The sequence below is a fragment of the Crinia signifera genome, chromosome 3 (assembly GCF_055691185.1).
Source record: "Crinia signifera chromosome 3, ASM5569118v1, whole genome shotgun sequence".
Taxonomy (NCBI): Eukaryota; Metazoa; Chordata; class Amphibia; order Anura; family Myobatrachidae; genus Crinia; species Crinia signifera.
The window spans coordinates 68,209,989-68,282,077 of record NC_139219.1 but is presented as its reverse complement, the minus strand read 5'-3'; the positions used below and the strand labels follow the sequence as shown (position 1 = coordinate 68,282,077).

Here is a 72,089-nt window from a genome sequence, read left to right as displayed (position 1 = left end):
GCGAATTTCTGACTAAAACGGTGAATCACCCTATTCAATGACCACATGGCGAATACATTTCAAGGTTTTTTTCACCATGATTCACCGAGTAGCAATCGCTATCTTTTTATGGTGAAGTGGAATGTGAACTTTTAAAATAAAGTGTTTTGTTTTTTTACATTTGGTGTAAAAAAATCAGGAATTTTATTCTGAGGAGGGGCATGCTATTTTTATTCATGTGCTGTAAGCACATGAATATATATTTAATTTAAAAAAAAATATATATATATTTTTTTTTTACACAGCAGCCAGCAGGGGGTGCCGGAGCCGAGCCGCTCATTACATATTCATATATTCACTGCACCCGATCGTTACGATCGGGTATAGTGAATATACGGTCCCCTGCTGGCACCCACGGGGGGCAGCCTGTGCTGCCTGGCACCCGGGGAGCCCACCTACCCCCCACAAAGTTCTGGGGCAGGCAGAGAGACTTCCATCCCTCTGCCTGCCACCGTCCTCAGGCTCCCTGCGGTAATCGTTGAATACCGGAGCCTGCCGGCTCCGGAACGTGGCGAATGTGCAGCGAATCCTAAAAAGGATTCGCTGCACCTCGCAGGTATTCTCATTGAATACCGCCCTATGTCTATTTAAGAGCGCCCCATAAAGACATATTTCTGTCTGCAGACCATTCTTTGCTTCTCTTCAGCAAGAAAGGTCTCCTTGTCCCTTGTACTTTCTACAAAATATTTTGGGAGCACCACCAATCAATGGCAGCATTACCTTATACATACGCCTGTACATTGGTTAATCAACTATTCTACATCACTTTCTGTAAACCAGTGCAAACGCTATTTATCTATTTTCGCTGCCACTGTCTGCACTATAATTGGGTGCTGTTACTGCCCGCCAAATCATTTTTGTGCTGTCTGTCTGCCCTATAATTGAGTTCTGTTACTGTCTGCCAAATCATTTTTGTGCTGCCACTGTCTGCCCTATAATTGGGTGCTGCCACTGTCTTGCCTATAATTGGGTGCTGCCACTGTCTTCCCTATAATTGGGTGCTGTTACTGCCCGCCAAATAATTTATGTGCTGCCTGTCTGCCCTATAATTGATTGCTGCCACGGTCTACCCTATAACAGGTGCCGAATGACTGCCCGACAGTTGGGATTCTGATGGTCAGTACTCTGACCAGGGGCTATTCACCCCTGTGGGGGTCCACGGATAGAACCTGAGGCAAGCCACCAAGCCTGCAAGGGGCTTTTTGCGCTTGCCCCCCCCCCCCCCTGTCGGAGCACGGGCAGTTGAGATTATACACCATAACGGGTGTTGCAACTGTCTGCCCTATAGCTGGGTGCTGCCACTATCTTCCCTATAATTGGGTGCCGCAACTGTCTGCCAAATAATTTTGTGCTGCCACTGTCTGCCCTATAATTGGTTTGTGCCACTGTCTGCCCTTTAACTGGGTGCTGCCACTGTCTGCCCTATAGTTAGTTTCTGCCACTGTCTGCAGTACAATTTTGTGCTGCCTGTCTGCAAAATATAGTTTTGTGCTGTCATTGTCTGCCCTATAAATGGGTGCTTTTACTGTCTGCCTTATAATTAAGTGCTGCCACTATCTGCCCTATAATTTGGTGCTGCCACTGTCTGACAAATAATTTGGTGCTGCCACTGTCTGCTCTATAACTGGGTGTTGCCAATGTCTGCCCTATAATTAGGTGCTGCCACTGTCTGCCCTATAATTAGGTGATGTCCCTGTCTGCCCTATAACTGGGTGCTGTTACTGCCCGCCAAATAATTTATGTGCTGCCTGTCTGCCCTACAATTGATTGCTGCCATGGTCTACCCTATAACAGGTGCCGGATGACTGCCCGACAGTTGGGATTCTGATGGTCAGTACTCTGACCAGGGGCTATTCACCCCTGTTGGGGTCCACAAATAGAACCTGAGGCAAGCCACCAAGCCCGCAAGGGGCTTTTTGCGCTTGCCCCCCCCCTGTCGGAGCACGGGCAGTTGAGATTATACACCATAACGGGTGTTGCCACTGTCTGCCCTATAACTGGGTGCTGCCACTATCTTCTCTATAATTGGGTGCCGCAACTGTCTGCCAAATAATTTTGTGCTGCCACTGTCTGCCCTATAATTGGTTTGTGCCACTGTCTGCCCTTTAACTGGGTGCTGCCACTGTCTGCCCTATAGTTAGTTTCTGCCACTGTCTGCAGTACAATTTTGTGCTGCCTGTCTGCAAAATATAGTTTTGTGCTGTCATTGCCTGCCCTATAAATGGGTGCTTTCACTGTCTGCCTTATAATTAAGTGCTGCCACTATCTGCCCTATAATTTGGTGCTGCCACTGTCTGACAAATAATTTGGTGCTGCCACTGTCTGCTCTATAACTGGGTGTTGCCAATGTCTGCCCTATAATTAGGTGCTGCCACTGTCTTCCCTATAATTAGGTGATGTCCCTGTCTGCCCTATAACTGGGTGCTGTTACTGCCCGCCAAATAATTTATGGGCTGCCTGTCTGCCCTATAATTGATTGCTGCCACGGTCTACCCTATAACAGGTGCCGGATGACTGCCCGACAGTTGGGATTCTGATGGTCAGTACTCTGACCAGGGGCTATTCACCCCTGTGGGGGTCCACGAATAGAACCTGAGGCAAGCCACCAAGCCCGCAAGGGGCTTTTTGCGCTTGCTCCCCCCCCCCCCCTGTCGGAGCACGGGCAGCTGAGATTATACACCATAACGGGTGTTGCCACTGTCTGCCCTATAACTGGGTGCTGCCTCTATCTTCCCTATAATTGGGTGCCGCAACTGTCTGCCAAATAATTTTGTGCTGCCACTGTCTGCCCTATAATTGGTTTGTGCCACTGTCTGCCCTATAACTGGGTGCTGCCACTGTCTGCCTTATAACAGGGTGCTGCCACTGTCTTCCCTATAATTAGTTTCTGCCACTGTCTGCAGTACAATTTTGTGCTGCCTGTCTGCAAAATATAGTTTTGTGCTGTCACTGTCTGCCCTATAAATGGGTTCTTTCACTGTCTGCCCTATAATTAAGTGCTGCCACTATCTGCCCTATAATTTGGTGCTGCCACTGTCTGACAAATAATTTTGTGCTGTCACTGTCTGCCTTATAATTGTGTGGTGCCACTGTCTGCTCTATAACTGGGTGTTGCCAATGTCTGCCCTATAATTAGGTGCTGCCACTGTCTGTCCTATAATTAGGTGATGTCCCTGTCTGCCCTATAACTGGGTGATGCAACTGTCTGCCAAATAATTTTTGTGCTGCCTGTCTGTCCTATAAATTGATTGCTGCCACGGTCTTCCCTATAACTGGGTGCTGCCACTATCTGCCTTATAACTGGGTGCTGCCACCATCTGCCCTATAATTGGGTGCTGTCACTGTCTGCCCTATAATTGGGTGCTGTCACTGTCTGCCCTAAAATTAAGTGCTGCCACTGTCTGCCACTGGATGCTGCTCCATCTGCCCTATAATTAGGTGCTACCACTGTCTGCCAAATAATTTTGTGCTGCCACTGTCTGAGTGTGAAATGGAGGATAAAGGTTTGGAGGGGAAAATAGTGAAAGATCAAGAACCACTTCCTAGTGCTGAAGCTGCTGCCACTAGTAATGACACTGACGATGCAATTCCATCAATGTTGTCTGCTAAGGCCAATGCCTAATGTTATAGAGGGCATGTAAAGTGCAAGAAGCTACAATTAATAACCCCCCAAAAATGTAACTTATCTAATGAGAAACATAAAATTGGCAATATGCCATTCACAACACAAAGTGGCAAGGAAAGGCTAAGGCCTTGGCCTATGTTAATGACTAGTGGTTCAGTTTCTCATGCAGATGGAAGCCCTCCTCCCACTCCTGGCAAAAGCACAGGAAACAACTGTGTGTTCTACAGAGATATCACAAATCCCCAAGGAGAGTACAAGTGTGTCGGCGGTTGCGATGTATAGGCCTGACCTTCCCAACACTGGATGGGAAGAGGAGGCTCCTGCCACCATTTGCATGCCCTCTGCAAGTGCTTGGATGAGCACCGCCAGTCCAGTTACTGATATTGACATTGAGGATGTCACTGTAGAAGTACACCAGGGGGTGAGGACATTGGTGTAGCTGGCACCAAGGAGGAAGTTAAAGAGGAGAATTCTGATGGTGATGTGGTTTGTTTAATCCTCTGAGTGCCAACATTGCTGTGACAGATCCTCAAAATATCCATTAAAAATGCCAGTACAGCTCACAGTGACTTTTCTTTTAGGGGTGCAATATTTAAGTAAACTTCAATTAATTGACTTGGCTGTATTCACACTGAAGAACAGTTGCTTTGAACGATGCTGGAATTTTTAGGGGATATTTTGAGGATCGCTCACATCAGTGTTGGCACTCAAAGGGTTAAATAAGGCTCAGGTGGAGACAGTTGTTGGCCGTGGGATAAAAAAACCAATCGTCATGCCTGGGCAGAAGACCAAAAAACCTCTTCAGTCTGTAATTATTTCTATCCAAATCAGGACAACTGTTTTGCCTTTTGTAAAAGCGTAATAAGTATGGATAAGGATGCTAGCCACCTAGGAACATCATCCCTTATACATTACCTTCATAATGAGTCATTGTTAAGTTCAGAAACTTTGGCTAAGAGCGTAAGCCGTCCAGTGACAACCTAAATCCCTTTTTTCTGTTGTATCCAAGTGCGCGCAATTGATACTCTGGCATCATTCATTTCCTCCTCAATGAGGTTCAGATGTAGTCCTGCAGGCTACACCATAGGCATGACTGACTCCTCTTCCATTTTGGATGAAGGTACAGTGTCCCCAATTCCACTCCTTTAGGTAAGCGATTCCAAGACTGTACAGGGACAATAATAAAAGTGTCCTGAAAAATGCTGTTGTACCCACTGTCCACTTACCCACAGACATTTGGACAAAGATTGGAGTGCCAGCAAACACTCCTGAACCTGCCCTGCCATCACCTGAAGTAAGAGGTGGTAATGAGGTGGAATTCAACCCTCTATATGCTTCAGAGGATGGAGGAGCAGCAAAAAGCAATTCAAGTCTATGTATCCACCTATGACATATGCAAAAGGAGGGGGAATGCACCACACTCAGGGCCAGATGTATCAAGCTTCAAAAGTGATAAAATGGAGAGAGATAAATAATCAGCCAATCACCTCCTACCTGTCATTTTTCAAACCCAGCCTGTAACATGACAGATGGGAGCTGATTGGCTGGTTTTGTATCCCTCTCCATTTTATCACTTTGTGAAGCTTGATACATCTGAGCACAATGAATGCAGGTTACAAGTGACAAAATTATTAGCTGCACTGAATAATCTGTGGCATGGTCAAACTTTTTTTTTTAACCTCCAGATTTGACTTGTATACTATAGGGATTGCGGTCGGTAGGATTAACCATCATATGTAGGATAACCAGCGCTTTAGGCAGAAACTTGCTTGTGAACAGGAGACCCGGTACTTATGTAGTATCTGGGCGCCCGATTTAGAAATCGGGTCGGATCGGGCGCATCGCATGCGACCAAATCGGATGCGATGCGATGCGATGGACCCGATTTTTCCATAGGATTCAATGTTAAAATGGTCTGAGTCCATTTTAACATAGAATTCAATGGGAAAAAGGGGTCCTTTTCATACCCCTACTATCCAAGTGGGCATGGAGTTGGATATAAACCTGTGGCGAGCGTAGCGAGCCACCGAGCCCGAAGCGTGGCGAGCAAAGCGTGCCCCGCGAGGGGACACAGAATACCGTACATTAACTCAGTACAAACGCCTGCACATATTATATGCACATTTCTTAACAATAACTGTTAACTTTAACCATTTTAACATGAACATCATGAACTCTGGCATACTTACTGAGCGTAAGGGAGGGATCGCTGTGTCACCAGGACCATATCAGAGAAAGGGATTTGAACGGTAAGTTCTTACAAAAATCCCTTTTTCTCTTTCAATGGTCCTGGTCACACAGCTCAACACTGGGACGTTCCAGAGCCGGTCCTTTGGGTGGGTACGCTCAGGTCTGCAGCTCTCAGCACTGCTCGCCCGAATGATGCGTCCTCCGACGCGAACTCATGGAATCTATAGAATTTGGCAAATGTATGAACAGATGACCAAGTGGCAGCCCTGCAAACCTGCTCAGCTGTTGCCCCATGTCGAACCGCCCAAGAGGTGGCAACTGACCTGGTGGTATGCGCATTTATTCTGGCCGGTACAGGCCTTCCCACTTTGGTGTAAGCAAAAGCTATCACAGACCGCAACCACCTAGCAATAGTCTGCTTAGATGCAGGCCAACCGATTTTGTGTATGTCATACAACACCAACAAGGTGTCAGTCTTTCTGACACTCTTGACTCTGTCCACATAAATGCGTAAAGCACGCACAACATCCAAATTCCTCAATTTGTCCCTTTTTCTAGAACCCTCTGGGGGTTGGAACACAGGTAGAATTATCTCCTGATTTAGATGGAAGGCAGAGACTACCTTCGGTAAAAACTGAGGCACTGTCCGAAGAACTGCCCTATCGTCATGAAAAATTAAGAAAGGAGATTTACATGACAAAGCTCCTAACTCTGACACCCTCTTAGCTGATGCCACTGCCAACAAGAACACCAGCTTCCAAGTGAGAAACTTAAGGTCTGCCGACCTCAAAGGTTCAAAAGGTGCCTTCTGAAGGCATTCCAAAACCAGTGACAGATCCCAAGGAGCTACTGGTTGTTTGTATGGAGGTTTCAACCTAGATACCCCCTGTAAAAAAGTCTGAATTTCTGGTAAAATAGCTATCCTCTTCTGGAAATAGATGGACAAGGCCGAGATCTGCACCTTCAATGACTGAAGGCTTAGGCCCGATGAAAACCCATCTTGTAAAAATTCCATCATTTTTGATAACTTAAAACGAGATGTGTGTGACTTCCGTCTCTCACACCACCGAATGTAAGTTTTCCAGACTCTATAATAATTTGCAGAGGATACAGACTTCCTGGCTTTAATCATAGTGTGAACCACTGCGTCAGAAAAACCTATACTTCTCAAAATGGCGGTCTCAATAGCCAGGCCGTCAAAATTAATCGAGCTGAATCCAGGTGATTGAATGGGCCTTGTCTTAGAAGGTCTGGCCTCAGAGGTAGACGCCATGATTCCACAGACAACCTCTAAAGCCTCGAGTACCAGAACCTCCTTGGCCAATCTGGGGCCACTAAGATCACCGGAACCGCCTGCGCCTGTATTTTCTTTAGAAGTCTCGCCAGCATAGGTACTGGTGGAAAGGCATAAAGGAGATTCCCCTCCCAGGGGATAGTCATGGCATCCACCGCCTCCGCTAGTGGATCCCTCGTTCTGGCATAGAACCTGGGTACTTGATGGTTGAACCTGGATGCCATCAGGTCCACATCCGGAGTTCCCCACTTCAAGGTGATCTGCTGAAACACCTGAGAGTTTAAGCTCCATTCCCCTTCCTTGAGCTCTTCCCTGCTCAGAAAGTCGGCCTCTATATTCTCCACTCCTGGTATGAATATAGCTGATACAGCTGGAACATTCTGTTCCGCCCACAGGAAGATTCTGGACACCTCCCACATGGCCAGTTTGCTGCGTGTGCCCCCCTGGTGATTCAGATACGCCACAGCTGTGGCATTGTCGGTCTGAATCCTTAAAGGGAGGTTCCGTAGCCTGTCTCCTGCCAAGGAAATCACTTTCCAGACAGCCCTCAGCTCCAAGATGTTGATCGGTAGAGCCGACTCCTCTGCAGTCCACAAGCCCTGCAGCCTGAGGTCTAAGACTACTGCCCCCCAGCCCCTGAGGCTGGCGTCGGTAGTAACTACCAGCCAGTTCCAGGTCTGCAATGACCGACCCCACTGAAGGGAATCCACTTCTGTCCACCATTTCAAGGAGTCTCGAGTGTCCGAAGACAGCACTATCAACTCCGACTTCATGGTCTGTGTGTTTCCTGACCAAGCCGTCAAGATGTTCCATTGGAACACCCGAGAGTGGAACCTGGCAAATTGCAGTGTCTCGAACGATGCCACCATTTTCACCAGCAGCTTGAGGCACCTCCATACTGAAATGCTCCGAGCGCTGAGAATCTCCTGGACTAAGGCGACCAGATCCCTGGCCTTTGCCTCTGGGAGAAATACCCGATGGAGATGGGTATCCAGAATGACTCCCAAGACTTGGAGCCTCTGTGATGGTACCAACTGAGACTTTTGTAAGTTTAAAATCCAGCCGTGAGCCTGCAAAAAACTGATGGCTTCTGCCAAATGACTCTGAAGCATGGCCGCTGACTCTGCTTTGAACAGCAGGTCGTCCAAATAAGGTATCACTGTGATTCCCCTGAGCCTCAGCACAGCCGCCATCACTGACATTATTTTTGTGAATACCCTTGGCGCAGTGGCCAGACCAAAGGGCAACGCCTGGAACTGTAAATGCAGGTCTCCTATTGCAAACCTCAACAAGGCCTGATGTTCCGGGTGTATAGGAACATGCAGATATGCGTCCTGGACATCCATGGACGCCAAAAATTCTCCCTGGTCTAGGCTCAGGAGCACTGACCGTAGAGACTCCATTTTGAAATGGTCTACCCATAAATGGACATTTAGAGACTTCAAATTTAGTATTGGTCTGAAAGACCCGTCTGGTTTGGGCACCAGAAACAGAGTGGAATAAAAGCCTTTCTTCCACTCTGCCCTGGGGACCAGAGTAACCACCCCCTTCTCTAACAGAGAATGAGCTGCTCTCACAAGAGCCGTACGAAGCCGCGCTTCCCTTGGCAAAGCTGTGGGGATAAATCTTTTCGGAGGCGGACCTCTGAAAGGAATTTTGTAGCCCTGGGCTATAATGTCTAACACCCAGGCATCCTGGTCTAGAGAAGCCCATGCGTCCCTGAAAAGTGAGAGACGCCCCCCCACCTTTATCACTGCCGGGCAAATCCCCTGACAGTCATGCGGAGGGTTTGTCCTCTCCTTTGGTGGCAGGCTTCTTGTGAAAGGAGCCAAACTTGGACTTCGGGACCTTGCCCCTAGAAGACTGAAACTTTCCCCTAAAGGCCTGTCCTCGAAAGGACGCACCACCTCTAGGGGAGGGCCAAAAGGACGGCCTAAAGGCAGAAAATCTGGATGACTGCTTAGCCGTGGGGGCCGGCAGAAAAGTACTTTTGCCGCCCGTGGCTTGTTTAATGATTTCCTCTAACTCCGATCCAAATAATAACTTTCCTTTGAAAGCTAAAGTTTCTAAGGCCTTCTTAGACTCATTGTCTGCTTCCCAGGCCTTAAGCCAGAGCACTCTCCTGGCATTAATAGACACTGTGGACACTCTGGTTGCCATTTTGAGTGCTTCCTCCTCTGCTTCCATCACATACTCTGCAGCCGCCTTAAGCTTCTCCGCCAGCAGCAATACACCAGGGTCAGCCTGTAGCATGGTGCATAACTCATTAGCCCACTCAATCATGGCCTTAGAGACCCAGGCTGAAGCAATAAGAGGACGTAGGGTGAATCCCACCCCCTCAAATATAGCCTTGAGGTTTCCCTCCAGCTTTTTGTCCACCGGATCTTTGAAAGCTGCACCGCCTTGTACTGGTAATACAGTAGCCTTGGACAAACGTGCCACTGAGGCATCCACAACTGGCACTTTTTCCCAGAGCTCCGCATGAGACTCTGGCATGGGGTATAGACTAAGGAATCTCTTAGGCATCTGCAGCCTCTTATCAGGGGTTTTCCAAGCCCCTTCCAACAATTCCTGTAAACCTTCATCCGAAGGGAAAGTAACAGCCTCCTTACGCTGTCGCTTAAACACACCTTTAGCAGGAGTCTTATCCTCCACTGACAGTTTCAAAGCTTGTTTCACAGCTACAATAAGATCCTCTACCCCTGCAGAAGAGGTATCTTCCAAATCATCACCCTGATCCCAGGGGATGTCAGTATACGCTCCCTCCTCCTCATCTACCAATGCAGGCATAGCATAAGACCTTTTAGGGGTCCCTGCAACATCAACATCAATCTCGTCTAGTATCTCACTAAACCTGTTGATCCCCCTTGCAGTATCCTGCATTACCTGAAAAAAGGCAGGATCTGCCTGGGTAAGAGGCAAGGAGCCAGAAGACTGCTGAGATGATGGCATAGGTCTCTGAGATTCTACCAAGACATCACTCTGTCTATCCAGTAGCTGCACCAAAGCGTTCACTGACCTGCCTAGGGCACTAGCTCACGCGGGTTCAATCTGCTCTGCCCTCTGAGGTTCACACCCCATGGGTCTCACAGCAGCGCAAGCAATACATAAGCCCCCCTTGGCCATCTGCTCAGGGACAAATTTCTGTGTACACACATTACAAGCGCTCAGTGCAATAAGGGCTCCCTCCCCCAAAACCACAGCATGTTGCTCAGACATGATGAAAAGTGAACTACACAGTGCATACAATGTACTAGCGATTATACAGGTTTAATGCACTCAGTCACTTAGCTGTCTGTCGGTTTCAGATGCGGGGAAACGATGCCCAGGAAATCCAAACACTCTGCCAGGATCTGTAAGCCAGCTCAGCTCCGCTGCAAGCGTTCTGAAAGGTGCCAAACACAGAGTGAGGGAAGAGACCAAAGTCCCTGCTGCTGCGGGGTCCGTGACTTTTGGCGCCAACCACCACCAGTCAGCCGCTCCCTTGGTAGGATTTCCTAGTTCCAGTATCTCCCCCTCGGCTGGGGACCACTTGGAACATGCCTGTAACAACACTGCTGTCCTCTCATATAGGAGCTCAGTGTGTAAGCTCCGCAGAAAATGGCCGCCGCCATCACGGAGTGCCTGTCCCCCATGATCCCCACCTAAACGTGAAGCCGGTTTCAGGACGCTCCGGAGCCCAGGCAGCTTCTTAAAAGAAGCTGTAAGCGCTGCACAGGGAGGCCAGACAGCGTCTCCCTTGTGCACAGTGAGCTGACAGGACGCGCTTCTGTCAGCTCCTGCTGCGCTAGCAGTGTGAGGATTCACTATGAGAATCCTCACACTGTGCCTACCTAGCTAGAGTAACCTTAATAAAATAATAAAATTCCCCTAACTACTCTAATTCTTCAGCTGCTCCTGCAGCCCTTTAGAATAGCACCCACTCCAGTGGGCACCTAACACGAACTGAAGAGTCCGGGATGCAGTAGGGGAGGAGCCTACCCTCTAAAAGCTTTAGGATAGGTGCCTGGCTCCTTCGGACCCTCCTACATCCCAGTGTTGAGCTGTGTCACCAGGACCATTGAAAGAGAAAAAGAAACTATCGAGTTATATGGTAATGTACCATATATGGTAGAAAACCATCTGGTTCTCCCACAATCGATGGTAAAAGTATTCACCATGGAGTTTAGACCATTGATCATTGTGAAACCCTAGTATGATAGCATTAGCAATGACTTGTAGATTGGTCATTTAGAATGTTTTCTGTACATTATATTGAACTAACTATATTAGGCCAATCAAGTCAACCTAAGTTGGGTCACACTTGAGGGACTAGTTTGGTCTGGGTTGGCGTGCGCTATTGAAGTAATTACTATGAAGTATGAATGAATCTAGGGGGCCTGGGCAAACTCTATTTCATGGAATATATCAGCAGAGACTGGAGAGACTGGACTTGAGCCACAAGAATACTGGTGACAGGACTGGAATCGGAATAATGCTGGTGACCGGAATAATGCCCAGAACGAATCTTGGAATGGCTCCCCTGAGAATTTGGAAACCACTGTGTCAATACGAACTGAAGCCGAAGAGTCAGAGTGGAAGAGAACACAGCTCTGCATTTTAACTTTAATAGAAGCTTTGTTGTACAGGTGATTTGAGCCAGACAGGAAACAGAATTTATAGGGTTGAGCTGAAGCGGCTTGGTAGTAGTGTTCTGGTGATTTGGTCCCTATGCTCTGAGTATTGCAAAGACATCAGGTGACTGAATCCAGCATGGCTGGAATTTTGGAGGGAAATCTGACATCTAGAACACTGAGTGGAGTTACTGAGATTGACTTCCTGCAGGGAAGCATTATTATGTCTAGTGTGAGAGAGCAATAAAGGGTTATTGCCAGTAGGCGCCGTGTATAGAAGGAACCAATGGCATTATGGTCACCGCACTTTCTGGTATTCTCTGTGCTCCCCACAGACCATGCCTGTGCTGATTCCTCCATGTCACCACGGGGTCTGCAGCATCATTGTTATGCCATTGGATGGACATCACATTGTGGTGGTTCGCTACCATCGATGTTTTTGTTGCAATGGTCACACCCCAATACCTCCATGATGGGGGGCATTTCACGTGACAGCTGTCACCAGGGAGAGTAGGAGGGGGAGAATAAAGCCTCCCTGTATGGTCCGGATATGTAGCAAAAACTGGAGCGGTCCGGACCACACCGGGAGGCTGTAATCTACCCTTCCTCATGTCCCTGGTGAAAGCTATCACAGGACACCCCCCGGCCCAGACAGACTACAAGCCCGGAATGCAGATTTTTATTTTCTTTCCGATGTCTTGTCCGGGTCTGGTTTTTACATAGTCCCAGTTTTTTTACTATCAAATTCATTTAATGATGGTCTGCTGATGTCCATTCCTAGTGTACAGTCACATGCTAGCTAGACAATAGATTGGTATTAGAGCAGAAGTCAACCACAGTATATTCCCCCTAAAAAAAACCCACTGTATTACATAAAGGAAATTAAGTGCTTATTAGTTCTGCTAAGTATCACACAAGCTCCTAACATAAAGTAGGAAAATTAAAGGATCGGTTTTACATGAGACAAATACCGCTGCCACCATAATACGTGTGACTGAAGCGTGATACTAGTGAAGGGGAGATCAACCATGGTTTGCAGTTGCACTGCAGTAACGTCACGGCAAGGCACCGGCAGTCAGACACCACAGAAGGATCTCGGCGCCCTGCATGCCGGGTAGTGTATTCCTGGCATTAGGGGAACTCATACAGCACGTGTCTGATTTGAACTACATTCCCCAATATACATTGCGCGGCTGAAGCGCTGGACGATGTCCGGGGATGTCCTTAACGATGCTGTCATTTGAAAAATTGAGTACAGTGGTCCCAGACTGAGAAGGGTGAGTTATTGCTGTGTGTGATATGTGCTACTTACAGGCGGATCTCACAGGGATAGTCATATTTTGTTCTCCATGTCGCCCACCAGTCATTTACCAACAGCTGTGGGACTGCAAATGCCAGAATGCTAAGAAGGGTTGGATTTGATGGGAATAATAGTGCCACACCATCATATGCACGATTATAGGATATTTATGTGTCTGTGCACAAACTGGCTGTGTCATGTAATCTGTGCAATGTTATGAAACTTGATATTTATTGGAAATAGCTTATCCTAGTCTGGGATCACTTTGATAGGTGTGGTGTATTCATGGACTTATGGGACATTTATTATTGCATAGCATATGCAATGCGATCTGGGTATTATTTATTCATTGCTGACAGCCCCAGCTGACCGCACTGCCCCGCCAACAGAACGGGCTATAGCCCATAGGTTACAATGGGCTACTCCCATCTCAGAATGGTGGCAGCCCAGGAACTCAGTTTAATGCTGCCTGATGTTGATACATTACGCAGCATCGCATCCCCTATAGAAAACTATTAGGGATGCAGGCGTTAGGGGAGCAGGAGGGTTCGTAGCTGGAAACAGATTTTTTATATTTGCAGCTAACCCCCGAAAACACCAATATTAGCACCCGAATTAGCTGCAAATATTTAATAAATGGGTCCCCAAGTGAGAACCAGACTGGACTCTGAAACGCCAGACCGGACAGGATCCATTTATCTGGGGGGAGAGGGGGTAACTAGTTACCGCCTCGTGTAGGGGGCGCAAGAGTTACAGGGTGCTTCGCCAAGCTGCAGTGTGGGTAGGGGGTAGTCAACCTCCTATAGAATACAGAAAAACGGGGGTACACTGCGCTAAAGAATAGGTGGTAATAAACAAATGTGTGCCAATGAAATAAAAGGTAATGAATTTATTTAAAAAAAAAACATATAAAAGAACATGGGGTATGACATATAGATGTGGATGAAAATTCACCAAGTAGAATCAATAGAGGGGTGTTAAAAATTGTCCAGTAGATACGGTACCGTATTAATGTAGCCACTAATAGATAGGTCCGTTCCTATGTTGTCTCCTTGTAAATAGTTGGATCATGTGGTAACCAAGTGTCCAGAGTCACCCGCGGTAGGAATTGATGTGGAGTGTTATTCTCCTATTAGAATAGATGTCCTCCATTCGGGTTCAATCCTGGATGGGTCCTTTGTTAGGTTCCCAATAGATATCCGTGATGTTTTGGGATAATAGACAGGGAGATTGGTCCGGATCAAAGCAATGGTAAATGGCAAGGTCCAAAACTGGATGAGAGCACCCTCTTAGTTCACCAACGCGTTTCGACAAGAATTGGCTTTATCAAGGCCACCTTGATAAAGCCAATTCTTGGCGAAACGCGTTGGTGAGCTAAGAGGGTGCTCTCATCCAGAGGAGACTTTTAATAAAATGTAACTTTTATTCAAAGATGCTTAATAAAATGTTGCGAAATATTGACACAATACAATACATAAAGACACAGGACAATGCAAATATTAAAAGGATGCTAGATCCTTACACAGTGGGGCCCCACTGTATTGCTTTCCCCAATATTCTTAGTAAAGGCCCATACACACTAGACGATTTTCAGCTGAAAATCGTCCAGTGTGTATGCCCCAGTGACGCCAGACTAGCGATGATGCACGCTCCCGCATCATCGCTAGCAAAGTGGGCAGTCTGCTGGTTATACCAGCACATCTAGCGATGATGGCTGGTTTTTCAGCCACCATCGCTAAATGTGTACGCAGCACGGGCTGAAAAATGAAAGACTTTTAGCCCGGCTGATCGCCCGCTCCCTCCCCCTGTTCATACTCACCCCGCCTCGCTCCCACACTGCCCAGCTCACACATGCTGCACCGTGCACTCCTGCACACAAGGACTCCAGTCCTCTCCACCGCCAGGCCGAGCACCCCGCCCCCAGCAGACTGTTCGCTCCCTGCTCCACTGTGTGGAGCATACACACAGCCGCTGACCACCAATGTTAAAGCAGAAAATTGCCAGCAATGTATATATTTCTGGCACCACTAGCCACCAATGTGATTTATAAGCCAGTAATATATACATTGCTGGCACATGCCAGAATTGTATATATCAGTGGCACCACTGGGCACCAATGTATATATTTTATGGTGGCATCGTATACACTGCTGGCACAGGCCAGCCATGTATATGTTGCCAGGGGAGACTCTCACCGTTCTTAAACTCCCCCATAGCAATGAGCACTTCACTCCCCCGTGGCGATGAGCAAGAAGGCTCTGGCATCGAGCACGAAGGCCCTGGCGTCTAATATGTAGGTAAGCAGCACTAATGTGGCATAATATGTAATAGCCATTACAGTGTGTGGTATAATATTTAATGGGCATCATCATGGTGTGTTGCATAATATTTAATGGGCATCAGTGTGTGGCATTATGGTATGTGGTGTAATGGGCATCATGGTGTGTGTGGCATAATGTGTACTGGGCATTGCGGTGTGTGGCATAATGTGTACTGTGCATCATGATGTATGGTATAATGTGTAATGAGCATTATGATGTGTGACATAACATGTAATAGGCATTGCGATGTGTGGCATAACGTGTAATGGACATTACAGTGTGCAAAATCAAGAATAGATTTTTAGCAAAGGTTTAAAAAAAAACATGATAAAGCGGGGCAAGGAGCGGGCCACTGTCCAGGAATTTCTCAACACAAAGGTGGTAACGAAAATGTTATTATGGCACATTGCTGGCGCAGGTGAATGGATTTCTCCCTACGTGCACGGCTGCAAATAAAACTGTAGCTATGCACATGGGCGGGATTTCGATGGGCAGAGGGTCGTTTACCTGATCGCTGGGCTCTGTATATATGCAGCCCACCAATCAGATCTGAATCAGGCCCCAAGTACAGAAATGCACTAAATAAAATGGCCCCTGCTCCCTTGGAATTCAAACCCCGCCCTTTATGTAAATAGCCTTTTACATCAAAGATTTTCAGCAAAGTCTTTTGCCTACTGAAAATCTTTTGATCTTTGGGGAAAATAGCTCAGTGTGTACGCACTACTTTGGTGACCGATATATCTATCAAAGATTTTGGCAAAGTCTTTTGAAATGAAAATCTTCTAGTGTGTATGGGCCTTAAGTCTTTTGTTGAGGTGTTACCATCAATTCACAATACAATTTCCCGGTGTTGGGCAACGGGTGTGCTGCCGCTGGATCCCACTGCGCCTGTGACAGCACCCAGTGCCAATAGCGTTTTGACACCTGATGCTTCACTGCTCAGGGAGGCAGCTGAAGCTACACTAGCCACTGGGGAAGGGGGAGAGGATCAGGGTGTTCCGGTTACCACCGCTGATTTCCCGTCTGCCCAGGTTAGAGTCGGAGAGCTGCGGTGACTGACGGCATACACCGCTTCTCTGTCTCAACGGACCCAGTGGCGACTGGCGTCCGTAGGTAACGCTACAATCTAAGTACAGATCAAAATACATTATTTGAGGGGAAGGGAAACGGGGGTGCGCACACACCGTCCAACTCACCATTTTAGTTGGCACATTATTAGCCTCTGGCTAATATCCTATTACCTGAGGTAATTTATTGCACAGCAGAAGCTGGCTTTCAATGCAATTTTTATAAGTCAGTATTTTCAGTGGTATCATATTATAGCACGTACATTACTCTATACTGCTCAGAAACACATAGTTTCCTAAAAAAAAAAGTTGCAGGTCATTGTGTTTCTGTGGCAGTGATTGTGGCTTTGAAGGTCACTTATCAGGTATTTGGTTTCACTTGCATGAGGTTGACAAAACAAAACCCCTAATAAATGCCAGCATTTGGGGCTAATAGCATACCTCCCAACATTGGTAGCTCAGCAGGCGGGACGCTGCTGCGTGCCGAAATTTTCGGGGGCGTGGCCTAATTTGGGGCGTGGCCTATACTTGCGGCTCTCCCGCGAGGCCACGCCCCCATTTTGCCGCTATGGGGGCATGACCCAGAGGCTCTGTGAGTCTCTAGCCATGCCCCCAGCCCCCTTGCTGCGGGAATAGACGCTGTGCGCATGCGCACAGCGTTTATTCCCCGTTGCTTATCAGCTGACAGGCGGGACTCCCAACAGCCCCCCCCACCGCGGGACACTGCTGCCCGCGGGTGGGACAGCGGGACAGGCCCTGATAATCGGGACTCTCCCGCTAAAATCGGGACTGTTGGGAGGTATGTAATAGGATAGCCACTGTAAATTACCACAGCTAATTGCATACCGCCCATTATAATTATCAATGTTTACACAGTTTAGCAATTTATTATTGCATTGTGTATGTGACACAATGGTCTTAAGGGACCTTTTTTGAGGGAGTAATGGGAATGGCACCAAAAGCGCAGACATGCTGCCACTATATTTGGGGCGTGACCCAGCCTACGTCTGCAATACCACATGCAGTAATAGTAGTTCCAACATCTCATGTCCTGCGGTCCATGGTGTGCGATCATAGGGCTGCTCACAAGTCTGATAATCAGCTAATCTGTGAGTGATGCTTCATCTTTGTATTCAGCCCCTGAGATTCGCAGACACATCTCAATACAAATCCAGATGGCAGCAACATTTGCATATCACCAAAGTTATTAGTAAGCAGTAATTCGTTTTAGACAATTATTTTATACAATTTCTTTTTTTTTTAAGTGATTCATCCTCCTGTCTCCGTGCGAGGGATCTTTATGAATGTTTTCAGCAATGAAACCTCTTCAGCTTATAAACAGAAACTGCAAAATGCTAGGAAGCATTCTACTCCAACAGGGACATGGTCCAGCATTCCTGTCTACATCCTGCCTTTCCCTCAGCAGAAAGAAGAAGGTAAATGGTTATGAGAACGTTGACCAGGAGAAATATGCAAATCTGGTGAGGATGGTCACAACTTCCAAGGCCAGTTTTCGGACACCTGAGGGAATATTTGAGGAAGACAGTTTCTTGTATGGCAAAGTGGTGAAGTCGAAGGTTCCATCACAAGAACCGGAACCTAAGCTCCCCCAGAACCGCGCCCCGCTCAGCAACCCCAACAAAGTTTTATCGTTTGTGGAGAACACAGATCCCAGCATACCAATACATATCAGCCTGCCACCCAGGAGTCAAATGACAAACAACAGACCGCAAAGTGTCACCAGAATCTTGCAGCAGACCATGCCGATGGAGCAGGCATTTTATTTAGAAAGGTGGAAACAGAGAATGATAATGGAACTGGGGGAAGAAGGGTTTATAGCGTACACAGCAGGTATAGTAATATATTATCATCATCTATATATATCTCTAGTGTCCGTGAGTCTCCGAAACACTGCCATCTGCTGGCAGAGAGTGAAACTACATCTCCATCTCACACATGCACAAACACAGAAGGTAGCAGACTAGTTTTCGAAGCTTTTGCCCCGAGTGGGCCTACTAGTAATTTATAACATCCTTATTGTTACAAATTATAAGTCTCTCCCTGCTGATAAAAGTGATGATAATTCTTATACTGGGACATGAATTCATCCCTTGTGTTTTGTTTTTATCTAATATATGAGTTACAGAAACTAAAGCAGAAAGTATTAGTTTCTCTGAAGCAAAAGAGTATATAAATATATATATGGATTTATATTAACATAAATAGACGGAGATGTATTACGCCTCCTACAGAGTATAGAAGATGCTTATAACAACCAATCAGCTTCCTGTTAGCATTTAGCAGGTACATTCTATTAAATCATTCATGTCCAAACTATGGCCCTCCAGCTGTTGTGAAACTACAAGTCCAATCATGCATTGCCCCAGTTTTGCTATTAGGGAATGCTAAAACTATGGCAAGGCATGCTGGGATGTGTAGTTTCACAACAGCTGGAGGGCCACAGTTTGGACATGCCTGCTCTAGGCAACTTCTCCACTCTTTAGAAGGCAATGTAACCCCTTCCTGATAATCTTTTGAAAGCTGTGAATCTTCACGTTCTCTGCTAAGCATAGCAAATTGTTCTACTTTTATTAATGTGGGGATGGTGTAATAATTCTCCAGTAAACCATTGCTATGTGTAATACATATATATTACATACGCTTAGTTTGTTCAGCTAAACCTGGCCACATTTGAGCACTCAAACAGGTCATTTTTGTACATTTCAGTTTCCACTCCTAGAGGGTGCGAGCTGGAATGCTGACAATGGCAGGGGTGTGGGTTGTTAGGTCTACAACAACTAGGTCAACAAGCATTGGGTCAACACCACTAGGTTGACATGGGTCTAGGTCGACAAGGACATTAGGTCGACACAAGCATTAGGTCAACAGTCATAAGGTCGGCATGGGGTTTTTCACTGTCTTTTTACCCGAATGTCAACATTGTCAACATGAACACAGTTTGCACTACATCCCCTCGCATCGCTCGCAATGCTTTGGGCACTATTTTATTCGCCCACCATGCCCTAGGGCAGTTGTTCCCAACCTGGGGTACTAGTACCCCTGAGGGTACTCTGCAGACCAGTTGGGGGTACTTGAATATAATATTGGTAATGGCGGACGATGAAAAGGTCTTTTGATGGCTGAAGAAGAACCATTGCCATGGAGACAAACCATGTTGTGTCATATGCTTGACCAGCAATCCACTGGGAGCTTCCCATGCTGCCCTCAGACATCAGCAGTCATCTGCCCAGCACTGACAAAGGTGGAGGAAGCAGCGGCATTAATCCTACCGGTGTTAGCGGGAATCCTGGAGATAATACACAACCAGTGTCTAGACACAGAAGGGCATGATTCCTGGCTGTATACTACTCCTCCGCTCCTCCTAAATATAAGGACATGCATAAGGATCCGCATACCGCTAAGTACTGTCCATATTTCAAAATGAGAGGAGGGGGTACTTATCAATGAAAAGCCTAATCAAGGGATACGGGAGAGAAAAAAGGTTGGGAACCACTGCCCTAGGGAATGGTAGGTCATGAAATACCGCCTGCTGGCACATGTCAACCTTTTGACTGTCGACCTTGTCCATGTCGGCCTAATGCTTGTGTTGACCTAGACCCATGTCGACCTTGTTGCCTGTCCACTTAGTGGTGTCGACCTAGGTGCTGTAGACCTAATGACCGTATCCCAATGTCAGCTGATCTCAGCCGAATGAAGCAACAGTTGAGTAGCTCTGTTGGTCGCCACCTGCTGGCGTGTGTAAGAATTGAGTGTGTGCCCCCCCCCCTTCCCATTAAGTTGTCATAGTTGTAACAGTTGTCATTTTGTTTCAAGCTATCTTCTCTCAGGGAAAGCTGTTCCATGCAAGGCTGGAGGACCTGCTTTTGTCTGGAGAGGAGTATACCAGGAAGCAGGAAGAAACCAAAGAGCTATCTGGGTATCTGGCCAGTGTGGAACATGTGCTGTCTGACGTGGCAGAAATAAAGACTCTGGAGAGTGCTGTTGTGCACTCACAGTTGAATTATCTGGGATTTGTTGACTGTGTGGCTCAGTATAGGTAGGAATATTTTTTTTTCTGGTGCCTCGGAAATGCATTCACAAGAAACTGTAACTATGTGCTAACTCAAGGCAAAGTTAACAAAGAGAGTCAAAAGTGCGCCCATTGCCGTGGTGATTCACACTCGCTAATCATTCGCAAAGCAAAGTTTTTTTCTCTAATGGACAAAACCATGTCCTGTACCTCCCTCCAAGGAGTATGTAATGGGGTCCAAGTTTTCCTGAGGTGCAGGATGTCGGCTGATAATAGCATTTTTAAACACAGCAGCAATCATGTACACTGCACAACCAGGTTAGTTTTGCCATGTAATTGATTGCCACATTAAAAAAATGGGAAAACTCTCCCAAATTCTCTCACATTCTGATTCTCACAACCTATTACATTTGGCCCATAGGGCGAAATGTACTAATCCTATGGGGTATATGTAATAGTCTGAGTTTGCCAGGGATGCAGGATTTTGGCTGATAATAGCCGTATTTTTAAAGCGGCAATCATTTACAAGGCAAAATCAACCTGTGTTCACCTACTGAATGATTGCGCTTTAAAAATGCTGCTATAATCAGCTGACATCCTGCACCTCAGGCAAACCCTATTACATATACGCCTTGGAGGGAGATACAGTGCCAGCCAATCACTTTCTAACTACTATATGTGTTACAGGCTGTGTTTGAAAAATGACAGGAGCTGATTGGTTGTAAGTTTATCGCTGTTCGTATTACCTCTCTCCAAGGTTCAGTACTGCCCCATAATCACATATAAAAATTGAGTCTATGCATAAGAAATTATCTTTCTAACAAAAAAAAAACTTTGGCTGCCAGGCATATTTTTCTGTAGATACAAAATTTCCTTTGTGAGACTATGCTGTTTAGTAAAGGCACCTAGATGTTTGGAATCAATTTCAAGCAGTGCCAACGTTACTATTGTATCAGAACCGGTTATTGGCTGTGCCAACGTTACTATTGTATCAGAACCTGTTATTGGCTGTGCCAACATTACTATTGTATCAGAACCTGTTATTGGCTGTGCCAACGTTACTATTGTAACAGAACCTGTTATTAGCTGAGTAGCTGGCATATTAGCTGATGGGGGTTTAGCTACAATGGAGCAATTACACAGTATGCATGTCTATCTCTTGTAGAGTATATCAGTCCTAGTATATTAGACCACAATCTTATTCCTATAGTGGATCAAAATGGTTGTTATAATAGTTTTCATTCTAGCACCTTTGAAAGTCTGTGCAATTCCTTCTTCCTTCCTGGGGTGTCGCTCTCTGCTCTGGTGTTTCCAGCAAAGTCTGGTCTGTATCTCTATACAGGCCAGACTGTACTAAAGGCACCAAAGCAGACCGCAACATGCCGGGAAGGACTAAAGAACTGCATAGGCTTTCCAAAGGTGCCAGGTGCTAGAATGAACACTATGGGGGCATTCAATTGTTGATGGATTTTTCGCCCAGGAGAAATATCTGCAGTTTGCCACTGTTTTTAGGGTGAATTGGATTCGCCCTTTTCAATTCCCAAGCCAATTTTTCATCTAGCTGAAAAAGGGCGAAAACCACGTGGATCGGCAAATTCCATGTGTTTATGACCATTTTTGGTTGAAAATGCAGGTGTTTTCACCTGATTTTGGGTCCATTTTCACCCATGCCATTTCACCCTCCCCCCCCCCCCCCAAAAAAAAAGGTAAAAAGTCATTGCCAAAAAAGTACTCAAAAAGGGTAAAACCGCCCACAATCACAGAACGCCCCCCCCCCCCAAAAAAAACCTGCATTTAATTGATACCCCTAAATAAAAAGGGGGATACTCTGGCCAGTATTCAATGCCTCTGATTCGCCATTTATTTCAGCGAATCTGGCAATTCGCCTGTTTTCTGGCGAATTTTCTCACAGAAAAAACAATTCGCCCTATTCAATGGACACAATTCGCTGCAAATGAAGAGCGAATGTCTGGCGATTCGCCGTTTGTGATTCGCCGTGGTTTTCAATGGGGTTTTCAGTGGAATTCGGCGAGAGTGTATTCAATGCTGAAGTGGAGAACTGCTTTCTCCAGTGATTTTCGCCAGGATTCTCCATTTTACATTTGTCATCTTTTTTAGGTGAACTGGAATGTGATCTTTGAAAATAAAGCGTTTTTTATTTTTATTTTGGTGTCAAAAAATAAGATTTTTTTTTCTGTGAAGGGACATGCTATTTTTATTCATGTGCTTGCAGCACATGAATATATTTTAAATTATTATTATTTTTTTTTTTTTTCACACATTCACCAGCAGTGGGCTGACCCGGGAGCCGCTCATTAATATTCATATATTCACTGCACACTGGTCCCGATCATTACATATGCACGATCGGGACCAGTGTGTAGCGGCTCCCTAACACAGCCCCCTGCCAGCTCTGGGGGGCTCTCCCTGTGTCCCCGACAGCCCTCCTTAACCTCCACAGTGTCCAGCGCAGGCAGGGAGGCTTCCATCTCCCTGCCTGCAGCCGTCCTCCGGCTCCCTGCGGCATTCGCCGGGGGGTTAAAATTCGCCGCCAGGGGCAGCAAGCCCCTGAGGAGTTGAATAGGGGGTGAGGGAGGGCTGGCAGCGAATGCACCAGCCCTCCGGAACCCGGCGATTGTGCAGCGAATCCAAAACAGGATTTGCTGCACAAGGGGAATTAAAGTATTGAATACCTGCATTTTTGTTAGATGAAGTATAATATAGATCCGTTATATGAACATTATTCAGTGCAGGAACAAGATATACAAGTGTCCTATATCAAATTAATCAACAGTTTCCTTATGCATCCTAGTCACATTGTTAATTAAACTCATATTATCCAAAAAAGAAGGAAACACTAGAAAGTGTTACAGTGTTACACAAATGCAGGTATTCAATACTTTAATTCCCCTTGTGCAGCGAATCCGATTCGCTGCACAATCGACAGGTTCCGGAGGGCTGCAGCATTCGCTGCCAGCCCTCCCTCACCCCCTATTCAACGCCTATGGGGCTTGCTGTCCCTGGCGGTGAATTTTAACCCCCCCCCCCCGGCGAATGCCGCAGGGAGCCGGAGGATGGCTGCAGGCAGGGAGATGGAAGCCTCCCTGCCTGCGCCGGACACTGTGGGTGTGAAGGAGGGCTGTGGGGGACACAGGGAGAGCCCCCCAGAGCTGGCAGGGGGCTGTGTTAGGGAGCCGCTACACACTGGTCCCCATCGTGCATATGTAATGATCGGGACCAGTGTGCAGTGAATATATGAATATTAATGAGCGGCTCCTGGCTCGGCCCCCTGCTGGTGAATGTGTAAAAAAAATATATATTGTTTAAAAAAAAAATATATACAATTAAAAATATATTCATGTGCTGCAAGCACATGAATAAAAATAGCATGCCCCTTCACAGAAAAAAAAATCAGATTTTTTGACACCAAAATAAAAATAAAAAACGCTTTATTTTCAAAGATCACATTCCAGTTCACCTAAAAAAGATGACAAATGGAAAATCCTGGCGAAAATCACTGGAGAAAGCAGTTCTCCACTTCAGCATTGAATACACTCTCGGCGAATTCCACTGAAAACCCCATTGAAAACCACCAGCGAATCGCGGTGAATCACAAACGGCGAATCGCCAGACATTCGCTCTACATTTGCAGCGAATTGTGTCCATTGAATAGGGCGAATTGTTTTTTTCTGTGAGAAAATTAGCCAGAAAACAGGCGGATTGCCAAATTCGCTGAAAAAAATGGCGAATCAGAGGCATTGAATACTGGCCAAAGTGTTACACAACATGGCGTTCCAAGAGGGTATGTTTGACGTGACTACAGCAAAGATGTACGAGGACACATCTGGTTTTCTGTATATATTTCTGCCACTCCCTACTCACACATCACTATGTGAACAGACATTTATTCTATTATATGTCACAGTATTGCTTGATTTACTGTCCTATTATAAAATGTCTTGAAATCCTATGCAGGGGGAAGCTGTGCGTGATAGACTGGAAAACCTCTGAGAAGCAGAAACCACACTTAAAGAACACATTTGACAATCCACTACAGGTTGCAGCATATATGGGGGCTATAAATCATGACAGCAATTATAACTTCCAGGTAAGTCCAATGGTATTTTACATTACCCTTTGTGATGGAGCCATAATTAAGTACTAAGGCTGCCAAAAATGCAGCTTCCTAGACATTATATGTATAAGGTTAAATTGTTTGGACAGACCAATGAAATGCAGAACAGAAGGGTTGGTTAGATCTGGATGTAGTAGCATACTACATAGAAGGTGATTAAAGTAAAAAAATACTCTATGCTTAAAATCTATTAGATTTAGGCTAGAAATCTAGCATGTAATTACCTTCTTTATACTTGTAAAGGAGTTTCAATCCCACAACAATTTTTTTTAGGGTAATTGGAGCATCTACTTAACCAGAAGTTTGTGTTGTGTTGTATGGGTGCTCCCAGGGGATTCAGTATTAAATCCCGGCAGTCGGGATCCCGGCGTTTAGAATCCCGACGCTGGAATCCCGATCACTGAAATCCCGACAAGGGGGGACGTGGATCGCCGCACCCCTTGCAGGCTCGCTGCGCTCGCCACGCAGCGGGCCCGGTGCCTCGCTACGCTCGGCTCACTAATTTGTTCTCCCTCCAGGGGTGGCGTGGACACCCACGGAGGGAGAAAGTGTTGGGATTTTGGCGATCGGGATTCCAGCGTCGGGATCCCGACCGCCGGGATTTACACTGCATCCCCTCCCAGGAACTGTGGGGTACAAAAAGTATGACGTTTGGACAAGTGATATCTGTCCCCATAAAAAAACGTTATGTGCAAGGTGATACTGCTCCAGCCAATCAGCTCCAATATGTAAATTGACATATTGGAGCTGATTGGCTGGGGCATTATCACCTTGCATTCCGCTTCTCCAAGCTTTATAGATTTACTCCTGAAAATCAAGTACTCAAGAAAGTTTATGATTGAAAGCTTCAATAAAAGAAGATCATTCTTTTGTGGGGAACTCTTTTAGATTCATATCCTGTTTAATGCATGCAATAAAACATTACTTTTAATTCTTTTGTTTAAAAAAGGGTGTATATTTTCTTTAACGTTACAAACCTAAAATTAAAACTGGTAAATCATTGGTGCTGATGGTCAATCTTTATCCATGATACTGATAGTCATTGTACAGAATAATCGTGTCATTTATTCCTACAATAGCAACAATATATAGTAGTACTAGTAGTCATTTACATAACAAGAAGAAGTCATGTGGATGATTCCAGGAATGATGGCAAAATGCTGCATAAGATGTCACACTATTGACTCCTAAAATAGTAACAATTTATCAGATCAGTTGTCTCATGGCGAAGATAATGCAGCGATGAAAAGTAATCTTATAAAGACATGTCCTCAAGTGTATACAAACAGTAATGCTCCGGAATTGACAACAGTTACTAGTGTCCACGCTAGGTCTCTTTTGCAGGCGCCGCGCCCTGCCCATTTTTCTAACTTCTAAATGCGCCCTGTCCTTATTTGTGCAGTATTGTGCGCCCTTCTACTGCCCATTGCACTGAGAGGCCTGAACCCTCTGCTCCCCCCAGCGCCTCCACCGCTGCAGCTGCACGTTGTGTATAAGAGCGGATCGCAGCGCCGCAGGCTTCCTCCACCCCTCCGGTGGCTCCTGAGCATCACTTACTGGCAGCTGTGATGATTGGATGCCAGGCCGCGAGCTCCGATTGGCTCACGTATTTGAAATGACCGAGAGCCGCCGGATGGGTGAGGGAAGCCTGCGGCGCTGTGATCCGCTCTCATACTTACAGTGGTGGAGGCGGAGGCCGGACCCGGACTACAGGGGTGAGTCTCTGCACTACAGGGGGCTTTAAGCAGCATTAGCACCACCGCTACAGGGGGCAGTAAGCAGCATCAGCACCACAGGGGGCATTAAGCAGCAGCATCATCACCACAGGGGGGCATTAAGCAGCAGCACTATAGGGGGCATTAAGCAGCAGCACTACAGGGACATTAAGCAGCAGCACTACAGAGGGGCATTAAGCAGCAGCACTGCAGAGGGCATAATGTGGCCGCGCGTGCTATCAGTACCACTAAGAAAAAAAAATATCTACTTGCACCACTGCATAGACTGGTTGTCTTGTATTTTTCTGCATTGCGGCTGTGAGCGGTAGGTCATCTATTCTAGGTGTCCCCCATCTAACTCTTGGGGGGGGTGCCCACTCGGTGGGGAGCACCCTGCCCTAAAAAAATCCTAGAGTGAACACTATTACCACTTTTAATTAGCGCTGCTGCTAGGCATTGTGTATTTGGTCTCGTAAAGGCAAGTCTCGTAAAGAAGCAGGGGCACCAGTGTTACTGTCATGTGTATCATGTGTTGCTGGTTTGTCCCCTCAGGATCAGGTACAGGACGGCTTGTGTGCAAGTTGCTACAATGCGCAAAGACGGCCCGCAGCTTCAGCCTCTTCTCGAACCAGCATAGGCAGCGTCAAGAGGAATGCTTTGCATAGAGGGGGTTCCACGTCGCACTTATGTACTGCTGACTCAGATTCTGGGTCCGACTATAAGGACTCCGGTTCCGTTTCTTCCGACGTAGAGGTCTCTTTGGCATCAGAGAAAGCTCCGTCGCGGATTGATGTGGTTTGTTTAGTTAGGGCGGTGAGGGAAGTGTTGACTATGGAGGACACGATCCACCTCCCCAGTTCAAGGCCCTAATTTTAAGTGAAATTCTCATCATGGATGACGAAGGCTTTGGGAGAATGGGCGGAGGCAAGGCTTTGGGAGAATGGGCGGAGGCCCTCTCTACAGGTCTTTCCGCCGGTTCAACAAGGAAAACAAAATATTTATAATTTAAGAGAGCGCACTGAGTTGATTAAATAATTATTTAATGTATATAAGAAAATGTATTAACATTTCACATGTATATCTGCACACATAGATAACAATTTATTATAAAAATAAAAAATAATAATAGTAAAAATCAATATTCAAGTTAAATATAAAAGCATAACATATGTCCAGCAGCATCCACAGTTAACCTATAAATGTATCCACTTTAGGTTGGCTCTTACCCACTACTATACATTTACATGGTTCTAACTTAACAATAACAAAATGAATATTGCGTTGGTCCATGGTGGCTGTGCCACTACAATTCATAAAGAACTGATAACCCCATCGCCAAGGGGCCACACCCGATAGCCATGCAATAACAGCCACGGGTGGGGTGGGTCTCTTTGTCTCAGGTTTCCAAGCCTGTATGTGGGTCTCTTTGTCTCAGGTTCCCAAGCCTGTATGTGGGTCTCTTTGTCTCAGGTTCCCAAGCCTGTATGTGGGTCTCTTTGTCTCAGGTTCCCAAGCCTGTATGTGGGTCTCTTTGTCTCAGGTTCCCAAGCCTGTATGTGGGTCTCTTTGTCTCAGGTTCAAAAGCCTGTATGTGGGTCTCTTTGTCTCAGGTTCCCAAGCCTGTATGTGGGTCTCTTTGTCTCAGGTTCCCAAGCCTGTATGTGGGTCTCTTTGTCTCAGGTTCCCAAGCCTGTGTGTGGGTCTCTTTTTGGTTCCCAAGCCTGTATGTGGATCTCTTTTTGGCTCCCAAGCCAGAGCTGTTGCTTTAATTCATGGCAACAGAAATATTTTGATCAAAGCTCACCACTGTTTCCAGTCCTCCACCCTCCGCTATAAGATCCTCAAAGAGCTGGATGAAATATTTGGGATCATTATTGAAGCGGAGCATCGTTGCACTCATTAGGTTGGTAATAGACAGGCAACGGCTCCAAAAAGCTTCACTCGAGCCGAAGACTAGGAAATATCTCATTGGGTAGGCGAGCTCACTACCCATGTATGAATAGGCTACGTAGAGACACGTTAACAGCCATACCATTAGTTCCTGCTCGGTGTCTAGCTCAGATGACATTACTTCATGGCAGAGCATGTAGAGGAATATTAGATTGGCTGGACTGAGGAAGCTGATGGTCTGACTCCAGTAGGGGATGGTCTCCAGTAGTCAGCATCTATGCAACATATGTTGGTGATACCTGCTTCTTACACCTGCTACAGAGGAACGCTGCAAGACAGGCCAGCAGCTCGCTGTTGGATACCTGCACTGTCTTGGCTTTTATTGGCAAGAAGTCTTCCTTTTCTTCAGCAGGCTCATAGACAGGCTTCTTGGTAAAGGTGTCATGTGAGACCTGTGTGTAGATTAAGTCAACACAGGAGAGGGAAGTCTTCAGGCTCTCTCTGACTAGATGGTAACATCAACTCGGCCATTTTTGCTCTGTCTTCTTCTAGTCATAAATTTTCTTAAGCGCCCGATCAGTGAGTGTCTCTCGGCAGATCTTCCAGTGTTGTTGTTCTGGGCATCCGTGCGCTGGGCGTCACTTGATACTTTTTCATCTGGACGCTTTGGCTTGCGGCAGCACGGGAATGTCAGGCAATTCCACATTGTTATTCAGTGATCTGTTCTGGCTGTGGTCTGTGGTGGCTCTGATTTGCAGAATTCAATAAAATAATAACGGTCTGTTTCCAGCACGTTGGGAATGATGCTTCCTGGGTCAGTCCAAGGCAGCAAATGAATCCTCCTTAAAATTGTAATGAATTTTGGTGAAATATAGATTGTATTATCACCTTATTTAAAGCCCTATAAGGAAGGACATGTGTTTAAAACAACTGATTAAAACATTGATAAGATGTTGAATAATTTGAAAGATAATTAGTTGAAAGTAAAAAAAATAGTCCAGTAATGAGTAGCACATCCTCAACCAGCCAGTATCAGCGGGGTGCCATCCATAACTCCGGACGGCAGCACTCACCCAAATAAATATTTTCTGACGCAGTGGTTAAATCATCAATGTTTCAAACCTTTTATTTAGCGGTTCTTCTTCAGGATGTACAAAATACAGTGCATTAAAACCAACATTTATACATACCCAGCGATGTCTACACCAATGAACACTGGCCGTTCTGGCGCCATTCAGCAGCACCTCCACGCTTCTGCATACCGCGCACAACATGCGCGTCAGCGCCGGACCCGCATCAGGCCGCCCAGACACGCCCACATCACCTTAGTAACCACCGACTCATTTGCTCTGCAACCTCACCTAGGACACCGGGTGACCTTCAGCAATGGGTACATTCCGCTCCTCCATAGTCTCTGTGATTTAAGAAAATATTTTACCTTTTTTCATATGAGAACCGTGGATATAATGCAGGGATAAAGGCGACTCATTGACTCAGTATGACCATGTTTAATGGGTGTAATCCTAGTGCAGTGTTCAATTTTTTATATATGTTTTTGTGTTTGTTTCTAATGCAAAATTCTAATATAAAATGTGCCCGTCTGATGGTGCGGGGTGCGGGCAGCTGATGTAAGCGGATGTCAGCTGCCCGCCCTGTCCTCGCACAGGGTGCCCGCAGGTCTGAGACACCATAGAAGTGTCTCAGATCTGCAAGCGCTGAAGAAATCATTCCATGGTCGCCGACCATCTAATGACTTCTCCCCCAGCACCCAAGGCTGCATATGGATGATTATGCAAATCGCATGCCTGCTGGGGTTCGGGCGGGCATGGGTGAAGTCAACCAGAATAAGGGCCATAATGTGGATACATGTGGACACATTGTGTGTGTTACATAAAGGGAGGACGTAAAAAGAACATTATAGCCCTGACTCCGATCTGATGCAGTACAAATTTGTTCGGAAAATGGGCAATACCATGTGCACTGCAGGTGGGGCAGATGTAAAATGTGCAGAGAGAGTTACATTGCAAAAATAATGCAGCCACTGTTTACCCTGCACAGAAACAAAATAACTCTCACAAATCTAACTCTCTCTGCACATGTTACATCTGCCCCACCTGCAGTGCACTTGGTTTTGCCCATTTTCCAAACAAATCTGATCACAGTACAAATTTGTTTGGCCATGGTAAAACTGTTGCAGGGCTTGCTGGGATGTTTTGTTCAACAGCTGGAGGGCCAAAGGTTCCCCTTCCCTGGTGTAAAGGATGGAGCACTAAAGATAATGGTGCCCTCCTCAGTAATTAGAATCTGGCTTGAAAATATCCGGTTAACTAACACTGAGGCAGATGTATAAAGCCTGGTGAAGAGATAAAGTAGATGGTGATAACGTACCAGCCAATCAGCTGTTTAAAAAATGACAGTTGGGCGTTGATTGGCTGGTGAGTTATAACCTTCCACTTTATCTCTTCACCAGGCTTTATACATCTGCCTCAGTGTTAGTTAACCGGATATTTTCAAGCCAGATTCTAATTACTGAGGAGGGCACCTTTTAATTTTGATGGACAAAACTGTAGACATGGCGTGTTGTGTCCTTTAAGCTGAAATATACAGTTATCGTAATGCATGTTAATGAGTTCATTGACTCACTGCGGTAAATTTACTAAGATGGGAGTTCCATTAAAGATGGGATGTTGCAACCAATCACATTTTATATTATGTTCTAGGAGGTGCTAAATAATAAGTAGAATCTGAATGGTTGCTATGGGCAACATTCCATCTTAAATAGAACTCCCATCTTAGTAAACTTATCCCACTGACTATTTTTTAAATCCCTGTGTCCAGGAAACCAGCATTCTATAAATATAGGGCCTGCAGCATAGAAGAATGAACATTAAATGGGTGAGGCATGGAGGATTCTGGATTTTGCGGAGTTGCTTTAATGAGTGAGAGACCTGTATAATATAAACAGTGTATGGGCGATAAACAACCAGCCAATCAGCTCCTGCCTGATATTTTTCAAACACAGTCTGTGACATGGCAGGTAGGAGCTGATTGGCTGGCTGTTTATCACTCTCCATTTTATCACTTTTGAAGCTTAGTGCAACTGGCCCTATGTATGGTGAGTTTTTGCTTTGTTTTCTTATATGTTGTTAAGGTGCCCATACACGGTACAATGGTGCTGTGCGATGCGCACTTCCACGGGCATCCCATCGCACAGCACATAGAGTCCCTGCAGCCTGTGCTTTTTTAACTAGGCCCGATCGCATTGTATGCAAATGATGCGATCTAGTTCAAAAACGCACAGGAATATTGTACCGTGCATGGGCACCATTAGTTCACCGTTTTGATAACACTAGGGTTGACCGTTTTTATTTTGATGTAGTTCTTGTATGAGAAATTAACTAATATAACTTCATCTTTCAGGTTGACTGTGGACTCATAGTAGTGGTCTATAAAGACGGATCCCCTGCACACGCCCATTTTATGGACCCCAGCGCTTGTTTACATTACTGGGACAAGTGGTTGCTACGACTCGAAGAATATAAAGAGAAAAAGGAGGAAAAACAATAGTAACGTCATTGTTCTATACAATAAGCCATATAGAAGAAGGATTTTTAGCATTCAGAATTGTGAATGTATAGGTCCCAAGATCAGGGTATTAGGAGTGTAATGGGGAGAGCAGGACTTTTCCAGTGCACTTCTTCCTTCCTTTGTAATGGAGATTCCCAGTAGAAAATTGTGGGAAACCACCTGATAAAATGAAAACAATAAAGGTAGTAGTACAAAGATAGTATGAACTTTAAATATCTTACATTTTTACCAAGTTGTTACGTGCTCGTTTTATATTTGATAAAGGAAACTGCTTTTCTTTTCCAGAAATATTAGTATTGTTATTGATCTAATTGGTATTCATTAAAAATGTAAACAATTCAAAATACGTTAGCTTTATTCTCAAACATGCTAGTATTGGCTTGATTACTTTCCAGGATATAGCTCTACTTGCTGCGTGGTGCCCTGCTCATACAGTGGCCGAAAAGGTGCAGTGTGACATGGTTACATTCACGGTGCACATAGAGAAATGGTTACATTCTATACTAGTGCAGGGTCAGACATGATACGGATCCGATACGTAATCCCGGCGGTCGGAATCCCGACCGCCGAAATCCCGACATGGGGGGGACGTGGATCGCCCCCCCCTTGCGGGCTCGCTGCGCTCGCCACGCAGCGGGCCCGGTGCCTTTCTACGCTCTGCACGCTATTTCATTCTCCCTCTATGGGTGTCGTGGACACCCACGGCGGGAGAAAGTTTCGGGATTTCGGCGGTCGGGATTCCAGTGTCGGGATTCTGAACGCCGGGATCCCGACCGCCGGCAAATTGACCGCATCCCCATGATACACATGTATATGGGCGTTGCTGCTAGGTGTGGACAATTACAAGTGATTTATATTTAGTGCTAAATTGATCATCTATAGCAGGCATGTCCAACGTTGGCCCTCCAGATGTTGGGAAACTACACATCCCAGCATTCTTTGCCACAGTTTTGCTATTCGAGAATGCTAAAACTATTGCAAAGCATGCAGGGATGTGTAGTTTCAAAACATCTGGAGGGCCAACGTTGGACATGCCTGATCTATAGTAATGAACAAATTAAACCCAACACCATCACCATTCATTGTTCCATTATTTAAAATACTTGCATTGTGTGCAAACACTTTTGATTATATACATACTAAGTTATTATATCATTAAAAACCTGTTACATTGCACAGATTATATAATTGTTCAATAATGCATGCGGAACAATGGCGTGAGATTAAGCGGACAGCTAGATCTCAGTCCATTGTTCCGAATGCCATCCCTCTGGAAAAGGTGAGTCATTTCTCTGTACTTGTGTAGTGACGGATTGGAGCAGTAATGAATTTGGAACTGATGCGTTTTTTTTTCCCCATGAAGAAAAGTTGCTAGAAAAGTTTCTGCTTTACAAATAAAGTCTAATGGGCCCCACACATTGGGCGACATTCAGGCATTTTCTGTGGGGTTTTACTAAATAACTCAAAAAATGTCTGAAAACGCATGTAAATCGCTGTACACACAGTAGCCCAGACAACGATTTAAACATGCGGCTCCACCATTCTGAGGGGTAGATTTATTATAGCGGCGCTAAGACCGCCGCTATAACAGTTCCTGCTTCGCCTCAGTAGCGAGGCGAAGCAGGAGGGGACACTGACAAGATCTACTAAGATCTTGCCGCCGAAGCGGAGGAGCGCTAACTCCCCCTCCGGCGATGTCCCCTCCAGCTGACAGTGCGTCAGTGAACACTGACGTGCTGTCTCCTTCCCGGCCGGCTGGACTGCGCATGTGCGGGATCTCGCTACTCATGCGAGATCCCAGCGCAGCTCAGAGCCAGCAGCAGGGACAGCGCTGTCCCTGCTGTAGACATAGGGCTTCGCCGCCTGCAGCTGTCGAAGTCGATAGCTGCAGGCGGCGGAACGGTCAGCGATGCTGACCGTTCATAAATTAAATATGCATGATGCGCCCTGTACTAAAACTAGTACATGCGCTATGACGCCGTCCCCCCCACCGCCACAGCACAGCGTGTGTGATAGATCAGGGGAAGCGCTATCCCCTGCCATAACGCATATTCCCCTGATCGTCAGATCATAAATCTACCCCTGAATCTGCCCACGATTCAGAACGGCCCCATTGTATAATTAAGTGTAGTTGCTCAGAAGTAGGGATGCCAATCCCGGAGCATTTTTTCAATCCCGGGAATCGGGATTGAAAAATGCTCAATCCCGGGATTCCCGGGATCCCGGGATTGGTACCCCTACATGGGAGCGAGGTGCAGACAAGCGCTATAGGCGCATCCATACGCCATTTTTGGGGAGGAAAATCACTGGGCATAAAATAAACCACCCCCCTCTCTCCCACATTGCCTTACTTTTAAGAGGGGAAGGCGGCAGCAGAATGGAAGCAGGCTGCTGGTGTGACGCGCCGGTATGTCACTGGACTCTGCAGCTGGGAGAAGTCGGGCGGTGAGCGGGTTCAGTACTGCGGCCTGCGCAGCGTGACCCTTGGGTCACGCTGCGCAGGCTGCAGCGCTACACCTCCGGTGTCACAACTCGCTCGCTGCCCGACCTCTCCCAGCCACACACAGTCACAGCGGCAGGGAGTCTCTGGTCACAGCGGCGAAGAGCCTCCGGTAGTAGGGAGCGGCAGTGCGGGGGCCTGTTCTGGCTGCACAGTGTGACGCTCAGCGTGACCTCTGACCCCATCACGCTGCGCGTCTGAGCTGTGCATCGGGGACAGAACGAAGCAGCCGGGTAGCGTCTGAGCGAGTGCTCAGACGCTGCCCAGCATTAGACTAATCTAATCCCGAAATCCCGGGATTGGAGCTTCCAATCCCGGGATTCAAATCCCGGCAATTTTGGGGCCAAATCCCGGGATCCCGCCGATCCCGATCCCGGGATTGGCCACCCTACTCAGAAGGTCCTGCACATCTCCTGCATGTGTGGCACGGGCAGATGAGCAGGGCCTTCTGAGCGGGCGATGCGAAACCCCCCACACACACACACACACAATCACATCTGCCCGTAACCCACCCACGGCACCCCCAATCCCACTCACCCTCTCAACGGCAGCAATAGTCAAGGTTCCATTCCCGTTCCCTTGGGCTTAAATTCCGAATCATTCTCGGCGGTGGTGGTGGTGGGGGGTCTGCGCATATTTAAATATGTATCACACTCTGCGAAGCATCGCACTGTGAAAGGAGGGAAGGGGGGGAGTAGGGTGCTGGAGCAAGGGAACACCCATTGTTTTAAGGGCATCCCCATAAAACACTGGCCGTTCCCCCTAATAATGCGGGAGTGATGATGCCTGCACATGACGTCAGCTCCCGCCCCCAATTTAACGATCTCCGGGCATGTATGGATTGACTTTTCAGAGCGAAGGCTGAAGATATTTGATGGTCATTTGATGGACAGCGACCATCATATGATTTCTCCTCCTTTCAGCCGCATGCAAGGGGATGTCTTTGTCTGAATCCCCCCTCGCATGCTAGCGATGGGGGATTCAGCGCTGGGGGCGGCAAATGTTTGGGTGCGCTGCATTTACCTGTTCACTAGGCTACGATTACACGCAGCCTACCGAACAAATCTGAATCAGGCCCCTAAATGTACTTTTAGATTATTTTTACTTCGAAAGTTTGTTAGGAATATTATCTCTATTTATATTGATTAACTTGGACACATTTCAAGTAATTAATGGAAAGAACCAAAGAGGCAAGGGGTTATATATGCTGGGCGCACTCCATTGGGATTTTTTAAAACTGTACTTTTAATTCATTGATTTACTAAAACTCCCTTTGTCTCTATTCTTTATTATATTGTTGAGAAAAAAGGGAACATTACAGGGGTTAAATTACATGCAAATAAAGTAATTCATGGCCACGGTTGACATCCCGCTTCCCAGTATAGGGTTATATAAAAATAAACAATATATCTGTGCAATTTAATTTGTTCTTTAACAGTTCAAAATGACCTTATTATAATGAGAACAGCTCTGTACCTATATATTTAGCACAGTCATGAGTTGGCGCCCCTAGTGATGATCTTCACAATTTGATCAATCCAGCTTTAATACAATTTACTCTAGTATACCAGAATAAGAGTCCAAATAATTTTAAAATTTATTAAAAAAGTCTCCTAAACCAATTCATCCAGATCTTTATGGTATTCATTGAAACAATTCAAACGCTTGATAACAGCAGAAAAAACCCGCCGTGTTTCGTCCCTTAATAGGACTTCATCAGGGGTTAACGGATCAAAAGGCATTTAATAAGGCAGTCTTTTGCCAAGAGTAGTTAATTCCTAATGGGTGGTAAGCAAGTCCTTGAAACAATATAACACCTCAGAAATTGGAATAAAACAGTAAACTCAGTACAGATTCTGGAGTTAATTCAAAGGCGGTTTTCACCTTCAGTGAGTGTGCTCTGGTCACAGGTTCTGTCTGAATGAGCTCATTCCCGGAATGGGCAATTTGGAATTATATTGTGCAAGTGTGTGCCCAGCTTTAGTATAGCACCATTTATTTACAGATCACTCGCTTTCTGTGTGGATTTAAATTTATATATCTGCATTCAGCAAAGTGATACACAGTTAGTATGCTGGACAAACTACTTATTTTCAGATACACATATACATGATTTACAAAATGTCCTACTATTCTCTTTCATGGAAACTTTTGCTATTTTCCATTCATACAGCATATTATACTGGGCTGTAAATATATGCAGGCACAGATAAGTAAGACTTTTGGAATACCTAGTAATATTGTTTGTAAAGGACTAATATGGGGCTATGATAGAAATATGGATATTATTTAAATCAGGGGTGGGGAACCTCAGGCCCGGCCCCCGTAGCCAGTCTGAGTGGCCCGCCCACCCGCTTTGGCGGTAGTCAAGTGCAGGGGAATTCTCGCAAGAGGTTGGTATTTCTCGCAAGATCCCTCTTAATCAACAGCAGCCGGAGACTGTCAGTCCTATTCAGCGGCAGCCGCCGGAGCGTGGGACGGCTGCAGCAGGACAATTTGTAAGAGAAATTTTTACATATGGCCCCCGAAGGATTTTTTTTCCCATACAAACGGCCCTTGGCACAAAAAAATTCCCCACCCCTGATTTAAATTAAGGAAGGTTATACACTTCTTGTTGTAAATAAGTGACATGGTGATCAATACAGAACAAAGGACAGTTTCCTAGAGTGGAATGAATGATGTTTTGAGTTATTATACAGATGAGAGTACAATCAACACATAGGTTACTCACAAACCAAATGCCATGACATCAATAAAAGTACCAACCAATCAACTTCTAACTGTAATTTTTCAAACACAATCTTTAACATGGCAGTTGGGAACTGATTGACTGGTATGCTGTCACTCTCTAAAGCAGGCATGTCCAACGTTGGCCCCCCAGATGTTGTGAAACTACACATTCCAGCATGCTTTGCCACAGTTTTGCGATTAGAGAATGCTAAAACTATTGCAAAGCATGCCGGGATGTGTAGTTTCACAACATCTGAAGGGCCAACGTTGTACATGCCTGCTCTAAAGCTTATTATATCCTGCCCCTTGACCTGAGTGTGTTTTAATGGGTCATGCTGGCCATACCTCGCACACATATTCCGCAGCAATGTACAGAGAATGTATGAACATTCACATCAGTCCCTGCCCCAGTGGCACTTACAATATATATTCCCTACCACATATACATGCACACAGACATTTTATGGTTAATTTTGTTGGGAACCAATTAGCCTACCAGTATATTTTTGGATTGTGGGAGGAAACCGGAGTACCCGGAGGAAACCCACGCAAGTACGGGGAGATTATACAAACTCTGCACAGTTACTGCCATGGTGGGAATCGAAACCATGACCTCAATGCTGTGAGGCAGTAATGCTAACCATTACACCATCCATACTGCCCCAAGCATATGAAGAAGCATATGAAGTTGCTACGGTACTTGTGCAATATCGCCCATGCCCGAGATCACATTGCACGCAAATCACATACGAGTTGCATGCGATTCGATCCGCGACGCGATTTAGCACACCCCCACTATCCACGTCAGCCCAAAGCATGGCGAGTGGACGTGGTACGCATCCTCCCGACCTGTTCGTACCCCCACTATCCACGTCAGCGTGAAGTTGATATTATAAAGTGTTGAGAGCGCAGCAAGCCACCGAGCCCGAATCGTGGCTAGCCCCGCGAGGGGACACAGAAAACGACCCCCACGAGGGGACGCGGATTACTTGACGTGTATTCCGCGGGGCTCGCCACGCTTTGGGCTTGTTCTCCGCTTGCACTTGCCTACCTGACCCTCTCCATGAGGGAGAATACGCTCTGTGTTATTTCATATTGTTGTCCATTTAAATCCCATTTCCTGAATAGCTGACAAGTGGCACCTTTGAAAAGCCGCCTAGCAATTACACATCAGAGTATTAAAAATGTGTTTTGTATGTTGTCCCTTTAAACCTTATTACTGTCACATAAAAATCTGTTATCCAAAAGGGATCAATATTAAACTTATATTCAGATATCTATTTTGTAATACACATTTAGATAACACTGGTGTGTGTAAAAAGAAAAACAAAGAAAATGACAAAAAAATTGTAAATATTATATTTATTAAAAAGGTACCAGCACCCATTCTATTATATATACAAAAACATGAAAGTATTTAAAAAAAAAAAATAGTAGTTGCAGAGGCACATACATACACTTTAAATCTATTTTATATCTTATATACAATCGTACCAGTTTGTAGGCCAAACAACTCAGGAACATTTGTAGAATTCCACAGTGCTATTAGCCTTTTATTTTATAGCAGACATGGCCAAACTGCGGCCCTTCAGCTGTTGTGAAACTACACATCCCAGCATGCCTTGACATAGTCTTAGCATTCCCTAATAGCAAAACTGACAAGGCATGATGGGACTTGTAGTCTCACAACAGCTGGAGGGCCAGGTTTGTTTTATAGCTTAAAAAATACAAGGAGTTTGTGTGACCAATAATTCCATTACTTAGAAGTCCATTTTATAAAAAACCTGTAGAAATCCCTCTGCCTTTCAAAAGTATTAGAATAAGCAATAAAAATATTGAAAGTTCATATGCCGTGTAAACTTTGTACAAAAGGTCCCGCTGCAATTCATTCCATATCGTCCTCTGGGTTGGGGCTCCCCTGGAGCACAGATGTGATTTTGTTTTGTAAAAGAGCTGCCAGTTTTTTGGTGGTTTTCTTCAGGAAGGCGCTGCCTGGATGGCCATTGTAAACATGCAGGTATAAGTCCTCTTGGGAGGGTCCAGTGTATCCACATTCCTCGCAGACAAATAACTTGTCTCTCCTCTGCTTATAGGCATAGCCTTGCTGCACCCCGTGAATTTTTTTGAGATGAGATTCTAGGGAGCAGCGCTGGGTAAACGCTTTATTGCAAATGTCACATTTGTAAGGCCGAATTCCTGCAAACAGAGAGAAACTGTTATGACACCTACGCTCTATTTTCACATGGCATTTTCATGGTTACATCTCTTTTTAACTTTATATTCTATAATCTCTGCATTGTAATCTTGTGATTATGCTGTCTAAAGAAATGACACCATGGCTAATACACACATAAAGGAGGACATGTATTTCTCTGCGAAGTGTGATGTTTGCCTACGCACAGTCCTAAGAATTACGGTAGCACAACATTGCTAATTCCTAGGCACCTATATGGGGTACAAACATGGCTGTTATGTCCTTGTACAATGACTATTCTATTAGAACTGCAGATAATTACAACCCCCCCAAAAGGCAATAGGCCAGTGGTTCCCAAACTGTGTGCCGTGGCACTATGGGAGATTTGCAGGGTGCCTTGAATTGGTGGTCCATGACCAATTCAAGTTATTTTGGACCAATGTAATAGTCAAATTGTGGACAAACAGAAGTGAGTCCTGTCCATTACCACATAATTGACCCCAGGATGAGATATAAACACAATTTACCTAACTTAATAATTTTTTCTGAATTTCTAAATGAGAAACTCTTGGTCTTGGGGTGCCGTGAAAAAAATTCTGATGCTCCTGGGAGTTTGGAAACCTCTACAATAGGCAATTGATTTATTTCAGATTAGAAAATGGCCAAATTCTACTTTTACACGGTTATGTGAAACACCAAAAATACTGGATCCTTGATTGCATCGTACGGTCAGATGCACAGAAGGTTTACCAGCTATGTACTTTGTAAGGGTATGGGTCATAGGGTCGACTGTATTAAAGTTGACATACATTAGGTTGATAGGGCTTAAATTGACACGTAAAATAGGTCAACTTGGCTAAGGTCGACAGGACTGAAAACCGACTCAAGCATAAGGCCGACAATAGGAAGGTTGACATGAGTTTTGCACTTTTTGTCCCAAATGATGACGCAAGTTGACATGGACACCGTATCAGTGTACCACGTCCCCTTGCATGTATGAAATACTGCATGTCGGTTCAAAACAACGTGAAAAGATCATGGTCGACATTTTTGACTGTCGACCTTCCCATTGTCGACTCTAATGCTTGTGTGGACCTTCCGACCCTGTCGACCTTAGCCATTGTGATCTGTTTAATGTGTTGACATTTAGTGGTCAACCTAATGTACGTCGACCTAGCGATCTTGTCCCCTATGCACATAATTCTGGAAATAGTTTTGTACGTGTAAAATGGCTCCTCCCACTTTTGTTTAAAAAAGTATTCAGGGAGGTTTGTATCAAAGCTTCCATAGAGAAAACATTGTGGGTGACAAAGCACTAACCAATCAGCTCCTGACATTTTCCAAGCATTCTGTAAAATGTAAAGCACAAGCTGATTGGCTGGCACTTTCTTTCTCAAAATGGTATCTTTCTTTGAGCTTTTATAACCCCCCCCCAACCGCAAGGTTAAAATGTAAAGCAAAGACAGAAACTGTATCATTAGTATTTGCATATAGTGATGGCTCTACCTGTGAGGTAAGGTGAGGTATCTGTAACCTTTGCCGTGCTAGGTTTCATAATATACTATCATACTATCAGCATCATGATGCAATGTATCCAGATACAGACCTTGATCCTACAATACACACCTTGAGTTGCAAGGAGAGAAAGATAAAGGAGGACAAGGGTTGTCCTTCAGATTTTAAGTCAGCTGAGAGGATTTAAATCATTTCCTATGTCACAAACTTTTATCTGTACTGATAAAATCATGGCTAATAATAATTACAACTCTGTTTTAGGTAGGACTTCTATTTGGGTGCCGGACAGGGTCCCGATAATAATGTTACCTCTCACTCTTCTATGACATAGTTCTAACTTTGGAATGCAACTAAATGCATTATAACATAAGTACACATATTGTGGCTATCCAACTACTGCGGAACTACATGTACCAGTATGCTGGGATTGGCTGTTGGAACTTGTATTTCAATAGCAACCAGCAGAATTGCAATTAAAAAAAAATAATTAAAGACAATCTACTCTTCGACCTGTAGAGGTCAGCAGAGAGCCTTGTTCAAAAGTAAAGCTGCGCACCTGTGTGAGTCCTCACATGTCTCTTTAGGTCAAACGTGTCGTTGAAGCCTTTGCCGCAGAAGTTGCAGAGGTGCCGCTTCACCTGGTTGTGGCACTTCAGGTGACGATTGAGCATGCGCTGCAGGCGGAAGCCTTTATCACAGATGTCACAGTTATAGAGCTCCTCGTTCAGCGTTCCACTGGTGACCTGGAACAATGCACAATACCTTCCACTGTTAATAGCATGTACAGAAACACAGCTATGTAATCTCACCGATCCCAAACACACACAGCGATGCAATCTCCCCCATCCCACAGCGATGCAATCTCACCCATCCCATACACATACAGCGATGCATCCTCATCGATTTCGTACACACAGCGATGCAATCTCATCGCGTACTCTATTCACGTTTTTTGCATTTCTATGATCAAAAAACAAGGCAGCTAAAATCCCTTTTACTAATAATTAAAAAATCATGCATGGGACATAGATAATGTGGGATGCAGGAAAGTTAATAGACACATTTGTAATTTTTTTTTTACATACACTCTACAAATAAATTTATATTTATTGCATGATCTACAGTAATATATATATATATATATATATATATATATATATATATCTGCACGTTTAGGGTGGCAAAAAAAAAATTCTGTATTTTTGTGTACTTAAATGAATCTATATGTACCGGGTGGGAATTACCAGTTGGTGTACAAATGTAAATAGGGGAGTTTTGTTTTGACCCAAGGACAACAGATGCGAGTATTGAGTTCTCAATGTGATGATATTTACTGCCCCCAGCACAGGTCTATTCCCAGCCGTACTGATGTCTAGGGAATAGCCCGGACCGTCCCTGGGAGCTGCTCAGACGATTACCTGCTCACTCTGCTTTAATTAAAGAAGAAATGAGCCGCCACATAGATGAAAGGCTCTGGTGTTATGGAGGATGGTGTGTGACCAGGGAAGACCATCAGCTCTGCACCTAACGTTTTCTACACTTAACTCTGCAGCTGAAGAGATCGCAATTGCGTACTGGTTTCTGCATTAAATCGCAAACAACTTTCAAACTTTTCCCAGTTTTCAATTATGATCAGGATTACAATTTTTTTTTTAAATAAAAAAATACTCTGAATAATAATAATAATAACAACAATAATACATGATGATGGAAAAATAGTGCTTGAATATAAACCTGTTTATGCTAAATATTTAATTGAAATTGTCAGGGATATTTTTTTATAAATTGTACAGAAATATTGTAAGCAATTAAGACATTCAAGTGGAATTAACAAAAAAAATAGCATTAGATTATTTATAAGCAATAAATATTATTTTATTATATATATATATATATATATATATATATATATATATATATATATATATATATATATATATATATATATATATATATATATATATATATATATATATAGTGTCAATAGACATTAAAGTGTTAGGAAGGGGGATATTGTAAATACAGACGTTACAAACATGGATACTGGGATGTTTGTTGGGCAAAGAAAACAAAATTACATTTTCCCTATGTTTGTCATATTGTTAGATTGTTAGTGGATTTCTCCTGTAGTTGTTACATTGTTGGTGGTAGTTGAACACTTTCCCATTGCATGATACATATGGGACAATACCTTGATTTTGGATCTGACAGGTCGCTTAAGGTCCAGAGGTTGCTCTTCTGCGTTCTCCTGACCATTTCCTCCATCTTCTGGGTCACCCAAATTCTCACACAGGTCATTGCTGGCGGGGGCCACCTCGCGGCTGCCCCTCTCAGGACTGTCCCCTGTAGGGTCCCCACTGCTGCTGTTACTCAGGCTGTCCTCTGTCACATACTTTAGGATGCAGTCAATGCTGTCTGGAGACAAACCCAGGGGAGGAGGTGAGCAAGGGGCTGATAAGCAGCACAAAGGGAGCGCATCACCTGCAGGGAACAGTTAGGCAAAGTGTGGGTTTTCCTTAAATGAAAGGCAAATATGTAAAGCTGATCCCTTTCCCCAGGAGCACAATGAGTGGGAAGGGAGGGGTGCAGGAGGCAGGTGCTGCTGCTTCTCCCTGTCCTCCCATTGCAGTGTTTGAACTGAGGGTGTAACCGCACTGGAAGGCTTTTATTATTATTAACAAGTCAATGGCACAAAGCAAACAGCTAGGAGGTGGTGTGGAGCTGCTGGGGTGATGGCGTGGAGCTTTCCGTTAGATTAGGAGACAAGAAAGCCTAAGGTGCAACCACAGCCCAGAGCCTGCGCCCCCTAACCTGGCCAGGGTCACCCCCTCACCCCTACACAGGTCAGCTCTGTGGGCTGAGACCACACTACACCCAGGATCACTGCTATATAGCAGACATTGTCCCAAAGGCAAACACAAGCATGGCACCTGCCCCACATACAGGGCAAGTCCTGGAAACTTTACCTGTACTGTGTGACCCCACTGCTGCTGCAGTCAATAATAGTGGCCTGTCTGTATATGGGTGCCAGCAACTGTGCTGCTGAATATATATATATTTCGTTTAAGGAAGAAATTATTGCAAATATAAAATGTATAAAAATTAAAGTATAATAAAAATGTTTTATATATATATATATATATATATATATATATATATATATATACACACATACATACATACATATACACACACACACACACACACATATATATTTTACTTTTATTATACATTTTATATTTGCAATACTTTCTTCCTTAAACGAATAATATATATATATATATATATATATATATATATATATATATTACATACACGATGACTTATTTGGTGTTAGGTAACCTGGCTAGCGGGCTGGTGTGGGACCACAGGTGTCAGCATGCCCGGAGTGCTACAGGGCTGCGCTGTCCCGGGCGGCAGAGGGGGGTCCGGGGCCCGTGCTCACCTGGGATGTAGGTGTCCGCTCTCTCCTCGTCCGGGATCTCGTCCCAGCTGCGGGCAGCCGGCGGCGTCCTCCGCTTCACCAGGAAGGCTCTGGGCATGATGGGCAGATGGAGCTCCGGCAAGTTCTAGGAAAGTTTCCCCCCCACACCTCGGCGCTCCTCCCTCCCCGTGTGCCGGCCCCGGGTAGCGCCGCCGCTGCTGGGGAATAGCAGAGCCGCTAGGAATAGCAGCGTTACCGGGAAAGGTGGCATAGAGCAATGCACCAGGAACTGTGCTCTGCGCATGCGCGCTGCAAACATAACGGTGTCAACAAGCCCTGCTTACCTGTCCGACCGGTTAGTGCGGCTCAGCCCCTGCCCTGCCTCATGCAGCTGAGTGCTCGCTGAAGAATGCAGACAAAGCCCAGCCAGCTATAGCCCATTCATTGGCCCAAGGCGCAGAGCTCAGTCAGCCCAGCCTCTCACAGCTCAGAGCTGCTGCTGCAGTCGCGGGGGCTGCACGGGATGTGGGACCCCTTCCCCGCACGCCCCCCCCCCCCCCCCCCCCCCTCCTCACACCTTGCACCCCCACACCCTGCACCCCCACATACTTCATACCCCTTATTCCCCCCACCATGCCCACCACACCTCTCACTCACATTACACCCCCACACCCTGCATCACCCCACAGCCTGCGCCCCCACAACCTCCACACCCCTAAATCCCCACATACTGTGCCCCTTACACCCCTCACCCTGCCCTCCACACCTCTCACTCACATTACACCCCCACACCCTGCATCACCCCACAGCCTGAACCCCTCACCCTGCGCCTCCACACCCCTAACTCCCTACACACTGTGCCCCTTACACCCGTCATTCCCCACACACTGCCCTCCACACCTCTCACTCCTCACCCCCTGCACCTCCACACCCCTCACTGCATTGACAAAAGAACTAGTTTCCTCTGTGGGGACCGTTATCATGATGATCAGACAGTAGCAATGCTGCCTGTACACCATGTAGGCGATCATATGAACCATTATAATGTGGCACCTGCTGGGGCATTGCACTGTGTGCAGCCTCTAATGGAGCCGGACATCACTGCGGGGGAAAGATAACGTTTAGCTATAAGCCACCCACCTGCAGCAGCAGGGAACAAAGGGGCACTTGTGACTACTCCAGCTAGTCACTGCTAACAGCACTGATCCAGCAATCCATCCGTTTTCAGCCCCTGTGCCCGCTATGCTGCACCAATACTGGGTGCCCACTATGCTGCACCAATACTGGGTGCCCCCTGTGCCCACTGTGCTGCACAATGCTAGAGTGCAATTCCCTGTATGTGGTAATGAGATGTCTGTGAGAAGCAGCATAATATCCATTATATTAGTAATAATATCTATCAACTGTAATCAGTATAATCTGGATATAACCCGCCTGACTGTAACGGTCCGGATAGTAGAGAAACTTTTTCCTTTCTGTATACAAGTTATACAGTACTCATTACAGATGGAAGCCTAGTACAATATATATATGTATATATATATATATATATATATATACATATATATATATATATATATATATATATATATATATATATATATATATATATATATATATAGGTACTTGTTTCCTAGCACGGCCACAATCTTCTTGGTCGTGTGCCTTAACTTTAAGGCACACGATGGACCCGATTTTCTTTCAAATCAGGTCCATTTTACCGGCAAATGGAAAATCGGGTCCATCGCGTCGGTCGTGTGCCTTTAATAAGGCACACGACGCGATCGACGCGATGGACCCGATTCTCCATAGGCTTCAATGTTAAAAATATTTTAACATTGAAGCCTATGGAGAAATCGCGTCCATCGGGTCCATCGCGTCGGTCGCGTCGTGTGCCTTAACATGGCACACGACGCGACCGACGCGATGGACCCGATTTCTCCATAGGCTTCAATGTTAAAATATTTTTAACATTGAAATCGCGTCGGTCGTGTCGGTCTTGTGCCATTATAATGGCACAAGATAAGATGGACTTGATTAAGTCCATCTTCACATAGTAATCAATGGGAAAGGGGCCAATATGGGCCATTTCTCATTGTATATGGCCCCGTCATGCCCCCACATTTTAAACGCCACCCCACTATTGATGCCAACCCGAAGCGTGGCGAGCGCAGCGAGCCCGCGAGGGGCGACGGTGCGCGTCCTCCGACCTTTTCATTCCCCTACTATCCACGTCGGCGTGGAGTTGAGAACAGAATAGTGTGGCGAGCGCAGCGAGCCACCGAGCCCGAAGCGTGGCGAGCGCAGCGAGCCCCGCGAGGGGACGCATATAACTTCACAGGTATACGCGTGCGCTCGCCACGCTTCGGGCTCGGTGGCTCGCTGCGCTCGCCACACTATTCTATTCTCAACTCCACGCCGACGTGGATAGTAGGGGAATGAAAAGGTCGGAGGACGCGCACCGCCGCCCCTCGCGGGCTCGCTGCGCTCGCCACGCTTCGGGTTGGCGTCTATCGTGGGGTGGGGTGTACGCCGTGACATTTGGGGGGGTTGGGAATATTTTACATTGATTTACATTTCATTAAAAAAAAAAAATCGGGTCCAAAATCGGTCGGTCGCGTCGATCGCATCGCATGCGACCAAATCGCATGCGATGCGATCGACCCGATTTTTCCGACACGACCACCCCGATGTAAATCGGTGTGGCCGTGCTAGGAAACAAGTACCTATATATATATATATATATATATATATATATATATATATATATATATATATATATATATATATATATAGATGGTCTACAGGTCCTGGTAGTACAATGTGTCTCTGTGTAATGATTGTCTGCAGGCCAGGTACTCATACTACAGTGTATCTATGTACAAGTATGGTGGACAGGTCCTGGTAGTACAATGTGTCTATGTATAAGGTCTGCAGGAACTGGTTATACAATGTATCTATGTGTAAGATGTACAAGTCCTGGTAGTACAATGTATCTATGTGTAATGTCTGCAAGTACTGGTAGTACAATGTATCTATCTATGTATGTATAAGGTCTGCAGGTATTCATACTACAGTGTATCTATGTACAAGTATGGTCTGCAGGTCCTGGTAGTACAATGTGCAGGGCCGTTTCTAGAGGCGGACAAGCCGTGCAGCAGCCCGGGGCGCCGCACGGCTTGTCCACCTCTGTTTGACAGCCGGGGCGCCCTGCAGCTTACCCAATGCCGCAGGCGCCGCAGCAGCCTCCTCCCCGGCGTCCACACACAAGCAGAGGGAGGGGAGGGGAACGCATCGCGCGTCTGTCCCTCCCCCTCGCTTAGTGTGTCACTGGGCTGTCAGCCTATCAGCGCTCGCGGGCTGGCAGCCAATAAGGAGCCAGCCCGCGGGGTATGAATGGCTGATGGGCGACGGCTCAGGACAGACTACACAGTGAAGGGGAAGGAAAGAAGCGCGATGCGCTCCGCTCCCCTCCCCAAGGAATCAGCGCTGCAGCAGCACTCCCCAAGGAAGCAGCAGCAGAGGCGATGGCACAGGGGGAGACACAGAAACAGTGAGTTTGGCACTGTGGGGGCATAGATCTATGGCACTGTTGAGGCATATTTGGCACTGTGGGGGCATACATCTGTGGCACTGTGGGGGCATATTTGGCACTGTGGGGGCATATGTTTGGCACTGTGGGGGCATATGTTTGGCACTATGGGGGCATAAGTGTGGCACTGTGGGGGCATATGTGGCACTGTGGGGGCATATTTGGCGCTGTGGGGGCATATGTGGCGCTGTGGGGGCATATGTGGCGCTGTGGGGGCATATCTGGCACTGTGGGGGGCATATATCTGTGGCGGCATATGTGTGGCACTGTGGGGGTATATATTTGTGGCGCTGTGGGGGCATATCTGGCACTGTGGGGGCATATTTGGCACTGGTGGCATATGTGTGGCACTGTGGGGGCATAGCTGTCACTGTGGGGGTATATATGTGTGGCGCTGTGGGGGCATATCTGGCACTGTGGGGGCATATTAGTAAACGGCATCAGTTGTGCGTCAGCAGCGCGTGGGGCATAATTTGTAATGGCCATTACGGTGTGGGGTCTAATGGGCATCACGGTGTGCGACATAATGTGTAATTGTCATCACGGTGTGTGTGACATAATGTGTAAATGTCATAACGGTGTGTGACATAATGTGTAATTGTCATCACGGTGTGCGGCGTAATGTGTAATTGTCATCACGGATAAATAGTGTATAATGATTTAAGTAGCCTGTCATTGTTTGGCCTTGATCTGTGAGGTGTACTAAGTCCCTGTGTGGCCTTCAGCCGGCCAATTTGAGTGCGGGAGGACAATGACAATTCCTGCGGTAACCAATGTCTGGTCATGCAGGATGCAAATGTGTGATGTAAGGTAATTGTCTTCCTGCTAGACCATGCCCTTATATTAAACCACACCCCCTTTTAAATTAAGCCACACCCCCTATTTCGGCGCGCGCAATTTCCGCAGTACCATGTAATGTATTTCATTGGGGGGGGGGGGGGGCGCATTTTTTTTCCTTCGCCCTGGGTGCTAAATTGTCTAGAAACGGCCCTGACAATGTGTCTATGTATAATCCTGGTAGTACAATGTGTCTATGTATAAGGTGTACAGGTACTGGTAATACAATGTATCTATGTGTAAGATGTACAGGTACTGGTAGTACAATGTATTTATGTATAATGTCTGCATGTCCTGCTAGTACAATGTATCTATGTGTATGCAATTACTGGTAGTACAATGTATCTATGTGTCTGCATGTCCTGCTAGTATAATGTATCTATGTATAAGGTTTGCATGGGAATAATTCTAATTTGATGCTATGTATGCACTCAGAGCACTATTTCTAGGCTGTAATGGAGCTTTGTTGCTGTAAAAGTAAGCATTGAGTGGTTTACCAGGTGCTGTGAAACTACAAGGGCCAGCATGCTTAGCAGAGCACGCTGGGAGTTGTAGTTCCACCAAAGTAGGAGAGACAATAGTGGCACACGCACTTGTGTAATCTGCCTTCCTCATGCCTGTCCTGTGCTGCCTCCAGCGCTGGGAGTTACCGCTACTAAGCTGACAGCCCAGATGCTGGGGGAAAGGGAGCAGCACAGGTAGAGCCGGAGCACATGCAGAGCAGGAGAAGCGACCGAGCAGTGAGTTCAGAGACCGCTATATGCAACACATCTATGCAGAGCCGGAGCCGGAGTGGTGGCCGCTCTATGCAGAACACAGGAACACTGGCTGTCAGGAGCAGCACATGCAGATCAGTGAGCTCAGCGGATTGCCCTTTGCACGCTCCTGATAGCAGCGCAGACACCGGCATCTGTGCTGCAGGTCCAGTGCATGATCTCACCTGTCTGAACGGAAACACTTATGGGTATAGTGTAAAAGCAAATATGTAGAACACACAAAAGTCCACTAGCAAATGCCCCTGTTGTCTGTACATTAAAAAAAAGAATGTTAAATTGGAGCCATCTGTTAAGTTACATTGTACCTTCCTACTAGAAAATAATAATTATAATCAGTAATAATTAAAAACTTTGCTCCCAGTTCCCAGCTACCATTTGAGGGGACGTTTGAAAGGACTTTGGACCAGTTACCTGACCTGCCTGACTGTGGAGGCCGATTCCGGGTTGACCTCTTCTTAAGCGCAGATAGAGAGCTGTGTTTTTCCAGTTCTCCACCACCTTGGTAATTGGCCATTGTTTTATCATTTGTCTCCTTTTTATCGTTTTTGTGTGTTTCTAAATAAAGTGGAGTTGCACTATATTTGTTCCTCTGTTTTTGGGTATTTGCCGGAGTGAACTCCTTTGGAAATTCTGACTGGTATCCTTTGTGGAGAAATTTATGAGCATTATAAATTGTGTTCCAATTTGGGAGAAGAGGAGACGCCACCTTACCAGGAGGGACGTACGGTATTGTGGCACAATACATTAGCTTTGTCCATAATTGGGAGAAGAGGACCGCTTCCCACCTATAAGGGGTGTACTTCCTCTCTCTCCACATTATATTGTATTGGCGCCTGTGGAGGGAACACTCACATCTTTTTTTGTTTGCTCACAATAAGCAGATGAATAATCAGTTAAAGAAGCATCAATGTAAGTTGTTTTTAGGTTTTCACTACATTGCACCCACCCCCTCCAGTACCGGGTGTGGTATAGGGTTCCGACAGTCGGGATCCCGACAGTCATTAGCCCCACGTCGGGATCCCAACAGTCATTAGCCCCACAACGGGATCCCGACAGTCATTAGCCCCATGTCGGGATCCCAACAGTCATTAGCCCCACGTCGGGATCCCGACAGTCATTAGCCCCATGTCAGGACCCGACTGGCATGTCGAGTGCAACAAAGCCCCTTACGGGCTCGCTACGCTCGCCACCTATTCTATTCTCCCTCTTTGGGGTTCTTAGACCCCCACGAGGGAGAATAGCCGGTGGCCGCCGGAAACCCGTCTGTCGGTGTTTTAACAGTCGGGATCCCGACTGTCCGGACGCGTCCGGCACCCCCAGTACCACAGCAATACATTAACCATAACTGTAGGGGAAAGGTGGACTGGACAGCCTATCAGTGTGTGCAAAATCACTATGCTAGCAGACTAGTAGTGTCCAACACAATACAGTCCTGGCTTTAGAAGTCTGGCTACAGATATAGGAGCTATTTTATTGTTACATATTATAACTAGTAACAGCCAAACTCTTCACATTACTATCAATAGTCAAATGAAATAGGATAAAGGGAGAATTTAATACATAGATTTAAGATGTAATTTGTATGTTCATTTAGATTTTTATTTATTTGTATCTGTTTTTTTTGTGAGGGGGGGAGGGGGCATTGTAAGATTAACAGTGGGGTGGATGGAACTACATCTCCAGGCCTCCACATAAAAGAGGTTCATGTAGCTGGCACTACTGAGGTCATCTGTAATGGGCAATACTGGGGATATGGTATGTAGCTGACACTACTTGGGACATCAGTAATGGGCAATACTGGGGATATGGTATGTAGCTGGCACTACTGGGGACATCTGTAACTGGCAATACTGGGGATATAGTATGTAGCTGGCACTATTGGGGGCATCTGTAACTGGCAATACTAGGGATATGGTATTTAGCTGGCACAACTTGGGACATCAGTAACGGGCAATACTGGGGATATGGTATGTATCTGGCACTACTGGGGACATCTGTAACTGGCAATACTGGGGATATGATATGTAGCTGGCACTACTGGGGACATCTGTAACTGGCAATACTGGGGATATAGTATGTAGCTGGCATTACTGGGGACATCTGTAACTGGCAATACTGGGGATATAGTATGTAGCTGGCACTACTGAGGTCATCTGTAATGGGCAATACTGGGGATATGGTATGTAGCTGGCACTACTGAGGTCATCTGTAATGGGCAATACTGGGGATATGGTATGCAGCTGGCACTACTTGGGACATCAGTAATGGGCAATACTGGGGATATGGTATGTAGCTGGCACTACTGGGGACATCTGTAACTGGCAATACTGGGGACATCTGTAACTGGCAAAACTGGGGATCTACTATGTAACTGGCACTATTGAGGTCATCTGTAATGGGCAATACTGGGGATATGGTATGTAGCTGGCACAACTTGGGACATCAGTAACGGGCAATACTGGGGATATGGTATGTATCTGGCACTACTGGGGACATCTGTAACTGGCAATACTGGGGATATAGTATGTAGCTGGCACTATTGGGGGCATCTGTAACTGGCAATACTGGGGATATGGTATTTAGCTGGCACAACTTGGGACATCAGTAACGGGCAATACTGGGGATATGGTATGTATCTGGCACTACTGGGGACATCTGTAACTGGCAATACTGGGGATATGATATGTAGCTGGCACTACTGGGGACATCTGTAACTGGCAATACTGGGGATATAGTATGTAGCTGGCACTACTGAGGTCATCTGTAATGGGCAATACTGGGGATATGGTATGTAGCTGGCACTACTGAGGTCATCTGCAATGGGCAATACTGGGGATATGGTATGCAGCTGGCACTACTTGGGACATCAGTAATGGGCAATACTGGGGATATGGTATGTAGCTGGCACTACTGGGGACATCTGTAACTGGCAATACTGGGGACATCTGTAACTGGCAAAACTGGGGATCTACTATGTAGCTGGCACTACTGAGGTCATCTGTAATGGGCAATACTGGGGATATGGTATGTAGCTTGCACTACTTGGGACATCAGTAATGGGCAATACTGGGGATATGGTATGTAGCTGGCACTACTGGGGACATCTGTAACTGGCAATACTGGGGACATCTGTAACTGGCAAAACTGGGGATCTACTATGTAGCTGGCACTACTGAGGTCATCTGTAATGGGCAATACTGGGGATATGGTATGTAGCTGGCACAACTTGGGACATCAGTAACGGGCAATACTGGGGATATGGTATGTATCTGGCACTACTGGGGACATCTGTAACTGCCAATACTGGGGATATGATATGTAGCTGGCACTACCGGGGACATCTGTAACTGGCAATACTGGGGATATAGTATGTAGCTGGCATTACTGGGGACATCTGTAACTGGCAGTACTGGGGATATAGTATGTAGCTGGCACTACTGAGGTCATCTGTAATGGGCAATACTGGGGATATGGTATGTAGCTGGCACTACTGAGGTCATCTGTAATGGGCAATACTGGGGATATGGTATGCAGCTGGCACTACTTGGGACATCAGTAATGGGCAATACTGGGGATATGGTATGTAGCTGGAACTACTGGGGACATCTGTAACTGGCAATACTGGGGATATAGTATGTAGCTGTCACTATTGGGGACATCTGTAACTGGCAATACTGGGGATATGGTATGTAGCTTGCACAACTTGGGACATCAGTAACGGGCAATACTGGGGATATGGTATGTATCTGGCACTACTGGGGACATCTGTAACTGGCAATACTGGGGATATGGTATGTAGCTGGCACTACTTGGGACATCAGTAACGGGCAATACTGGAGATATGGTATGTAGCTGGCACTACTGGGGGCATCTGTAACTGGCAATACTGGGGATATGGTATGTAGCTGGCACTACTTGGGACATCAGGAATGGGCAATACTGGGGATATGGTATGTAGCTGGCCCTACTGGGGACATCTGTAACTGGCAATACTGGGGATATAGTATGTAGCTGGCACTATTGGGGACATCTGTAACTGGCAATACTGGGGATATGGTATGTAGCTGGCACTACTTGGGACATCAGTAACGGGCAATGCTGGGGATATGGTACGTATCTGACACTACTGGGGACATCTGTAACTGGCAATACTGTGGATATGGTATGTAGCTGGCACTACTGGGGACATCTGTAACTGGCAATACTGGGGATATGGTATGTAGCTGGCACTACCGGGGACATCTGTAACGGGCAATACTCGGGATATGGTATGTAGCTGGCACTACTGGGGACATCTGTAACTGCCAATACTGGGGATATGGTATGTAGCTGGCACTACTGGGGACATCTGTAACTGGCAATACTGGGGATATGGTATGTAGCTGGCACTACTGGGGACATCTGTAACTGGCAATACTGGGGGTATGGTATGTAGCTGGCACTACTGGGGACATCTGTAACTGACAATACTGCGTATATAGTATGTAGCTGGCTCTACTGGGGACATCTGTAATGGGCAATACTGGGGATATGGTATGTAGCTGGCACTACTGGGGACATCTGTAACTGGCAATACTGGGTATATAGTATGTAGCTGGCTCTACTGGGGACATCTGTAATGGGCAATACTGGGGATATGATATGTAGCTGGCACTACTGGGGACATCTGTAATGGGCAATACTGGGGATTTGTTATGTAGCAGGCACTACTGGGGACATCTGTAACCGGCAATACTGGGGTTATGGTATGTAGCTGGCACTACTAGGGAAAGCTGTAACTGGCAATACTGGGGATGTAGTATGTAGTTGGCCCTACTGGGGACAGCTGTAACTGGCACTACTGGGATATAGTATGTAGCTGTGACATCTGGAACTGGCAATACTGGGGATTTGTTATGTAGCAGGCACTACTGGGGACATCTGTAACTGGAAATCCTCGGGATATGGTATGTAACTGGCACTACTGGGGACACCTGTAACTGACAGTACTGTGGATATGGTATGTAGTTGGAACCACTGGGAACATCTGTAACTGGCAGTACTGTGCATATGGTATGTAACTGGCCCTACTGGGGATGTAACAGCACTACTGGGGACATCTGTAACTGGCAATACTGGGGTTAAGGTATGTAGCTGGCACTACTTGGGAAATCTGTAACTGGCAATACTGGGGATGTAGTATGTAGCTGGCACTACTGGGTACATCTGTAACTGGCACTACTGGGGATATAGTATGTAGCTGGCCCTACTGGTGACATCTGTAACTGGCAATACTAGGGATTTGTTATGTAGCAGGAACTACTGAGACATCTGTAACTAGAAATCCTCGGGATATGGTATGTAACTGGCAATACTGGGGATGTAACAGCACTACTGGGGACATCTGTAACTGACACTACTGTGGATATGGTATGTAGCTGGCACTACTGAGGTCATCTGTAATGGGCAATACTGGGGATATGGTATGCAGCTGGCACTACTTGGGACATCAGTAATGGGCAATACTGGGGATATGGTATGTAGCTGGCAATACTGGGGACATCAGTAATGGGCAATACTGGGGATATGGTATGTAGCTGGCAATACTGGGGACATCTGTAACTGGCAATACTGGGGATATAGTATGTAGCTGGCACTACTGAGGTCATCTGTAATGGGCAATACTGGGGATATGGTATGTAGCTGGCACAACTTGGGACATCAGTAACGGGCAATATTGGGGATGTGGTATGTATCTGGCACTACTGGGGACATCTGTAACTGGCAATACTGGGGATATGATATGTAGCTGGCACTACTGGGGACATCTGTAACTGGCAATACTGGGGATAAAGTATGTAGCTGGCATTACTGGGGGACATCTGTAACTGGCAATACTGGGGATATAGTATGTAGCTGGCACTACTGAGGTCATCTTTAATGGGCAATACTGGGGATATGGTATGTAGCTGGCACTACTGAGGTCATCTGTAATGGGCAATACTGGGGATATGGTATGCAGCTGGCACTACTTGGGACATCAGTAATGGGCAATACTGGGGATATGGTATGTAGCTGGCACTACTGGGGACATCTGTAACTGGCAATACTGGGGATATAGTATGTAGCTGTCACTATTGGGGACATCTGTAACTGGCAATACTGGGGATATGGTATGTAGCTGGCACAACTTGGGACATCAGTAACGGGCAATACTGGGGATATGGTATGTATCTGGCACTACTGGGGACATCTGTAACTGGCAATACTGGGGATATGGTATGTAGCTGGCACTACTTGGGACATCAGTAACGGGCAATACTGGAGATATGGTATGTAGCTGGCACTACTGGGGACATCTGTAACTGGCAATACTGGGGATATAGTATGTAGCTGGCACTACTGAGGTCATCTGTAATGGGCAATACTGGGGATATGGTATGTAGCTGGCACTACTTGGGACATCAGTAATGGGCAATACTGGGGATATGGTATGTAGCTGGCCCTACTGGGGACATCTGTAACTGGTAATACTGGGGATATAGTATGTAGCTGGCACTATTGGGGACATCTGTAACTGGCAATACTGGGGATATGGTATGTAGCTGGCACTACTTGGGACATCAGTAACGGGCAATACTGGGGATATGGTATGTATCTGGCACTACTGGGGACATCTGTAACTGGCAATACTGGGGATATGGTATGTAGCTGGCACTACTGGGGACATCTGTAACTGGCAATACTGGGGATATAGTATGTAGCTGGCACTACTGGGGACATCTGTAACTGGCAATACTGGGGATATAGTATGTAGCTGGCACTACTGAGGTCATCTGTAATGGGCAATACTGGGGATATGGTATGTAGCTGGCACTACTTGGGACATCAGTAACGGGCAATACTGGGGATATGGTATGTATCTGGCACTACTGGGGACATCTGTAACTGGCAATACTGGGGATATGGTATGTAGCTGGCACTACTGGGGACATCTGTAACTGGCAATACTGGGGATATGGTATGTAACTGGCACTACTGGGGACATCTGTAACGGGCAATACTCGGGATATGGTATGTAGCTGGCACTACTGGGGACATCTGTAACTGCCAATACTGGGGATATGGTATGTAGCTGGCACTACTGGGGACATCTGTAACTGGCAATACTGGGGATATGGTATGTAGCTGGCACTACTGGGGACATCTGTAACTGGCAATACTGGGGATATGGTATGTAGCTGGCACTACTGGGGACATCTGTAACTGGCAATACTGGGTATATAGTATGTAGCTGGCTCTACTGGGGACATCTGTAATGGGCAATACTGGGGATATGGTATGTAGCTGGCACTACTGGGGACATCTGTAACTGGCAATACTGGGTATATAGTATGTAGCTGGCTCTACTGGGGACATCTGTAATGGGCAATACTGGGGATATGATATGTAGCTGGCACTACTGGGGACATCTGTAATGGGCAATACTGGGGATTTGTTATGTAGCAGGCACTACTGGGGACATCTGTAACCGGCAATACTGGGATTATGGTATGTAGCTGGCACTACTAGGGAAAGCTGTAACTGACAATACTGGGGATGTAGTATGTAGTTGGCCCTACTGGGGACAGCTGTAACTGGCACTACTGGGATATAGTATGTAGCTGTGACATCTGGAACTGGCAATACTGGGGATTTGTTATGTAGCAGGCACTACTGGGGACATCTGTAACTGGAAATCCTCGGGATATGGTATGTAACTGGCACTACTGGGGACACCTGTAACTGACAGTACTGTGGATATGGTATGTAGTTGGCACCACTGGGAACATCTGTAACTGGCAGTACTGTGCATATGGTATGTAACTGGCCCTACTGGGGATGTAACAGCACTACTGGGGACATCTGTAACTGGCAATACTGGGGTTAAGGTATGTAGCTGGCACTACTTGGGAAATCTGTAACTGGCAATACTGGGGATGTAGTATGTAGCTGGCACTACTGGGTACATCTGTAACTGGCACTACTGGGGATATAGTATGTAGCTGGCCCTACTTGTGACATCTGTAACTGGCACTACTGGGGATATAGTATGTAGCTGGCCCTACTGGTGACATCTGTAACTGGCAATACTAGGGATTTGTTATGTAGCAGGAACTACTGAGACATCTGTAACTAGAAATCCTCGGGATATGGTATGTAACTGGCAATACTGGGGATGTAACAGCACTACTGGGGACATCTGTAACCGACACTACTGTGGATATGGTATGTAGCTGGCACCACTGGGGACATCTGTAACTGGCAATTCTGGGCATATGGTATGTAACTGGCACTACTGGGCATGTAAAAGCACTACTGGCGACATCTGTAACTGGCACTACTGCGGATATGGTATGTAGCTGGCACTACTGGGGACATCTGTAGCTGGCAATACTGGGGATATGGTATTTAACTGGCAGCACTTGGGATGTAGCAGCACTACTGGGGACATCTGTAACTGGCAATACTGGGGTTATGGTATGTAGCTGGCACTACTGGGGACATCTGTAACTGGCACTACTGCGGATATGGTATGTAGCTGGCACTACTGGGGACATCTGTAACTGGCACTACTGGGGATATAGTATGTAGCTGGCCCTACTGGTGACATCTGTAACTGGCAATACTGGGGATTTGTTATGCAGCAGGCACTACTGGGGACATCTGTAACTGGAAATCCTCGGGATATGGTATGTAACTGGCACTACTGGGGATGTAACAGCACTACTGGGGACATCTGTAACTGACACTACTGTGGATATGGTATGTAGCTGGCACCACTGGGGACATCTGTAACTGGCAATTCTGGGCATATGGTATGTAACTGGCACTACTGGGCATGTAACAGCACTACTAGGGACATCTGTAACTGGAACTACTGCGGATATGGTATGTAGCTGGCACTACTGGGGATATGGTATTTAACTGGCAGTACTTGGGATGTAGCAGCACTACTGGGGACATCTGTAACTGGCATTACTGGGGTTATGGTATGTAGCAGCACTACTGGGGACATCTGTAACTGACACTACTGTGGATATGGTATGTAGCTTGCACCACTGGGGACATCTGTAACTGGCAATACTGGGCATATGGTATGTAACTGGCACTACTGGGCATGTAACAGCACTACTGGGGACATCTGTAACTGGCACTACTGCGGATATGGTATGTAGCTGGCACTACCGGGGACATCTGTAACTGGCAATACTGGGGTTATTGTATGTAGCTGGCACTACTTGCGAAATCTGTAACTGGCAATACTGGGGATGTAGTATGTAGCTGGCACTACTGGGGACATCTGTAACTGGCACTACTGGGGATATGGTATGTAGCTGGCACTACTGGGGACATCTGTAACTGGCACTACTGGGGATATAGTATGTAGGTGGCCCTACTGGGGACATCTGTAACTGGAAATCCTCGGGATATGGTATGTAACTGGCATCTACTGGGGATGTAACAGCACTACTGGGGACATCTGTAACTGACACTACTGTGGATATGGTATGTAGCTGGCACCACTGGGGACATCTGTAACTGGCACTACTGGGCATATGCTATTATACTGGCACTACTGGGCATGTAACAGCACTACTGGGGACATTTGTATCTGGCACTACTGCGGATATGGTATGTAGCTGGCACTACTGGGGATATCTGTAACTGGCAATACTGGGGATATGGTATGTAGCTGGAACTAAATATATGCAAGAAAATGATTGCTTAGCATTCAAATTAAGTGAGTCTTATTCTTAGTAACTTATGCTGACTAGTCGGGGGCAGCAGAACAACGCAGTGGTGTACCTGTTCACTCCCCACCAGTGTATCGTAAAACTAGCAGCTGTGAAAGTCACACTACATGCTGCTGTAAAGACACATGAGGTTGGTCGTTTATTATGTGAATCTGCCTTTTTCAATGTATTTTATGTTGGATTTGGCAGTTTCAATATATTTTATACCAGGGGCCTGGCCTAATGGACAAAAGGCCATGCCCAATTTTTGACACACAAATGATGTTGGCTCTTGGGACTCCCTAAAAATATTTTTTGGGCTCTTTGTCTCTGACTGGTTGGCCACTCCTGCCCTAATATCACAAAGGCCAGCTCAAGGACAACAAGTGGAGACTGACTTATATTTAGGGGCTCTGGGACGAAGATGGGTGGCTGACATTATGTGACATCAGCCACCCGCCCCAGGCACACTGCATCATGGTCACATTTGCATGGATACACCCATGAAATGTCAGTCATTCTCATGTCCCAGCTTTGTCACCGCCCCCCGCCCTGTGCAAGCACCATGCCAACTGTGCAGGTCAGCGAAGAAGCACTGCACATGCGCATATAAGAATATGCACATGCGCAGTACTTCACCATCGGTTCCAGCACTTCACCAACATGTGCGTGACCGAAACAACAAGAATCAGGGATGAATCCGATGTACAAAAGCTTTATACATATTGAAAATGTGGTCAAATCATGTTTTCTGCAGGGTTGCCTACCCGACCCTCTCCATGAGGGAGAAAATGCTCTGTTCCTGGACTTCCCTGGTAATGTATTATTGCCAGCACCTGTGGTGAGCTAGGTAATTGATAAGAAAGGTGTTTCACCACAGGTGATGGCAATCCTACATTACCAGGGAAGTCCAGGAACAGAGCATTTTCTGACCTGAAGGAGAGGGTCAGGTAGGCAACCCTGGTTTTCTGATTTTGATGTAATTTCCCCATTAGTGCATCCCACCCAGAATGTTAATTTCAACAAAAAGGTTAAAAAAAAGGCCTCTAATCTGAAGTCTATTCACTCTGTGATCACAAGGTGGTAAAAGCAGCACAGAGCATTACAACACAGGGGAGTGTAGAACCACTTCATGTCATTTGCAGAAATATTCCTGTAGTCATGCATACCTCCCAACAATATCATACTTGCCTACCTGACCCTCTCCATGAGGGAAAATATGCTCTGTTCCTGGACTTCCCTGGTAATGTATGATGGCCATCACCTGTGGTGAAACACCTTTCTTATCAATTACCTAGTTGATGGCCATTATACATTACCAGGGAAGTCCAGGAATAGAGCATTTTCTCCCTCATGGAGAGGGTCAGGTAGACAAGTATGCCCAACATGACCCTCACCAGGAGGGACACATTGCTCTGTTCCTGGACTTCCCTCTGAATGTATGATTGCCATCACCTGCATTGAAGCACCTTTCTTATCACTCAACCTGGCAATCAATACATTCAGAGGGAAGTCCAGGAGCAGAGCATTGTGTCCCTCCTGGCATGGGTCATGTTGGGAGGTATGATGTCATGTAGTACTAGATGTGTGATCTCCATTGCTCAGTGTAAATGGAATACTCCCAGAGGCTATTTTGTGACACATCCACAAAACAAAATACTGTAACACTGCTACATTCCTACATATTCTTATATATATTCATTTAAGATGTACAAACATGGATAACAATCACAACCGCTTACTTACTGAAAGAACAAGCAGGATCCTATTGTTTCAATGGATACATTGTTATACTACAATACATTCCTACAAACATGAAGGCAAAAGTAAACATTTATTAGCCATACGTTAGCAGCACTAAATGGGTTAAATCAGCAGTGATTCAACACAATACCTTTTACTCAGTCGGTTACATTTTTTTTTTTTTTTTTTTTTTAGAAAACTCCCACCCTAAGGAGAATTTCGGGCACACCCATCCTCTGAATCACTTACACGATGACTTAGGTAGAATTAGGACACATCCTTCTTTCTTGAGGAAAACAATAACATATTTACTCTTATGGTACACATGGGGCATAGGACAAGACAAATGTAACCCACTATGATGCCAGATGCATAGTAGATTTCCAGTTTACATGGCATCCAGTGGAATATAACTGCTTTTCCAATTTCCCTGTGTGTGCCTATTTTTTGCTAACAGAGCCAAACAGTTACATCATGTTGCATCCATTGCCCTCTGGCCCTGAAACTGTGTTATGCTTAAAACCAGTTTCAGAATCTGATTTCTTATAATGGTGCAATACAGTGCACGCCGTTCCTAGATATGTTATTATATAAGGAAGCTGTTTGCTAGGGTGGTGTGGATAAAAGCTCAAGTAATCTGGTACATTAGATAGGCATGTTTTACACGATTTGTGTGTATTAGATACGTCGTGACATATACAGCCTGATTTTTATTTTATTTACATTGGTCACGTATGTTTTTCTGAGCTGAGCAGTGTCGGAGTTGAAGTGAACACAGAGAATACACATTTGATGTGCACTATTTCACCTCTCTTCTTCTCTATTCACTTTTCATTCAATGCTCAGGGTCTCTTGTTAACCTATTGGAATGTTTCTATGCCTCTGGCATTAAGGAGGGGCGTCAATTAAAGGAAAGGTGGGCAAATACCTAAGATATTTCTAAAATAAATAGCATTATATATGTGCTTTTGTGTACCATCGAAGGATTTTTTTTCTATCATTTATTAGCAGATATTCTTTAAAATATACAAAAAAAGCACTTAAAAACATAAAAAAAATTCTAACCTTATTTAATGTAAAATCATTCAAATGAAAAGTTTGGGATACATAAATCACCGTCCAAAAATGTACAATAGTACATATCGCATTAGTAATCCTTCATGGCAAAGAATGTATTTTCTGTAGATTGGGCCACCTGATTGGTAATACACAGTCTTGTTTGCAAATAAACAATAATTATATAAAAGTCATAAAAAAGTGCCAATGTGTTTAATATTTAATAAAATCCTCAATTACTAAAATAATTGTGATTTAATATTAGTAAATTAGCTGGTTATAAGTTTCTGTTGTCTTGGATTTTGGCAACTTTTTAATATTTATAGTTTATTTTAAATTTTTAAATCATATAGATAAAGTCGGACAGCAAGTCAAATCTGTAAATCTATAAAATCAACTAAAATAGGGGTGAATGGAATATAATTAAAAGGTTAATCCTTTCAAGTTTAACATCTAGTCAGGCTCAACAGCCCTAGCGCTAGTAGCAGATCTATGGTGAACAAGAACATAAAAATCGTTCAACATTCAATGTAGACCATTTTTTTATTTAAAAAAAATGACAATAAATTAAGCATTTAAACCAGACTGAATTGCAAAAAATATTTTGGACTGCAAAAGGTTAATGTGACATGTAATAAATTAAGGCCAAATAGAAAACAGTGGTATGCAATATAGAAAGCCCAACTAGGAGATGTAAAATGGGAAGAGACCTGTGACCTAACTACCAAATGGAGAGGTGAAAACCACTGAACCACATTATGAATCAGCTTTATTGGCCAGGTATACTCGCGTATACCAAGCAAGAACACGGAGGGGGAAAAGAAGAAAAATATATAACACATAATACACATTACATACATTACATATAACACGTACATTACATGTCTGTGTGCGTTTGATTCAACATATGAGGCATGTTGCATATTGGACATATTTTACAGTACATTGATTAGTTGATGGACTGCTATTGGGAAGACATTTTTAGTGGTTCTAGTTGACTTTGCAGGGATGCATCTGCCTGATGGAAGAATTTAGAAAAGCTGTGGCCTGGTTGCAGCTTGTCCGTCGCGATTGGCTGTGATTCAGCAGAAACATCCGTTTTCGGGGGTTAGCCGCAAATATTAAATATCCCCCAAATGTACCAAAGGGGGACCGCAGCAGAAATCTCTGATCCCTGCTGCGATCCCCCCCTGCATTGCTGCTGGCTGCATCCCCCATAGGTTTCTATGGGGGATGCGAAACTGCCCGATGTATCAACATCTCTGGGCTATCGCCATTCTGCCCCGGCGATAGCCCACGGGCTACGGATAGCACTGCCCCGGCTTCAGTGTGGTCAGCGCTAACCGCGCATTTGCAGACCACGGTTTCCGGCTAAACGCATCGCAGGGACGAGGACCGTTTGGAGCCCTGTCCCTGCGCATGTGGGATGATACATCGCAGTGCTAATATCGCATTTTACAATGCCCATTGTCATAATGTCAACAATTATCATAAAGACACTGAAGAAATGTCGACATGATAGAATGCCAACGCATTGTCCCTGGTGCGCCAGTGGTGACTTACCTGCTCCCAAGAGCTGCAGTGGATTTAGTGACATTTTTTGGATCCTGTTGTTTATATGACGGTCATTTCTGGTACAGACATCAGACAGATCAGTGTTCTGGTAAGTGCAGTACCCTATCCCTAACCATACTCCCTATTCCTAACCTTCCCTTCTTACAGCCTAATCCAACCTCCCCCTTGTATCTATACCTCCAGTGTGTCCCCCTAGCATTGTGACAATGTTGACATTTTACGGCCCTGATTCTGGTTGGCTCCAAAGAAGCATTAATTAGCTGCCTTGCAAGCCATGTACAGCCGCCCGTACGAAGCCCCGCCCCATGCTACTCGGCTAATTTCCCCTGTTTTGCATAAACATCCATTTGCAGGCTTGTGTGCGAAGCAGAAATCATTCGATGGTCCCCAACCATCAAATGATTTCTGTAGCACTCGCAAATCTCAGTCTCTGCTGACTTAGATTAGCGGTGCCCTGTTTTGAGAACAGGGTGGGCAGCTGACATTCAGTGACGTTAGGTGGCCGCCAACGTTTGGAAGCAGATGCCCAGCGTTTTCCTGGGTGCACCCAATGTTTTTGTGGGTACGGCCAGGAAATGCAGGGGCGAACAGACCATAATCACCCCCTAGCATTCGGAGAATTGTAAAAAGTTGCTGATAGTTTAAGAAATGTGACATCACGATGTGTTGTCGACATTAATAATTTCAACTCTGTTAGAATGAACCTAATGTTAACGTCACAGCAGTGATAAGATTTTGCTGAAATATATGGTTTATTACTGGGGAAGATGGGGACATCCTGGCGATGTCTCAAGTCATATGATGTATTGATGCTAGTTGTGTGAGGATACATCTGTAAAATATACAGCTTGGAAAAAAAGTTAAAATATGAGGACAATCTTTCCCTCACCACATAACTGACCCTGCGGATAACGGGAAACGGTCATCTGTCAGACCACACTTAGGTCGACAGTCATTAGGTCGACCCCGGAAGGTCAACTGGCCCCAAGGTCGACATGGGCCAAGGTCGACATGGGTTTAGGTCGACAGTCATTAGGTCGACATGAGTTTTTCACTGTTTTTTGAGACGACATGTGCCGACAGGCGGTATTTCATGCCCTACCATCCACTGGGGCGTGGTGGGAGAATAAAATAGTGTGCCGAGCCTAGCGAGGCACCGTGCCCGAAGCATTGCGAGTGAAGCGAGCGATGCGAGGGGCTGCGGTTCAACTCCAACTGTGTCTATGTCGACTGTGTCGACATTCGGGTAAAAAAAACTGTGAAAAACTTATGTCGACCTAATGGCCTTAAGTCATGTCGACCTTGACCCATGTCGACCTTTAACCCTGTCGACCTTGGGGCCAGTCGACCTTCCGGGGTCGACCTAATGACTGTAGACCTAAATCTGGTTTGACAGATGTACCGATTCCCGGATGCAGGGCCGGCGCCACCACTAGGCAGCTCTAGGCATTTGCCTAGGGCGCCGGCACCTGGAGGGCGGCAGGGCAGTTCGCCCCTCACCCCCAGCACTGTGGTACCTGTGTAAAAAAAAACTTCCGTCCCCGGCGTCCCTGCTGAGTGCTGGTGTAGGGGTGTCCGTGCCACCGGGGGAGCTTGCGGCGCTGTTATTGTGTATAAGCTTGTCGCGCCCGGCGCGGTCCCTACAGTGAATAGAAAATAACTAGCGCTATGCGCGCGACGTTATTTTCTATTCACTGTAGGGACCCCGCCGGGCGCGACAAGCGTATACACAATAACAGCGCCACAAGCTCCCCCGGCGGCACGGACACCCCTACAGCAGCACTCAGCAGGGACGCCGTGGACGGAAGTTTTTTTTTACACAGGTACCAACCTGAAACCCCCCCCCCCGGCACCGGGGCGCCCCCACCCCGACTCGCCTGGGGCGCTCCGGTGCCTTGCACCGGCCCTGCCCGGATGACATATAAAGACAATTTACTTCATTTTAATATTTTTTTAAAAACTTTTGGCCTGAAGTTGTCGTGAACACAATTCTGATACACTGGGGCACTGTGATTGAAAAAGAATGGGAACCACAGTTTTAGGTTCGTTGTCCATATTGTTGTAAAATTGCCCTAATGCTTCTACAAAAGGGTGTGGTATAGTGGTCCGACCGTTGGGATTCCGACGCTCAGTATACCGACATTGGAATCCCGACTACCGGTATTCTGACAGAGGGGCGAGCGCAACAAGCAGCTTGCAGGCTCGCTGTGCTCGCCACAGGTTCTATTCTCCCTCTATGAATTCTTAAGTCTTTCGCCTCCTGAAAATCTCTTGCACTTTGGGGAAGATAGCTCAGTGTGTACGCACTACTTTGGTGACAGATATAGCTATCACAGATTTTGGCATAGTCTTTTGAAATGAAAATCTTCTAGTGTGTATGGGCCTAGTTATGCAGTGGTGTACAGTGTTGTGGTGTGATTGTCCACAGTTTTTCTGACTGGCAGCCACTAGCGCTGGTTTTGACTATCACTTTGACCATAAATTGCCTAATCACACAATTTGGGAACCCCTGATGTAGGGTGTCAAAATTAAATCAGTAAAGGCCGAATGCAATATGAATTTTTCAGGTTTTGTGTTTCGTTTTGGTTTTGCCAAAACCACCCTCCTGGGTTTTCGTTTTGGTTATAGATCTGTATTTTTTTTTGTTTTTTTTTTCCCTAAAGTATTATTGACCTCAATAACTTTCATTGCCACTCATTTCCAGTCTATTCTGAATACCTCACAGCTGTTTTTAGGCCAAAAGGTTGCACCGAGGTAGCTGGATGACTAAGCTAAGTGACACAAGTGGGCAGCACAAACACGTGGCACACCTAGGAGTGGTACTGCAGTGGCAGGCAGGATGGCAGTTTTAAAAACTTGGCCCCAAAGAGCACATAATATAAAGAAAATAGGTGCTAGATGGAATTGCACCTCCCACCCACCCTTATGTTGTATTAACAGGACATGCACAGTTTTTAACAAACCAATCATTTCAGCGACAGGGTCTGCCACATGACTGTGGCTAAAATGATTAGTTTGTTTGGGCCCCCACAAAACAAGCTGCCAATTCTCCAAAGAGCACATACAGTAATGCAAAGAAAAGAGGTGCAAGATGGAATTGTCCTTCTGAAAAAAAGATGTTGGTGGTGGAGATTGCAGGCGCTAGGCAGGGAATAATGTCACTGCGTCTTTGTAGGAGATTGCAAAGATGATGAGGAGGAGGAGCTGAGGATGAAAAATGGACGCTCCTATTATTCTGAGCTGATGAAGGCATACTGGAGTATTATGCAAGAAAATTGTTACCAAAAGGTAGAACACTGGGGAAGGTCAATTCCCTGAAAAGGATAAAACATAATGCAAAAAATGGTGGAGCGCAAATAAAATTAAATAGGATCAATTGGGTATTACAATAATGTTTAAAAAGAATATATTTATTTTGCAGAATATCTATTGTCTCCGGTATTGAATTATTTAGCCGAAAATAGAAATTAATCGAAAAAAGACTCATACGGCAGCACCGCTGGACTTAAATGGTAGACTTATATGGCAGCACCTCTGGACTTCTATGGCAGCACATTATACCACCACTGGACTTATACGGCAGACTTATATGGCAGCACAGGGCAGCACCACTGGATTTATATGGTAGCACAGGACACCATCACTGAACTTATATGGCAGACTTATACGGCAGCATAGGGCAGCGTGGCTGGACTTATATGGCAGCACAGGACACCACCAGAGAACCTATATGGCTGACTTATACGGCAGCACCGCTCGACTTAAATGGTAGACTTATACGGCTGTACAGGGCAGCACCACTGAACTTATATGGCAGACTTATACGGCAGCACCAGTGGACATATACAGCAGACATACAGCAGCACAGGGCAGTACCGCTGGAATACGGCAGACTTATATGGTAGTACAGGGCAGCACCGCTGGACTTATATGGCAGCACAGGGCAGCACCTCTGGATTTATTTGGCACACAGGGCAGCACCGCTGGACTTATATGGCAGCACAGGGCAGCACTGCTGGATTTATATGGCACATAGGGCAGCCCAGCCGTTAAAAAAATAACTACTTTTTATTTTACTATTTTAGTAATCCCCCACAGCAGAACCCCCAAAAACAGTGCGTGGCCTCGCGGCAGCGGCCCCTTTTCGGTAGGCCACACCCCCCTGGACACTGACGAAGTCCATTGACGAAACGCGTAGGGGCGTGGTCTGTGTGACGCATCTGTGAGTCCGCTGTGTTCACGCTGTTTGGAAGCCCCGCTGCTGAGACGCTGAGACGCTGAGGCGCCGGCGTCTTGCCGAGTGGTACCGTGAGTGACACGTTTAAAATTCTGGGCATGCAGTATTGAACCAGTGGATTGTTTTACATATCTTGTGGTATTCAGCCCACACCGGATGATTACTTCGGTACGGGCTTTATCTTCTCCGTGGGAGAAAAGTTTTTAAAGTGATTTCCACGTTTTTATTAAAACGATATTACACCATGAAGCGCCCCCTCTGTCTGTTTTAGGTGGAGTTTACGTTTGGAGTCCCGTGGGAATCGGGACACTCAGAGGGGAGCTGCACCTAGTAAAATTCATTTGGACTGGTGTGGATTATACATCCAAAGAACTTGTTTCCTTGGACTGAACGGACTTAATAGTGTCAGCGCACCTATATTTGTTTTGTATCCATATATATATATATATACACATACAGGGGCAGCAACAGCAGTGTAGACCCCTGGGCATAGCAATGTATTGGGGCCCCTACCGATCCTCCAGTGGTAGGGGTGGGGGAAGCTTTGATGTCCATCGGGTGGTAGGGGGTATTATATCAACCGCTCAGCATGTAGGGCCTGGATCAGTAATTTCCACTAATTACCCCTTTACTGCACAGATGGTGGGAGATTGGGTGGGAGAAGGGGGCATTGGGCTGAATGAAGGGGCCCTGATACATAACTTCCAGGGTGGTAGAGGATGTTTAATATGCAGAGGAGGGGTGTATAGTGGAGTGGGCTTATTATTCATAATTTTCTGGTGGGAGGACAGCTTGCTTGACTGCAGATATATCCAGTTCCCGGAAACAGATTTCTTCGATTTTAATTGGAATTAAAAACTAGTTAATCCCACCTACCAAATAGTACTGGGGACTAGGGGATCAGAGTTCAGGAGGCAGAGCAATCCGCCAATGAGAATATAAAACTAAATATCAGGTGTGTGGAGCTGGAGCAGTAACCAGCTGCTGGAAGGCTGATATCTCTGGTTTTGTGAATAGTAGAGACAAGCTACTAGTGTCCATCAAAGGGGGAGAGTCCCAACTTTTGGAATATACCCTCAGAAAAATTCTAAGTCAGACATAACCTGAAGGGTGACATTCTATGGGCTGAGAGAAAAGCGCATATATTTTTCGCACTCCACATCGCCGCTATTCGCACTTTCTGAAATCGTATTTTTTTGTCATAATTCGCATATTTAATGGGATGCGCATTAGAGGATAAAAAGTGCGATGTAGTGCGATTTGCGGCGAATTGATGCGAAATTATGTCACTAAAAAGTGCGATTTCTTCCGCCGGTCATGTGCGCATTTTAGACCAACCGGAGTGCGATTTACAAGACTGTCTCCACATGACAAATAACCCCCTAACCTATTGGGCCACCTAGGTCCCCTCCATTCTGCATCACACCCCCTATATAAAGGGGCATTGGCGCCATTTCACTCTTTGATAGGAAGTAAGGAGCATGGAGAGGAGCAGTGGCAGTGTGAGAAGAGGAAGAGGTGTTAGTGGCAGAGTGAGGAGTGGCAGAGGGGCCAGTGGCAGAGGGAGCAGTGGCAGTGTGACCAGAGGAAGAGGGGCCAGTGGCAGTGTGACCAGTGGCAGCAGCCAGGAAAGAGGAGCCAGTGGGAGAGGCAGCAGAGGACTGGTGAGGTCGACCTCCATTACAGGGGGTGGCAGCAATGTGGCAGCCACCGTGGCCACTGCAAGGGCAGCCCCAGACCAGGCCCTGGTGGACCAGGCCCAGCAGGAGGAGGTGGAGGATCCGCTGGCATCCCCATCCTGTAGCCAGGACCTTGCCCATACCCCACAGCAGCTCCAGGAGGGCCACATGTCCGAGATGGAGAAAGATGGAGGTGAGGAGGAGGAAGACACTGACATGGAGGAGGATTTTGACATGCATGTGGAAGATATAGATGATGAGGAGGAGGGTGAAGCTGGCCGCACCAAAAGTGGGAGAAAGGTCCGATTCAGCTATGAGGAGAATGTGGCGCTTGTCCGGGCTATCATACCCCTGTATGACCGCTTACTGGGGAAAACCCAGCACAAGACCACCTCACATCGTAAACGTGGTATGTGGAAGGATATCACCCAGGCGGTCAACGCTGTCAGTCACCGCAAGAGGCTAAGCAAAAACGTTAAAAAGCGGTTTAACGACATCAAGCGGCAGCTGAAAAATAAAATGGCCATGGAGATGGAGGAGGCCACCAAGACTGGCGGAGGAAGCCCCACCACAATAACGTACACATCATATGAGGTGAAGCTCCAAAGAATTATCCCCCCTGAGGTCCTACCTGGGATGCACATTGCGGATACCGATAGGCCGGCAAGCCCACCCCGAGCTGGTAAGTGTCACCACATGCAATATGAAACATACATGCCAATGTATTTAAACTGCAATGTTATTTTGTATTGTTATACTAATTAATGTGGAACTACATAGCCCAGCAAGGTCTGTCAATGGCAATAGTTTACACCTACTTTAAAAATGATCAGAATGCTGGGCCTTGTAGTTCCACAACTGCACATCTATTGTTCCACACTGTAACATTTTTTCTACCAGCTTCATATGTATGTGGCCCAAAAACATTGGTGTACTGGTGGTTTAGCAGTCACGCCTACATACCACAGATTTGCCACCAGTTGTAATGTGTCAAGCAGTGTTTTTTTTTTTTTTTTGCCTGACTACAGGTGCAAAACATCAATGTAAATATATGAATAGTAAATAATATAGCCCTAAACCAAAGGTAAATTTGTCCATTATTGTAATTTATTTGATGATTTCGCACAAAAGCATCTCCATTGCTCGGTACATAAAGTCTGCCGATCTTTCCTTTCACAGATTGTCCGTCCCGAAGTGATCAAGCATCCAAGAGAAGAAGCTCCCATGGTGCCACATCTGTGGAAGCAGGTAAATGTTCAAACCACAGGCCATTACACATACAGTACACACACCCATGTCACATCAAATAATAAATCACATTACAGTCATCTCCAGCTGCTACATTGCAACGGACATGAATGTAATGTGGCCCAGCCATGTCAATGAAGAATATTGTCAATGTTTCATGCAGGATCGGGGTCCATTTGTAAGTACATAGTACCCCTAGGTATGGGCGTCTACCATCTCTGACCCTTACCAAAACAGTACTGACGACAGAAAGGACAATATATGCATCTGTACTTACCTCTTCCTCTGTATCCACAGGTACTGTATAACTAGGACAACAATCCACAGAATCCTCTGATATGCCGGAGGATGACCTAGAGATAATTCTGGAACAGGTGGCTGAGGAGGAAATAAACACATCATCACAGAGTGATCTTCCACCAAGTGGGGTGACTCCAAACCCACCTCCACCCAGAAATACTCCCCCTACAGCTGCTTCTGCTGCCCAAGTAGCTACCTCCTTGGTACATTTCAAGGACAAACAACTAGAATTTATGGCCTCCCAAAGTCTGGAAAGGGGCAACATTAAGGGGTACATGCGTGACACCTTTCTACAGTTGAGAAAATTGTCTAGGAGTGTACGGGTTGGTGTAGGCACTCAGGTGCGTATGGCAAATAGCATAGACACCCGTCTTGCTGAACTTAGTTCTGCTGTACGGGAGCAGAATATCCATATTGGCAGCCTTGCACAAAGTATTCATTCAATTAGTCAATCGTGTACTGCGCAGACCAATGCGTTGATCGCTATGCAGGCACAAATCCATGAAATGGATGTGTCAGGTGTCATAGGTGCAACTACATCTACAATTATTAGTGTATCTAGCACACCAGTAAGTGGCTCACCAACTTCCCCACCCCGTCGGAGTATTAGGACCCGGGGTGGCGTGTGCGCAGGGTCAAGAGGTGGTAGTGCACGGCCTGATGGAGGGAAAAAATAATTATTTTACATAAAATAAATTGATAATGCTTGTACTATGCTTGCATTTTTGTGACATTAATACACATTTCTATTGTTTGCGACTGCCAAATGCAGGTTATGTATGACATAATATACTGTAGTAAAAATGTCACAACGCATACCATTTTGTCTGTGTGTTATTCTTCAAACATTTGTTGTGTGATCTGTTCCATAATGTAATGATATATGGGCAAGGTATTGGTGGAAGATGCTGTTGTCTCAAATCTGGCCCGTCCGAGGTTGTGGAACTACATATTTCAGCAAGCTGTGGCAGTCATGTTTTGAGCTGTCATGCTTACAGTGTGTCAGGGCATGCTGGGACATGTAGTTCCACAACAACAGGTGAGCCATAGTTTATTGCACAAAAATCACATATATGTGAATATACATGTTGTGAATATACTTCCAAGGTTTTTTACTGCAA

At 45.8% G+C, this 72,089-nt stretch overlaps 2 protein-coding genes across 4 annotated transcripts; one reads left to right on the top strand and one right to left on the bottom strand.

Moving 5' to 3' along the window:
- Positions 1–12,879: 12,879 nt before the first annotated feature.
- Positions 12,880–32,004, top strand: MGME1 (mitochondrial genome maintenance exonuclease 1). 2 transcript variants are annotated; one of them, XM_083175952.1, is made up of 5 exons: positions 12,880–13,038; positions 17,715–18,300; positions 20,284–20,506; positions 24,455–24,587; positions 31,640–32,004. In XM_083175952.1, the coding sequence occupies exons 2-5, from the start codon at positions 17,754–17,756 to the stop codon at positions 31,784–31,786; spliced, it is 1,050 nt and encodes a 349-aa protein (XP_083032078.1). In that variant the 5' UTR covers positions 12,880–13,038; positions 17,715–17,753; the 3' UTR covers positions 31,787–32,004. The 2 variants fall into 2 exon arrangements, with proteins under 2 accessions (XP_083032078.1, XP_083032079.1); XM_083175953.1 differs by lacking the exon at positions 12,880–13,038 and adding an exon at positions 15,338–15,358.
- Positions 32,005–38,418: 6,414 nt separating this feature from the next.
- OVOL2 (ovo like zinc finger 2) lies at positions 38,419–44,499 on the bottom strand. Of its 2 annotated transcripts, none has more exons than XM_083174621.1 (4): positions 44,192–44,499; positions 42,938–43,227; positions 41,303–41,489; positions 38,419–39,233 (listed from the first exon to the last, which is right to left on the bottom strand). In XM_083174621.1, exons 1-4 carry the CDS (start codon positions 44,286–44,288, stop codon positions 38,923–38,925), a joined length of 885 nt encoding a protein of 294 aa, XP_083030747.1. In that variant the 5' UTR covers positions 44,289–44,499; the 3' UTR covers positions 38,419–38,922. The 2 variants fall into 2 exon arrangements, with proteins under 2 accessions (XP_083030747.1, XP_083030748.1); XM_083174622.1 differs by having other exon boundaries at positions 42,938–43,161; positions 44,192–44,496.
- Between the last annotated feature and the right edge of the window lie 27,590 nt (positions 44,500–72,089).

Coding starts and splice junctions, on each gene's coding strand:
- MGME1 (XM_083175952.1), top strand. CDS start 17,754: ATGTTTTCAGCAATGAAACCTCTTCAGCTTATAAACAGAAACTGCAAA. Junction 18,301..20,283: donor GTTTATAGCGTACACAGCAG/GTATAGTAATAT, acceptor TTTTGTTTCAAG/CTATCTTCTCTCAGGGAAAG. Junction 20,507..24,454: donor GACTGTGTGGCTCAGTATAG/GTAGGAATATTT, acceptor AATCCTATGCAG/GGGGAAGCTGTGCGTGATAG.
- OVOL2 (XM_083174621.1), bottom strand. CDS start 44,288: ATGCCCAGAGCCTTCCTGGTGAAGCGGAGGACGCCGCCGGCTGCCCGC. Junction 43,228..44,191: donor AGCGGACACCTACATCCCAG/GTGAGCACGGGC, acceptor TGTTCCCTGCAG/GTGATGCGCTCCCTTTGTGC. Junction 39,234..41,302: donor ACATGTGAGGACTCACACAG/GTGCGCAGCTTT, acceptor CTCTGTTTGCAG/GAATTCGGCCTTACAAATGT.